Source organism: Melozone crissalis, unplaced genomic scaffold (genome assembly GCF_028551555.1).
Source record: "Melozone crissalis strain CALT ecotype California unplaced genomic scaffold, PUWL_Pcris_2 ptg000006l_1, whole genome shotgun sequence".
Classification (NCBI taxonomy): Eukaryota; Metazoa; Chordata; class Aves; order Passeriformes; family Passerellidae; genus Melozone; species Melozone crissalis.
In genome coordinates this window covers 25677707-25749795 of record NW_026535784.1, presented here as the reverse complement: position 1 = coordinate 25749795, position 72089 = coordinate 25677707, and the positions used below count along the sequence as shown (strand labels likewise).

Sequence of the window (72089 nt, the reverse complement as noted above, 5' to 3'; positions counted from 1 at the left end):
AGTTGGTTTTTTTTTGTACAAATGCTGAAAAAAAAATGTTTTTAAATTGTGATTAAAGATGCGATGCTAAATGTTCCAGATCTTCTTGGCTTTAGTTTACCTACATCCCATGTTTGGTTATGTGTCTAAACATTTGTTATGATGAACAGTTCTTGATGAAATGATTTGTAATATCCAGGTTATATAATTTCTTGCTATTAATGACCACCTTGAGGAGTACCAGTATGACTAACCATTGTTCATTCATTTAAGCTGCATTATACATTTTTAAAGTAAAATAGAAAAGTCTACATTAATATAAAGTATTTCTATAGGGTATATAAATTGTTTCCCTCTGCACTACACTGTCAGCATTTCCATCCCCCAGTATGAATGACAGGCAGTGATGAAAGATGACAAACAAAATAAAATCATGACAATCATCAGGCTGCTGCTTTCACTGGTAGTGGAGGCCACTGGACTCTTAGGGCTGGGACTGTGTCTTGAGATGATGTGGTGGGGAAATACTTGATGGCTGTAAGTTACTTTAATTACCATGATTCCAGCACAGCATCTGTAAGGTTTCAGAGCATTTTATACCATCTTTGATGAGAATCCAACTTCTTTAAGTCATACGGACAATGTAGCTGGGAATTCTCCCTCAGAAGTTGGATACACACACCCAATCCCACCATCAGTGTCAGCAGACCCAAGGCTTGCACAACAGGGGAATTGTATTGATAGCTCTGAGATCCTCAGCCACCAAAGACAGGCTTTGAATTAATTGTGATGGACAAAAATCTTAACTCAATCTATCTGGTTCTTTATTCCTGGGTCACAGGAATAAAGTAGGCTCTTTAGATCAGGTGCTAAAAACAAATGGCAGAGCAAGCAGGGTGCTGCCAAGGTGCTGCTGTCCTTATGGCACCCTATGCACCACAGTGTACCCTTTGGGAATCACTGGCACTCACGCTGCATTTACCTCTGGAGATTTTGCACTTTCTCCTGCGAAGCCACAGCTTTAACCAGGGGCATTGGAAGATACCAAATTCTAAATATAAAACTATAATAAATTATAGACCAAATCCAAGTATACATATCAGCAAGATTCTCTCAAATGGAAACTGACATGATTTAATATCCACAGATTGATGAAATAAAGGGAAACAATGGCATATCTGAATCAAATTGTAATATTGATTTTTGTTTTAAAACAAACACAGATCTATTTTCTTAGTATTACATCAGCTACAGATTCTACACTTGCATTTAAAGTTAATAGAATACCTCTTACAGAAAAAGAAAATTCAAAATAAAGATACTGTGTGGCCTTCAAAATGACAATAATTTTTTTCTAATTATCTTTGTTGCTTTCTTTTTCCTAAGCCTAAAGATTTTGGATTAAAAAGATGACTTAGCAGTCCATCAAGGCATGGTGGTTATAGATGTTTATTTTTCTGTTTTAGCTAAGGTAACAGTTTTGAAATTATAGGGAAGCTGATTAATAGGAGCCTTGGAAAACAAGCAATCTGTTCATGTGCATGGACTTAAACTGAGAAGTCCATTTAGGACCTAATAATAGCCCAGGTTCCCACTTGGAACTGGACATTGAAAGGTCTAATGCAGAAAAAACAGGAGTTCATCAAATGAGGCAAAATGGATCTGTTGAACCGTACTTGTCAGTGAGAAATCAGGTGGAACAAACTTTAGGTCAGCAGGTAATGACAGCATTTGTAAAACTGTAGAACTAATAAGGCTGGTATCTCTGATGAAGGACTAGTGTCCCTCTAGTGTCACGTGAAAACTTTTCAAGACTAGAAAGAAATACAGTGTATCTGTTGACACAAACATTGATTTGTGTCAACCTGTCTGATGGCAGCTAAGGAGAATGAAATTTGGCGGCAGAAGCAGTCTAATTAAATTCATAAAGGAGTCCTGTGTGAGTGAACACTATATATGAAGTAATAGAGCCAGCACAAACTGTACAGACTTGTCACCCATTCTTTTAAACCTTACTGATTTCTGAGAACAGTATTTATGCCCTACTTCTCAGTGTGGTGTTCATCTTTCCGGGAAATACTAACTAGTTTGAAAGTAAGAACAAAGCATTCAAACTTTGGATTAAGAGTTGAAGTTCCAAGCACTGGAGAGTTTCTGTTTTAGGATTAAAACTCAAATATTTTGTTTCATTTGGAAAAAAAAAAAAAAAGGAATTGCTAGACATAATACTTGGACTGCTTTTTATGACACCTAATAAAAAAAGGGGCTTGCTTGATTTCTTCTGATGTGAGTGTCATAATTTAACCCAAATCTGCAAGCCCCACACAGTCATTCACTCACTCCCCCACAGTGGGTTTGAGGAGAGAACTCAAAGGCTAAAAGTGTGAATACTCATGGATTGAGATAAACACAGGTAAAGGTGAAGCAAATGCCACACATGCAAGCAAAGCAAAACTATTCACTGGTTCCCATAGGCAGGCAGGTGCTCATCCTTGCCTGGGAGAGCAGGGCCCCATCATATGTCATGGTAACTTGTGAAATCAAGCCCCATAGCTGTGAATGCCCCCCCTTTCCTCCTTCTTCCCCCAGCTCTGTATGTTGAGCCTGATGCCCTGAGGTCGTTTGTGCTCAGCTGTCCTGGCTGTGTTCCCTTAAAACCCACAGTGCACCTCCAGCCTCCTCCCTGGAGGGGAGAGGGGAGGAACAGAAAAGGCCTTGGCTTTGGATAAGCACTGCCCAGCGAGAGCAAAACCATCCCTGTGTTATCTATAAATCCAAAACATAGCCCATACTACCGACTGTGAAGAAAATTAGCTTAATACCAGACAAAACCACCAGGAGGAGACTGCCAAACTCACTTCCTACTTCTACAGGAAACAGTTTCACTGCCATGATTCTGGCAATCTGTTTTGGAAACTATCAGCTGGTCTGGCTTAACTGAAACTGACAGAAGTTGCATAGATAGCATTTCAAGACCATTAATTTGATATGGAAAATGGACATTTTGCAAATCACTTTCCCATATATCTGTTAATTCACTTGAGTATAGACTCTTGAGTATAGGCTCTCCTCATATATATTTTCATGCATTTTACATTTTCATACATCTAAAATGTGTGTTTCAAAGAGAGAGAGAGAGAGAGAGAGAGAGAGAGCTGTTTTTATATACTTCCTTCAGTCTTACTTAGATAAAACTGAAGAAAGCATTATTGAGGGAAAAAAAGTTCAGGTTCTGGAGCCATACCTTCTTGTGTAGGTTATGTCATTTATTACTTTAATGTAGTGATACAGAGATAGGGTTCTTTCTCATCATCATAATTTTTTCCATCTCTTACATTCCGTGTCTTCCATAACTATCATGCTGGTGCATGGATTCTAAGGTATGATCACTCTGTAGTTAAACTGAAGCTTTAATTTCAGTGAAAGTTTGTGTTGCACATAGGTACAACTGGTATTCATCGCAAACCATTCAGCGAACAAAGAGCACAAAGCGTAAGAAGCAAGGCTGCCTCAAGATCTATCTAATGAGGCAACTGTTATTTCTTTTCTCCCTGAGACTGTTGTTGCAGTCCATTGTTGTCTCTTCCCTTTCACACATGGAAACTGAACCTGAGTTGACTTTGTTGAGGTAAAATGCAGAACCCACACAAGTGCAAGTCACTATTGCTTTTGCAATATTTGGGAAGGCTTCTGGGAATTAGATCAGGAAAGCAAAGGCCAAAGGTGTTGGTTCTTATCACACTGCAGGTGTAGAGAAGGTTAAAATCTAATCTGATGAAGAGGAAAGATGAGGCAAGGTGAAAACAACCTTCTAGAGCCTGAGAGAGAAGCCGGAAAACACTTTTGAAGAGGGCAAGAACATGACAATTAAATCCTGCTTTGGATAAAATCCCTTTTTTGCAAGGGAAATGGATGATCAATTAACATTGTGTATTTGTGTTTGGTTTCTGTTGCTTGATTTGTAAATCCTGTTTGCAATGTGATTCTCTTCCTTTTGGTGGAGAAATCAAAGCCTCTTTCATAACTCTGGGAGAGAACATAGTGTTTCTCTTAAAGGAGACTCACTGCTGGAAGCTGTCTAAAGAACCTGTCATAATACTCTGTAACAAAGACATAGCTGAATCACTAAACATAATAAAGAGCAAGAGCAAACTTATCATTCCTGGAAACTAATTATCTCTTTTCTACTAATTCTATTTCTCATTAACTCTAGTATATGATAGATAAACAGCCTTTACTTTTCCTTTAAGACAAGAAAGGCTACTGTAAGTAGCTTTTCATTTCGAAACTATGACAGACAGAAAACATCCTACTGGGTATTGATTTTATTGGATGGCAGGACTAAAACCTACTTTCAGATGGAAGTAAGGAATGTGAGCTTGGAGTCACATGCAGGGGCTGTTTGACAGAATGACGCGATGGATACGTCCTTTCGTTGCTATGGCGATGGCTCATCTGCTTATATGTCCAAGAAATAGGGCTTTTCATTTTTTCCTCTAAGAAGAAAAACTGCTAACTCATAACAACAAAGTGATTTGTTTTTGCACTAAAGCATAGCTAATGAAAATATCACTGCCCAGTTTTAATTTGGACATGAAATTAATATCCTAGAGCAAATAATATGAACAAATAACTTTCCCATCCTCTACCTACTTACTCCCATAGAATTTTTCAGCACAACAACTGTTTACCTCTTTCAAACCTCCAATATATCTGCAACAAATTGGATTTCTGGAATAACTGACACAAGCTCCCAGAATACCGTGGTAACTTTAATAAATTTATTTCAAAGTGGCATTTAATTTTATTTTTTTTACTCAAGCCATCCAGATGTTAGAGCTGAACAGATTTCACCAGCATTTTCTATCAATAGTTTCCTGAATATTTAAGTGAATTCTGTTCAGCTGTGGCCATATTCTATTTCTGTTTATTTCCTCAAGTGCCCTCTGACCGGAGTCTGTTAGTGGGAATGTTTACAAGAAGCTCATACAGAAATACACAGCTAAAGCTCCTGAAAATAACTTTTTTTTTTTTTAATGTACACAAGGAATATTTTTGTTAGGATTGCCTGCATGCAGAGTCCAGGATGAGCAACACCAAGATGTGACTAATCAGATCAATTTCATGTGTCAACCAAAAGTAGCTATTTGATAACACTTGATATCTTAACTATTTGATTTGAGATGCAGCACTATTTTTCCTTAAGCTGTAGAAAACTCAGTAGAATATTAAACAACAAAAGAAAAAACAAGCCAAAGGAAATCATGTTCTGTCTGCAACAGTTTCAAATGAAAAATTAAATTCTCAGTTAAGATGAATTGCAGATACATCAGTCATGCCTTAATTAAATGTAGCTGTCGTTTCATTGTAGTAATCTTCATGCTGTGTCAGAAACACAAATAAAATAAATATCAAGAACAACCTGATATGGAAAGCATTACAGAAATTACAGACGTATCTGTGAGGCATTGAAGTCATCCTCTCATTCAACTCATTCAAAATCAGAATGCATGACCATGTTATTTTATGAAATGCAGTAGGGGCTCTATGGCCTCCAGAAAGTATTTTTGTAGGTTACAATAACAGTAATTGCAGTGTGACACTTATTTCCATGTGACACTTATTTCCAGTTGTCCCCTTGATAAGTTTGCCAGATAGAAAGACGAAAAAATCTAAAAATACATTTTAGTTGGCATGCAGCACAGATCTGCAGGTACCTGTTGAAGAATAAGCTTGTTTGCTTTGAATTAATTGTGATATTTGTTTTGAATGGTTTTCCTCCCAGGTATATTGCATTACAGAGTATATTAAAAATTCCTTTTTTAGAGCAGTGCACAGCTATACATTTTGAACAGCAATAGTCTTTCCTGATATAACAGGAATTGCTTTTTTTAAAGGAAAAAAAAATGCATGAATTTTCACAAATGCCTGCAAGCACAAACTTCCAAATTATCATGTAAAGTCCAGAGATGTATCCTTATGTGTCTTCTACAGATGGTCCATTTTATTATAATGATGGTTTTGAGATTGCAAAAAATACAACGACAGCTTTTTGAAGTAGTAATGGTGATAATCTACACAAGGAAGCAAGGGCTAAAACTCATGGAAGCAATCACTGATATTCTACCAGAGCCATTCCCACCACAAAATATTTGTACAAATTCTGTGACATGGTAGGCTCTCCAAGGTGTTAGATAGGATCTCAGTCTCTCTTCCCACTTTATAAAATATGTTTATGCTATTTAAAAATTCGTGTTTATAAATTTGGGGGTTGTTTTCATGTGATTTTTTTTCATCGCAGATTTTTAAATGTTGGTATAGGATTGATAATGCAAGCAGGCTAATAATAAAAGTATGATGAGTGCATGCTTCTTTTTTTTTTTTTTTTCAGAAATAAAACAAGTTAGCCACAGGTAAACTAACCATCTGCCTTATGTTTGAGCAACTATTTCCCACACTGCAGTTCCTATAAACTCACCCATGTTAACTCCACACTAGAAAATAGCTAAATTGCAGTGAACAAATTTTCAGGCTTAAAGGTCCCTCGCCGTCCAAACTATCCATCTCACACAGGTCTAGGACCTTACCAATACTTTTCTCCAGTCCATATCCAGTCATCCTTGCGTGCCATCACTGTCTGGCTAAATTTCAGCAGTTAGTCTAAAATTTAGCCAAGCCTCTGATCAGGTGAGAAGCTCGGCTAAGCACACAAATAGTGACACCCTCACCTTGGTGCTGACGTCAGCACACACACCAGGGACACTCAGTGGCATCGCTTCCCAGCGCTGAGAGAGCTGTGCCTGGCTCCCAGCAGTGACATTTCTGTTTCTAATCTAGCCTCAGATCCTGCTTTAGCCAAGGTGACGTTGGTCACAGCTGGCTCATCAGAGTGCCTCTGGGCTGCAGCAGCAGGTGCTGCGCTCGGCCTGCCATGTTTTGCCTGAAAGAATATGCTGAACTTTAATTGAAAATTACCTTCCTGTAACAGATAGAACTTGCCCATTTTTCTGTGATCCTCATTCTCTTAAGCACACACACACACACCCTGCACTCCACAGAAAATATCTATAATTAACATTAGGCCTGGCCTGTGACTTTGATCAGTCTGAAACCCGCTTCTCCTTGGACCACGTTCCTCACTTGCTGCTTCTCTTCAGCAAGCGCTCATGGATGTGCACTGTACTTTGCCTTTTGGGTAATATGCACCTGCTACAGCACTCTGCAAAAGAACCTTGGCCAGTGATTTTAACTTCCTCATAGTCTCCCACTGCATGCAGGTGGTGGATGTACCAGGCACAACACATGAGCCTTTTGCAGCTGCCTTGAAAAAGGCCAAGGCCTGGTGCAGTCATGGCATTGCTAGCTGAAGCCCAGGTGTTTGGCTGGACAGGGGAACCAGGCCCCTGGGACAGGGGTGGGGAGGTGCTGCTTAAGGACATCTGCCTGGAAGCTGGATGCCAAGGAAGGGCTGGCCCCAAGTCCTCTGAGGGAAGACATTTTGCTGTTCCTCTAATTGCCACAGTGGCAGGAGAGCCTGGCCTGATGGTGACCATGTGCTTCTGCCTCGGGGGGTGGAGGGAATTGAATCTACACAGCCAAGGCACCAACTGCTATCTGTAGAGGTGGTGACACAAAGTGATGGGAAAACTTAGATAATGGTAAAAATTTATATTCTGCTGGGGTCAAAAGTGCCATTAATTACCTACCCTGTGACTGAATTTGGCCTCTTCTGCTGCCTTAGCATTGCTTTGATATTAAAGCAAGGGATATTTCAAAATAACACAATTGCAGAGCATTCCTTCCTACTGTGTTTTATTACATTGTTTCCTGCAGTTTCTATGTGTGTTTCACCTTATGACTGAAAATAAGTTAGCTATAAATAAGTTTCTGTGAGATCTTATCCACGTTTTGTTCCTTGAGAGGGGCAAGCTCATCAAACCTTGCTATTGTCATAAGTATCACAAATCTGGAAGCAAATATATGCAGTTACAGGCAGACTGGTGGTGGCAACATTTTCTGTGGCCTCTGAAAAGAGCTCTAGCAATTTAGCTGGCTGGGATCTTTCCAGCTCGCCTTTGAAATTAGCTCCCTGGAATTAAAAACTATTATACAATATAATTGCTATCCATTAGATAAAAGTGCATTCTGAAATCAAAATAACTCATGCCTGGACTGAAACAGAAAGAATTGCATTATTCATTCTGAGGAGGAAATTTCATTTTTATAGTAACTTGTAGAAAACATAAACTGAACTATCTAAACTTTTTAAAGAATTTTATTTTTGTTTCATATATCTTTAAGAAAAAAAAGTCATTCCTATGTTTATTATTTGAATTTAGCTAGTTTTCTTAGGAAATTAAGACCAGAAAATTTTGAACCTTGTATTTAAATTTATCACAAAACATTTTTAGTATAACTCAAATAATCTCATATGATAACATTTCTTGTGTTACATTACAAAAATAGAACTAAATAACAATCAAAATTTCATACGCATTGCCCTCTGTGTTCTAGTCTGTACATCATACTGTGCTGGAAATATGGGCTACAAGTTTTATAATTGCACACTGGCCTAATACATTAAAAAAACAAAAAAACACTTGAATTGAAATAGGGAACAAAATGCAACTTACATGACAAGTTTATAAGAATTAAGTTTCAAATATAAATTAACAGACATTTTCTCAAGTCCAGTATGTAAAATTTCTATCTGAGACATTTCTCTACCCTTTTTTAGACTAGGAATACTCAACTTATGCAGGTACTATAAAATCCAAGAATCTTTTAAAAAATCATGTGCTTTCATGCAATCACAGTGGTGTTCCAGTAAGATAAAATTTTTCACCTCTCAAGAACCTGACAAACCTATACCTCAGTTTTCACATAAACCAGCTTAGAGTCCTGCATGTTATTCTAAGGATTCAGAAAATAAATAAAAAATCATAGCTGATCTTGTGACCTGTTACAGTGTGACAGGAAGGCAGATGGTTAAGTATGTGCAAGGAAAACTAAGATTTCAAAAATTATAATTTTAGGCTAATCATGCTAAAGTTTTAAATTGTCATTTATTTTAGAAAGTTTTGAATGAGTGTTGGATAGCTTATATGACATCTTTTATGACATATTAACATTTTTTATGACCTATTAGCATCTTTTGGATACCTACAGTGAAATGGATATTTTCAGATTCATGCTTTAGTAAAAAAAAAGTGGTACAATGACATGCACCTTTGTTTAAGTATGCTGCAGAATTCATTGGTATGTTAACAAAAAGAAAAACAAACAAACAAAAAGTTTTTAGTTTAATACCAATAGGTCTAAGATACATTCTATTTGTGTGGTTGGCTTAGAAAAGTTAGACTTGCAAATTCCTTGTACCTTGGATGCCTCCAGCCTTGATTAGGTAGATTTACAGTGCAAGAATCTGAGTTTAATGTTTACTGCATTTTGTGAGTAGATTTGTCAGGTAAAAGAATGACTGCCCATGAGTCACATAATAATTTCATGTGCAGTTCCATACTGGAGAGGCTGCACTTGTGGGCCATTTGCCAGAACGACTGACTCAGCACCATGGCTTACTTCCCTGTTATTTCTGGAAAGGTCCTACAAAAGAGCTTGGAGGCTTCTCATCTGCAAGAGGCACAGGATACAATTACCCATTGGAGTTTGATTGGGTAAAAGTAGTGTGGAATGCTTCCCATAAAGGAAAACAAAACGGCTAAGAAAATTATTTGAGAATTTGCTTAAGGCTAGGAAAAAATTATGCTGCGTCATGAATACAGGTAGCTGCACCTTAGTTCTCAAGAATTAACCTAAAATTGTATATCTTAAGCAGGTTAAACTGCCCCCATAACAGAATTAATCTTTGTCAAAACCAGACTGAGCAAAATGGTATTTTTTTTATTCATTAAGGCATCCTGACTTTGGTTTATTTTGCTTTGAATTCTTACTTCAGTTCCTCTATTTATAAAGTTATTTCTTTTAAATGTGGGTTTCTTTTAGGATTGCAAATGTTTAACCAGTGATTTTTATGCATATTTGAAATGGCTGTGCATTATTAGGTTAATTCGGTTTTAATCTTCGAAATAATAATTTGGAGTCAATTTAGTGGCAATCAAAATACTGAAACTTTTTGAAACAATTCCCAATCCTGAAATGGTTATGTAAGTACAGATGGAATTGTCAAGAGTTGTATGCTGCTGTAAAATCCTGAGTGATGTTCTTAAACCAAATCCACAAGATTAGCTTATTCTACTGGCACATGCATCTTCTCTGCTGGTTGCCACTAAAGACTTGCCGTGTGGAGTCCTGAGGTACCCTCCTGCTTCTGCAGTCCAACCTCTGGGTTTGACTTGCAATAAATCCTTCCTGAAAGGGAATTTAGCCAGCTGTCCCTAGCTGCTGCTCTAGATTTGTACAAAAGGTTGTACAGAATGATATGCACAAAAGGAGTGCATGTATTCATCAGTATTTGCTCATCCAGATATGCACATGTTGGAAGTGACGTATAAGGCAGCTGAACTGAAGCCTTTCCCCAGGTCTTCCAGCTGGCATGTACTCATGATGCCCTGAAAGCCTTATAGGATCTATGGGATCAACAATCAAAATGAGTGAATTTTGTTGTACAATTGTCTCATTTTTAAGCATCAAAAACATTTAGAGCGGGAAAAAAAAGGATTAGAAAATCATCTAAGGGGAAAAAAAGCCCTGAATACTTGGAAGAATTAGCTTCTGTGTTTATTTTTTATGAAAATATGTTTTTGGAATATGTGACCCGATTCTAAGGTCACCATTTCAGCAGTAATATGAATTATTTTTTAAAGTAGATTTTAATATACAAATTTTCCTCAGTACTGCATAGCAATAAAAATCTCAGTAAAGATATTACACATGCAGTTCTTTTACTGTGCTTTCTTCACACTGCCTGATCCTTCCTAGGATTACTTGCAAATAATAGAGGAAAAGACTGACAGAGTGGAGGTGTTAAATAATAGCTGGGTGATTTATCCTCCCAACTATTCACAAGCTATTTTTGCATTCAAGTGATAGAGGAATACCAAAGCATATCGAAGCTCCTTGTGCTGTTGAGCATGGGAGAAGCACATGGAGAATGCTTTTACTGGTTTTCAAATATGTATCTTACTATTCACCTTCTAATTTCCTCTTGATTATGATATTTGGTGATTTTCATTTAGAGTTACAGGAGAATATCTCTCTTATTTGGAAAAAAATCTTTATTTTAAAGAAGAATCAAATATATGAATATAATTACATTTTTAAGACATGAAAATGTAAGGCAAATTAAAGTACTTTATTACTATTATTATTTGAAATCACATTTTTATTTAATTCCATTCTCAGGTTTTTGTGTGCTTGATTCATGGTTTGTGAAGGATTAAGGCTGGAAATGACAACTTTCAAAGTGATCCAGGGAAACAACTTCAGTCTTTTTCTTTTAATTCTAAACAAGTCTCACTCTTATTCCAGAAAGAAAATCAAATTCATGGTGTGGACTTGAGTGGGGAGAATTTATCCTGTATTATTTGCAAGTAAAGCATACATGTGTTTGATGGTTGTTTAAAGGAACGGTTTGTGCTGCCTCTGTCCTTTATTACAGATGTATAACCACACTAGGAGTATAATTCCTGTTGCCATGGAGTAGCAATGCATATCAATGTTAGACAAATTTTAGGATATGAAACGAAAAATATACTGGGCTAGCTCTAAAACATAGAAGGGGCACTTAACCAGAAAGAACATAATAACTCTGTCTTGAATTTGCACAAAACTTAGCTTTCTTTCATTGTCCTTTAAAAAAAGACAAAGAGTGGTGTCCTGATGATACATTTCATCTAAATGAGATCACAATGTTCTCTAATTTTCCATAATAAAATTGAACTAGTATTGACTATCACAAGTGCATAAAATTCACTGGTAACACTTGAAAAGTTCAGATGAACAGTTCAAACACCAACCAACTCACACTGTCTTTACCTGCAAGATATGCTGACATAAATGTGAGAGAAAAATTTTTAACAAAAGGAGTGTGTTGTTTTAATATAAATTACTTACATGCTATTTCATTTTATCACCAGAGTTAAAATACTTGCTTTTTTAGAAGTAGCAAACTCAGAAAATTCTAGATTTCAATGTCTGAAAGTTAAAAAAAGTACTGCCAATTCAATTCATTTTCTGTTGCTGCAAGCTTTGAAAATAAGAAAAAACTTCACAGAACCTACCGTCACAACTCAGTTGAAATCCATTAATACCTTGATCCCTGGTATTAGCAACTGTGCTCTCTGTTGCCTAGGGAGGAAGAATTAAGGACTAGTGGGCAGTAAAATGAAGCAGTAATGGCTTTTACTACTGTGGTCCATTCCCACCAGATCTTCATAAGCACCAGCAAAACCTTTCAGAGATGTTTCCCTCTTGCAGGACTTGTGAGTGATGCTGCTGCCAGCCCCAAGGCCAGCACAGCTGAGCATCCCATCAGGAGGTGTGCCCTGGAGTGGGAAGTTTGCCCTGCCTGCACAGGGGTGGTCTAGAGCTGGCAGAGGCAAACATACAGAAAATCAGGCTAAGAGAAAAGACCCCACTGCAGAGTGATTTAGAAGAGAGTAGCCATTCATTCCCCCACACACAGACATGTGTAGAGTGAACTCCCAAATTTTCTGTTGGCATCTCCACCACCTAGAAAACATGATGGTTAAATGAAATTAAATTAAAAGTAGGACAACAAGGGAAATGTAAATCCAATGGTTCAGTATAGCTCACTTTGTTGACATTTGGTGTTGGCAAAACAAATGTAATACAAATTATTTTCAAAAGCCTTAGTCATTCCCTACAACTGTTACATTCCTTACTGAAGGCAACCTTAATTTTCATACCTGCCTACAATTATGTATGTGCAGCTGTATCCAAACATATTTGGAATGTATTATCAGGGTTCTCCTTGGATGTTTGTTTTTTTTTTTTCCCCCAAAATAGAAGAAGAACTGAAACCAAGAAAGTCATGGAGAGATGATAAACAGCTCTTCTCAGCATCGTGGGACACTGTCCAAAGGTTGTGGTGCTGAAGAATGAAACTAAAAAATAAAGTAACTGATGAGGCTGAAACTGAATCCCATTTTTAAGAATGCTTTCATGTGGCTACAGTCACTACTCCTAATTTCCTTATTTGTGTATTTTTGCAAGGAATGGAATGTTTTTCAATGCATGATGCCACACTGGCATCATCCTGCCCTTAACAATGATTAGATGGTGAGTTGGCACTACCTAATATTCATCTTTCGATGTGACCCTGCACTGCAGTTATTCAGGAGAACATTCAACAATCTCTTGGCTTGTCTTCCTGAATAGACATACTAATCTACAAAAACCAGCGAGTTTGTTTTATTTTTTGGGGGGGGGAGGGGGGTTGTTGGTGGTTTTTTTTTATTAATTAGGGTATTGGTTTTTAACTGCCAGCAATATCCTACGAAGAGCATGAAAAATTATTTTTTGAAAGCTACACTGAAGGTTTCAACATATTTTATTTCAAATTTCAATAGAAAGTTACATAAGATTGATTGTGTCTTTTGATTACTGCTTTCCTGGGCATCAGCATTCCAGGAGTATGTGAATCAAATGCAAGTTCTGCCTAGAAGGAATAATCCAGAAACAATTTTAGAAGGAAGTAGGGGAGTCTTGTTTTGGATCAGTCTGACTGCCTGGCCCAGCTAACTGCAGACATCTGTCTAGCAGACCTTCAAGTCTGTTTGGGATGACAAAACACCTATCCTCTGTGTCCATGTTTCATGGGCTTTCCATGACAAAAAAGTATCCCAATGAACGTAAGATTTTCCACTATGGGCTCTTGTGTTTTACATGTTGCTTCCCGTAGGATGAGGGAGCGACTGTTCCACTACTCCTGTCAGATATGATGTTAAGAATCAAAAGAGAAGAATGTTATAAACAAATTTACACAAACAAAAACTCCATCCATGCTGGTCCTTTCCTTCAGGCTTGGAGGTTTTTGGTGGCTTTATTGCTTTACAGCTTTGCAGTTTCTTTATCATCTTAACAAAGAGGAGCATAAAAATAATTCAAAAGTACTGATAAAGGGTGAGTGTTAAAAAAGGAAGAAGGGCTAGATGTTAGATTCTATGTATAAAGCTATACTTCACATGTAGTCACATAAATGACTTGAATCTTGTAATAAATAAATAAATAAATAAATATTTTCTACAATACTTAAAAGGTTTGTACTTCAAGTGTTAATTTATTTGTAACTGAACTAGGAAAAACTTGCACTTTTTAAATAGGCCAATAAAACATTAGTTAGACTGAAAATAAAATCTTGATTTATTTATTTATAACACAGGCTCCTTTTTTCCCCTAACAGTCTTTTGATGATGATTTCAGGGGTGATTTCTTACCTACTATTCTTTATTGCTGAGCTCCTCTTGAAACAAGGTCTATTTTCTTTCTTTAAAATCTTTGGGAACAGACAGTTATTGTGAAATGCTTCAATACTTAGTGTTGCCTATTCTGAATTTGATTTCCATTCCTGACACAGTCCATAGGAGACTTCAAGTGCAACCCTTATTCTAGCAGCTATTTAATTCCTCCCTCAGCACAGAAGCTGGGTTCTTGACATGTGTGGAAAAAGATAAGGAATAAATGGGATTAATGAGCACTTAAAAGAAAAAATAATTACTATAAAGGTTATAAATCAAAGTTTATATTTAAAGAATAGAATCCCTTGGGAATTCATGCTGTAAAATTGTATGCTTGTATTAAGTCAGAGATTTTTCAGAGTGTCTGTAAAATGGTATTTAATTGATATCAAACTACTGTTAAAACACGCAAGTGGTCATAAGAGATCACAATAGGACAGGGAGATTGCAGAGTCAAGAGCACTATGGCACATGTTCTCTGGTATGAACAGCTGGAGAAGGGACAGCCAAGCTGATAGCATGGTCAGAGCCAAGGAAGAAAAACATGTTACCTGGGATCCAGAAGAGAAGGGACTATTTTTTGAAGGAGACGTATTTCTAATAGTTGTTCTGAAAAAATTGAATCAGCAGCAAAATTTGTTGGGAGGGATGACTGGTGTGAACATAAATATTAATGAAACAGTTAATATTTCTTCTTTCAAGCTAGGTGAAATTTATGGTAGGAGAGATATTGCATGTTAATAAACTATCAGGAAAGGCTAGAATAGAGTGAGCAAATTATTTGCATATTAGATATTCAGACAGTCTGAAACAGAAGTTTGGGGATCTAAGTGATCTGTAGTTGGTTTAATGTGCTTGTAGTAGCTGTGTTTATTTATTCTGGATGTAAACATCTTGAAACTTGAATATAATGTAATGTAATATAATATAATATAATGTAATGTAATGTAACATAATGTAATGTAATGTAATATAATATAATGTAGTGTAGTGCAGTGTAGTATAATATAATATAATATAATATAATATAATATAATATAATATAATATAATATAATATATATGGGGAACATGTATTTTTACATGAGTTGAAATTTGTGAAGCATGTATATGTAGTCCATAGATCTACACAATATTTTTATGTTACTTTAAAAGCTATCACAAAGGGCTTTATGAGGTTTTTCCATGTCAATTTTTAAGCATCTGTATGATTAAAAAGTAAACAGAATCTTTCATGTAGGCAGTGCTCTGTGGCAGAACAATTCACACCCTAAGTTGTATGGAAAAATACTTTGGTCAGAGACAAACACCTGATAATGTCATTGCATTTCTCTGACTGTTATAAACTAGCTGGATATTTGTATATATTGAAGAAGAGTATGTACATTAGTATAAAAACTTTTAGAATCTGGAAACAAACGTGCAAAGTAAAATTCTTGGTGCAATGAAATGAAATCCATATGCAAACATGCAATACAAGCAGAAAGAATAATGGCAAGTAGACTTCATGTCTCCAAATCTCTTAACTTTGGTATAATTTTCTGTAAATAATTGCTACTTATACAATTAAGACTGAAGCTGCATAAAAGACTTTTAACTTTTTTTATATTTGTTTATAAATATGACAAGTCACAGAAAGAGGTCGGTTGGATGAGGTTAATTTTGCAGATCATTAGCAGGCAGATTCATATTCTCCTACAACCTGGACATCTGACAGTTGGGGAATTTCACAGAAATAAAGCATATATTGCTTGTGCAATAGTGTAAAATAGCTAATTTTTAGATTTATGAACTCTAATATACAAAAATCTTCAGCTGACATGAAGTTGTATTGTTTTATGTGAGATGAAACAGACAGTGTGTCTCAAAGGGTATTTGGATATAACTTTTGGAATAATGTATATACTTTTATGAATAACATGGCTCTCAAAATGTATATCTTTGGTCAGTGTTTGGTAGCTGAGATAGTTTGAGTGATGAGTATTTCATTCAATTTAGGAAATATTTTCTATAACCATTATTAATATATGTACTTCTTTGCTGGATTTACTTTTGTTTCTATTTAAAACTGTAAAGGCTATTGACTTATAATGTGAGTCTTTTCCACCGTGTACACATTGCAATCTCTCAGACACACATTTGAGGTAGGAATAATATTTTTAATAAGTAAATTCATAAAACCACATAATGGAATTCTTATTACAGGCAAAAATTTGAGAAACAGTACATGGGCTATAAGCCAGGTCACTACTTGAATATTTTTTCTGCTAAGAAAGTTGGCTTTAGCATGTGTGATTTCCCAAGCCTCAGTGACAAAATGACAGACATTTGTAGCTCTTAATTATTCATAAACCACTTTAATTATACTTAGAAAGTGCATTTATTAGAAAATAATTAAAGATTAACATTACTACAGTTTATGAACAAATTGTTCAAATAAAAGGAGTTTTTGAAATTATATTTCAAACTGGATAACCACATATATTTATGTAATTGTGTATTACATTTTAAGGATTTTTTAACGATTATTTTTTCAGTGCCATGTAAGGGAAATTACAGTTCTCTTCCGTACATCATAATTAATCAGATCTAACATAATAAAATTTCAAAAGTGGTCGAAAAGAAGAAAAAGATGTGACGATTATATAAGGATGCACTAAACACTGATACAGATTGTTCATTATAGTCTCTTTATTATGGATGATTCATATACCTGCCTTCTAAAACAAATTAGAAGAAAGAGAAGTAAAATCATTGCTACATATTGTGTCTATTGAAATAACATATGCTTGTTTCATATCTATGCACTTGCACTAGCCTAGTGGTAGAAGAAAATGTGCAAAGAGAAAATGTGCAAAGCTACTCCAAATGAAACTACATTGTTGCATACAATTATAGTTTAAATACAATGATTACCCTGTTTGATATTAATATATTCCTTAAGATTTTCTTTGCTGGTAAATATTTAATAATGCCAAGCTTCTTTGTAAACGTGAAGTTTGCAATGTAGATGACCACCAATAAAACTATCTATCTGTAAGGGTTCAAGGTGTGTTGATAAGATCATATTCAGATTGTCAACATAATCAAGATTGTGATTTAGGAAAGGAATTCTTGCAGGATTAGGTAGCATTCAATAAGGCTGTAAGTGTGTTGCATACAGGGAGGGGGACAGAGGTGCTTCACTGCTCCTTCACAGAGGTCCTTTGGCTTCACTGGGGCTCAGATCAGAAATGGATGGGAAGTTGGAAAGGGATGGGCATTTTCAGATGCCACAGAGTAAGACTCACATTTTAGGATTTAATCTATCCAGGGCTGATGACTGCTACAGGATGAGTACACTACCTAAACCACCCTGACTGAGCTCTTAACAATGCAGTTGTGCTATGCTAACCTTTCATACAGAAGAAAATTTAATGACTTGGAATATAAAAAAGCATACCATAGCTCATCCACTTTCACAGAAGCAAGCAATCTCAGATGTTTCAAACTGCATCTCCTTAGAATGGACAGAAATCATTATTATTTTCACCAGTCATCTTTATGTTGACCATAAAGACTCAGATCTTGTGAGGGGCTGACTTACATTGTCATGCTCATTGTCATTGAGCAGCCGGCAAGGCTGCTGATTGTCTTGCATTAATCACTTTGACTTTTTTGAAGCAATAGACTGGAATTAAAAGTAACCATTACTGCAGAGTTAAGCATCATTCATTATTCTTCTAATTTTGCAATCCTTACCTAAAACATACTTCAGAGGGCAGTAGATATCATCCAAAGTTTTCATCCATAATAATTTAAACAAAATTATCAACTCTCCCCACAAAGAAGAACAAGAGATAAATTTCTTAAAATTATTGCTATATTTAGCAGCTCATAACATCACCAACATGCACATTTCTGTGATTTAGATTTAATACAAATATTTCAAAATACAGATCTGAAAAATGCTCTCCATTTTTATTACAGGTCTATTCAATAAAATATATACCTTTGGTATAATATGTTCTGTTGTATATAGGAAACCATTTTCATTGTCATCAAAAATATATTTTAGCACTTGCGAATTACAGGGGACCCTAATTCCTCAGATAACCCACATATTGGATACAGTATCTTGAACCAGCTCATAAATATGTAGACATGGTACAGATGTACATTTTCTGTAGGAAATGGAAAGTGAAAGGTCTTTGAGAATTCTAAACTTAGTAATAATTAAGCTACTTTAACTGTTTTTATGCTACTTTCATAGATATATAATAAGACATTATTTTCATTGAAAATATGCTTTAATAAGGCAATTTTTGTAAGAATTTAAATAGTATTTTTCTTGCATTAAAAACTCATTTACTTGTAAGGTGGTCATGCCTCCCTTGCTATTCTAAAATCACTACAGGCAAAGCAATAAAATTACAGAGCTAAGCATCCTCCAAGGATGAAATCACAGTGAAGAAAGCTGTGATATACTTTATGCTGTAAATCATGTTGTATCATATCATATGATGATACCAGAATAGAAGAGAGCTGGTTATTTACACAGTGGTTCTGACTGGAAGATGTAAACAAAGATGAGTCAAGCACCTCAGCAATGCATTGACTTGCCAGTTCATATCCAAGGTTTTACAATGTTGTTTATTTAGTTCTATTGATAACTTGACATGAGGCACCTGTTTTTAAGGTAAGAAACTGGTCAGATGATGAAGTGTCAGTGGGGCTTTCAAGCAAATATGAATTGATTCCCTTTAGTTCATTGGTAAACCAAGGGTATACTAGTCTATGATCCAAGAAAGATGGAATGCTGTTAGGTTTAAATGCAGCTTAAGGAGCTCTATGACAGAATGACAGTTGTTTTCTGAACAAAAATCTCCAGTTAAGTAAATAATATTTTAAAATAACAGTGTAAGTAAAATGTTAACATAGATTAACAAAAGTCTGATAGCTATTCAGAAGCTCTTTGTCCCACTGACATTGTTGGAATTGGCTTGGAAAAGCCCATTGTTGCAGGAGACAGCCTGTCTTGCTATTTTTCCTCACTTCACACTGTACTTCCCCTTACTGAAGAGGTCCCTGCTGTCTGTGGAAAGTCCTGAGAATTACATGTTCCTCTTTCTACCACTGTTATAAGTAGTATCTTATCTTTTCTGTTATTTAAAGGTGTCTAATTTCTAGGCTATTACACTATGTTCATAATTGTGGTAAACACCTAATTATTAATTTGAAAATTTTATCTGTGACAGATTAAAAATAACTGCTAGCCTCAAGTTATTCTCAGGGGATCAGTTTCAGAAAGATGTTAAATACTCATTCTGTATACATGTCTTATTTTCCAGTGCTTCATGGGCTTAAGATTCCACTAACCAGACAAAACTGGCATACTCAACTATCACTCCTGTTAAACGCATTAATCTTTTTCTCACAGAGATTTAGAACTTCTGCCTTGTATACAAGTGAGATAAAACAGTTCTTCCTCACTTATGTTTCTAGAAGGTGTTTCCCCAGAAACTCCTCTGGGACTCTTCCTGATTTCATGAGTTACCATCTCTTCAGAAATAATGGCAATTTAAATTTCTCTTCCCAACCCTCCTACACCTCTTTTTCATGCTGAAATGGCTTGCGCTGATGAATCATGGCTCTTTTCCTTCCTTGCTGTTTATCCTCCTGCCCTTGGAGCTTTGAAGATAATCATTCAGGCTTGTTTCTCCTGCTAAAAGCTATTTTAAAATTGAAAAGTCAATTGAGAATGCCATCTCTAGGAGGGCTGGTGAGGTTTAATATCCAAAAAATTATATTCGTGTCCATGTTACTAGCAAAGAAATATAGATAGAGGTACTTTTTAAAAAGCCTAATGAATTTTCAGTTACCTTGATTTTTGACTTCACATCTTGTAATATATTTCATAAAGGTCTGATTTCTTTTTTTTTTTTTAAGAAGTTTTCAGAGATTTTAGAATCAGGACTGTAACATGGACAGAAAGAGCATGTGGAAAGTGACAGGAATAGTTTTATGATTTGTTTTACTGAACCAGGCAATATGGATACTTCTGATTCAATCTCTTTCTAGGTGCTTATCTCCATCTAAGAAAAAAAAGTAGTCATTCATACCTTTTTATTCCTTCAAGGATATCACTATGTCATTATACAATGGATATACCATTGTATCATAGGATCTATATGTCAAGGCTCTTTAACAAGCTTCCAAACATCATGCGAGGGATTTGAACAAAGTGCTTTCTGTGTAGAAGGTATATTTCACTATGACATTTAACAGGAGGTCTAATAAAACGGACACTTTTTTTTTTGGATGCTGTTGAGTGATAATAGTAAGATTCCCATTTTCAGACAGAGTCCACTTTCACTTGATTGTTGTTTGTAATCAGTGGAGAAGGTTTGCTTCTCATTCTGTCTCCTGCATCATTAGAACTATCCTGGAAAAAAACTTTTGCTGTACAAAAACTGACAATAATTCTCTTGTATTCTCTTCTGAAGTTCTGGTTCAGGAGTCCATATACTATAGCATTAAGGCAGCTGTTGAAATATGCCATGTAATAACTAGACACAAACAACCACTCTGGAATCCTAGGGATTACAGTTTTTGGGTTGACAGCCACTGCAATGCCTATAAAGTTCAAGGGAGCCCAGCAGACTGCAAACAGTACAAATACCACAAACATGGTTACAAAGTTTCTGAAGTCATGTGGTTTCAGCCTCGGGTTGTTATCCGGTTTAACCCTTCGCCTTACCTGGATAACGAGGATCCATATTCGCAAGTAACAGAAAGTAACCACGGCTATGGGGAGCAGGAAATGGAAAAACACAACTGCTATCGTATATGCTGAGCTCACAGACTGTGCAAATGTACAGGAGTAAATCCTGGGGTCGTACTGCAGCGATCCCACAAACAGGTTGGGCACGATAGCGACAAATGTTAGGACCCAAATGAGGACAATATAGCACAGTGAATTCCTGTCGCTGTACAGCTTGTCATATTTGAGGCTGTGGCAGATATAGCAGTACCGATTGATAGCGATGCCTGTAATATTGAAGATTGATCCAATGACACTTAGGCCCATCAAGAAGCCACTAATCTGGCAGTGTAGGTATCCCAGTTTCCATCCGTTGTGAAACACAGATGTGAGGACCAGTGGATAAGGGTAGATAGCTACTATCAAGTCTGCAACTGCCAGGCTTACAACAAACACATTTCCTGTAAAATAAATATAAAAAGGCAAGTATTAGTTTTTCTTTTGCTCCCTTCTGTCATTTCTGCTCTCGTTACATTAATGAGCAGCCTCAGTGGAACACTTTAAATGTAATTAGTTTCTACTTTCTGGCTCAAAATTCATTGTCATATATCAGAAATAAGAGACTCATTTTTAGTTTAAAAATGTAGCTTAACTTAAAGATGAACAATTTGAAAGTAAACTGCTTTAAGGTTATCTACCATGACCTATTATTTTTATCATGCCATTTGTTTGGATTCTTTCAATCACACAGACTTAGAATTCATATCAAATTGAAATATTCATAACTTTAAGGCTTGCTTTGGTTTTAAATAGTCTCTCTTGAAAAATCAGCAAAAATAATATTTCTAATAAATTTCCAAACTCAAATTTACTTTCTTTATTTAACTTCCTTTCATTACGTTAACTAGCCCTTAACTTGTCCAGTCTTGAAATTAAAATCTCTTTTCTCCCATTTATATATCAAGCTTCCATGACTTTAGTATGACTTTTACATTATTCTCTTTGAATCTGCTGGCAAGTACTTAAATAACCCTAACTTCTAAGAGTCTTGTTGAACACAGACTCAGTTGTCTTTCCTAAAGACATGCTCTTCAGTAAAAAAAGAGATGTTGTGGAGTGGCCTAGACAGTTCCCAGACAGTGCTGATGCCCCATTTTTCTCTACTTCCAAGCTGGAAAATTAAGAAATGGAACATTCTGCTGAATAACTTTTAAACAAAGGGAGATGATATTCTTCAAAGACAATAGAATCCATCAGATTTTGAATTCATGTTTTGAGAAGAGACTATATTTTCTTTTTTTAGTTGCTTAAATGATAGCCCATCTGAATATCTCCCAACCATTCTAATTTCTAAGAAGAGGCTCACAAGAAACACTGATGTCACTTTTATTAATTTCTTTAAAATAACTATTACATGTAAAGGCCTAGTTATTCATGTCCATAAGTACAGAAAGCTTTCAATTTTATCTTTACATGGGTGTTCGTAGGTAAATAAATACATATGTACATAGACATTTGATATTCTACTTTGTAGTTCTGAGATTATTCATGGAAGATGAAATACGAGCTTCTATTGCAACCTGTAATAAAATACATTATTAGTTTCAGATGATGTACAACTTCAGTGCTAATCCAAGATGGGCTTGGTGAATTGTTCTATGCATTTATTCTCAGCATATAAAATATAAACAGATAATAGCAGGTTAGTAGGAAAGGCAAAAGTATATATGGACCAATAGGGTGTTTTAGCTGCTAAAATTCTCAAAACTACTTTTTAAATATATTATTTCAAATATCTTCAAATGCATAGTCTCTTACCAATCTCAGGCTTTAAATGACCAGTTAGAAATGTTCAATCTGCAAATAATACTGTCAGAGGAAAACAGAAATTCTCTTTCTCTGGATGCTACCTATGCTGTTGTGTTTAAATTTTGACACATGCACAAAGTACCACATTTGATATTTATACTAATGGCACCTGGAACAAATGGCCTCCATTAAAAGACTGCTGCACTAGTTTTTCTTGATTTAGTATCTGGATTTATAAATAACTTTCTTGTGATGGTGTCTGTAGCTGTTTTGTCTTTGGGAATTCACTGCCAGACTGAAATATGCTTATCCTGAAGCCTTTGGCAGAATTCCAGATCATTTCAGCACAAACATCAGAGCTTCTTTAAGCAGAAGATGACACAGGAAAAAAAGCACTGCTTTCAGAATTTATCTTTGACGTAGTGGCAACTGATACAAGAACAAGAGACTGTGTGGAACTGAGAGCTCTTTGTTTATCTGATGAATCAAGAAGTGGAAAGTAAATGAAAAGCTGCTGCTGCCAGGTTTCTTTCCCCCTGTCCAGAATATTGCACGATTGGTGAAATGGTAACATATAAACCCTAGATACTTATTAAAATGTAACATTTGAAAGAATTTTATTTATATTTTCTTATTAATTTCCTGCTTAGCTGGAGACTGCCCATCCTAAATGTTTTTCTCTGTCACCCACTAAAACTTCTGCTACTGCTCACCATTACTATTGCTAACATTGCCATTATTTACTCACTTTAGCCAAATGATAAGGACAAGTTTAAAGGGTTTTTTTCCCTTTAAATTTGCTGTATTGAAAGGTGACAGATGGTATACATTTCTCTGAATGGTTTTAGCTTTGGAAAAAAACGAGTTTTGGAAGAGTAGGCACTCTGTCTCTGAATCAGCCAAATTTCAGGCTTCCATGAACTCATGCACCATGGTTGTTCCAGGTTTTTTCAGCGGGCTGCTGTAGAATGACAAACTGAAAATCTTGGAAACACAAGCTGTTTCATGTGAAAATTGGAGGCCAGCATGAGGATAGGAGGATATCCTAGTAGTCTATCTTGAAGAAAAAGAAATCATGAGTTTGGAAATCAGGCCGCAAGCTGCCAGCTCATGGTTAGCATGTCAGCTGAATGAGTAAAGTGTTGGGGGTGGAAACTGCTTGGAAACCAGGTACCTGTTTGCAGACAGGACTTTTAATTTGCCATTCAGGAAGGGTTATTTTAAAGCTTGAGTTCAGCTTTGAGCATGGAAATTTTTTTGCTAAGACAGAGAATTTAAGTAAAAAAAAATTGGCATTAGTATGATTGTTGAATATTTTGGGGTTCATTGTTTCAGACCCTGAAGGTGGATCTGAAATGAAGTTGAGCTTTCATGTGTTATATAATAAACAATTTAAAAACATGATCCTAGCTTTAGGTACCACAATCACTGGAAAATATTGCTAATTCATAAAATTCCCATATAATAATACCATATTGTGAAATTAAACTCTTATGTTTGTAGCACAGATGGTATTTTAAAGGTGAGCATCCTAAAAATGTATGTAGGAAGGGGCTAATTTTTATCCTCAGACTCAGGTTTGAATAGAATGCTACAAATGAAGCCTGAAGCTCTATAATGAACCCTTCAAAAAGGTCACAAAACCGAAATCTTGAATAACTCTTCCTTGAAGAAAAAATATTCATTCTCTTTAGAGAGTAAGATCACGTAACTGTGAAAAAATGTGATTTGTGTACCTAAAGAATATATTATTATGCATTAACACCAGCAGGCTGAACTGAGAAGGCAGAGGTTGAATTTCTTGACTTTGACATAAGCCAAATAAGCTTTAATAAATTTAAGCAAATGTTGTGCAGTGGATGTATGTGGGAAGAAAGATAATCTACTGGTAACCAGCTTGAGCAGGTTATGCTTTTCGATGCTGTCTAAAGCAATGTTCCACTAAATATTTTCACCAGTCTTACTGAAAAAGAAGCCTTTCTGCTCAGCAAACACATAGCAACATCAGATCTACCTGCTGAATATAAAGCTGCATTAATGCAACACAAAACAAACAAGTGTTTTCCTAAGAAATTTCACTTTTCCAAGAGCACAATACAACATTAACTGAGTGTAAAAATTGTGACCCTGACAGATTATAAGAAAAAATGCTTACGGGATTGCCTAGATACCAAAATGAATATAAGAGCCTCAATAAGAACTACATGATGTCATTGTATCAGCAGCAACTTGTATTTGCATTTGCAGAGCATATACAAATTACTCTGTGGGTTGTTAATCCCTAGATTTAGTGCTAAGTATGTCCTGAATGATAATTAGAAAGCTTCCAGAAATTTCTAGCAACTTAAATATGAACAGGATATTAATGGAAAAAGATTAAAGTTACATAGATTGGGTAGTTCTGAATGCCTGCCCTAGAATTAGAATGGAGGGATGAACACTTTGCCAGCAGGTCAGAAATCACTTCTGGCAGTTTTAGGAGAACTGAGGGTGTTGTGGTCTACAGAGCTCTTTCCTCAAGTGTTAGGGCTGTGAAGTACTCTTCTGAAATATTTAGTCTGGGGAAAATAACCTACTGTAAAAAAGGGAAATATCTTATGTATGAAAAAAACCCCAGTATTTTAAAGCATTAGGGGGATTCCAGCTAGAATTTTTGGTACTCAGAAAAACTGACTGAATTTTAGAAAAGATCTCATATTGCTGGCAACGTCAGTGTGGCAACATTTTCTTTTTTCACAAGTTATTTCTATACCTTTTAATACTGGTTGCCAAGTCACTATTCTAGTCACCTTTTTGAAAGCTTTTCCTGGATAAATAATGCTTTGGCTTCTTACAAGAAATGCTTTCCACAAGCCCTCATGTTTTCATCCTGTAGTTGCATTTTGAAACACATACCATCACATTTCCATTATTGCTTCATCAAGTTGGACCAATTTTAGGTGAGGGTTTTAATCTTTATGGCAACTGGAGTTGCTTTATCTTTTAGGTAAGACTTAACAGTACATGCAACAGTCATTGAAGTCACATAAAAGGATTTTTTTTCAGTGGCCATTGTCTCAGACCTCTGATGTTTACTTGCTAAATATATCTTTAAGGAAAGAAGATAGTGTAATTGGTTGAACACTGTTAATTTTTAGAAGATCAAACTTAGTTTCTAATGACCAGATTAATGTCATTCTTATTTACTGTCTTTTCACCACTTGTAAGATATTGCCAGTCATTTCCAATTGTTTCATAACTAGCTTTAATTAAATGGATGCTTTCCTATAAATTTGGATCATGTTTTGTAGGCATTAAATAGTATTTAAATATCATGAAAGTATCATATCGTACAAATATCATAAAATTGTTATGTACATATTTTTTACACATCTAATGGCACAAAAAAATTATTTACATTTTTAAGCACTGGTTTCTGATAATTCTAATACTTCTACCAATTTTCCTCTAGGATAGCTTACAGATTTTTTTGGCATTATGAAATTTTTCTGATTATTCTAGCCTTTGCTCAGGATGTTAATTTGAGAGCTTGTGCTCCTAGCTGAAAACAAGACTATGATAGATGCTCATCAGTGAATGCCTGCAGCATCAGAAACTTTAAATGTGATATCTCATAAGTGAGTACAGCATCAGAGAGATGAACTTCTTCCTTAGAGAGGTATTTTTTCAGGCCTATGCTTATTTAAGGGTACTTCCATGCACAAATTTTGTCCCAATGACAAGTATTAAAGCTAGATTTGTTTCATATTCCATGAACATTTTTGCCCTGAATGTTATTCCATTAGCACCAATATTTCACTTACAAAACATCATAAACAGCTACAAAATCAAGGTGTGAAGGCTGCTTTTGTGAGTACCTAATACAAATATAATAACATTTTCTTGTACATGTATCCAGAAACAGATCTTAGGTCTACTCAGTGTTTCCTCCACCTGTGAGAACAACCAGTCAGAATGTTTCAAGAAAAAGATCAGTTCATAATCTTTCTAGCATTAAATTAATACTGGAAATTTGTTGCACCTAGCAGCACAGTTTTGTTTTTCACAGAGATCATGCACAACATAAATTGGTAAATTAAAATAGTTTTGAGTGGGGACAATGACCATGGTTTCTTAGGAAAAAGCCCAAAGTCAAGTAAGGTTACCTAGACAAGCAAGTGTGCAGTCCTAGCTTCACTGAAGAAAGATTTGAAATGTCTAAGAAAGCAACAGTCCTTGCAGCTCAGCATCAAAATGGCACAAAACAGCTGAGCAAAAATGTAGGAATAAATATTACATAAGTTCTAGTTACTCCTGGGAGCTTCATTCACTTTACAGATCATAATATCAACTCCCCTAGATCTGAACAGCCTATTTTTAAACTAAAGGCACTATTTATAAACCTGTCCTGAATCAAGAAGTCCACGTGCACATTAAATTTGAATAGCGTGATGGGCCTGGGGGTTTTTCTTCTCATTCGCAAGTTAACCCTGATGCTGCACGTGGTGATGCAGGGAAATGTGAAAGATTTAAAGCCCATACTCAACCTTGTAGCCTTAAGCATATGTAAGAAAACCTTTCTCTTTCCTTTTAAGTTGAGAAAAGACCTTGTATTACTTTGTCATTTTCATCAAGCCTCATTCCATGTGCACTTCTGTCACCTCATAGAAGGCAATTTCAGACCTATCATCTCATTGGGATGCTAATGAAACCAACAGGACAATTAAAGACATTGCCACTGCCTACAGAAGTAATGATGATGGGCAGGTAACCTGGTAGCACTGGGGAGAGGATTACATATTTGAGGTTTAAACTAATTGATATTCTTACTAAAGCAGACATATTTAGTGCCAGGTAAGTTCAGATACTGAAATGACCTAAGTAACCTCAACATTTAACTCCAGTTTATAGAAATCCAGGATTCTGAGTCTTACAGGTCTCGACAGCTGGAGAACTACATAACAGTATATTAGAGAAATATTGAAGAATAGATTTGTTAAAGAGCTATCAGAATAATCCATATTGTAATGTTTTGTTTTACTGTGCTGAAAGTTGAAGAAAAATTTACATAATCAGCACAGCATAAATGAAAGATTACTGATGCATTCAGAAAAGAAAATGCTATACTGTATTTAGATTAATTATCACACAGAACCTTCCAGTGAGGCTGCAGCAACAATTAAATTTGAAATGCCTATGCCATCTTCTGGCCAAGAAAATCAGATGCATGAAAGTGTAATTGGCAGAAAATGGCAGTGAAAAATTATGTAGTATTCAGACCAAAGGAATGGCTGTGTATCAGGTCCAAGTTGACTGTAGCCAAAGAGTATGCAGGTGAGATGACTGTTTTTACAGATATGCCAAACAACATAGAGTTTTCTGTGGTTTTATTACCTACCATCTTTGTCTGCAGTCCCATGGTACACATGTGAGTGAGAAAGCTCCTGTGCTCCTTCTCACAGTCTAAAAATATTTGTTGTTGCTATTTTGGTGGTTCAGTCGTGAGAGGAAAGTGATGTGAGTTTACTCTCAGGCACAGAAGGGAATTGAATCCATATGCTGGATGAGTGCTACAGACTTGGGGAAGTTCCTTGCCTCTGGCAGTTTTGTAAGACAGGCCAGGGCTGCTTTGAAAATATCTCTTATATTGGACCTCTCACATGAGAGGCATACTTAGTTTGGACAATGTGGCAGGTTTAGGAGGTGCATGGGATATTGAATACCTCAGTACTGATAGGACTGAGGTATTTCTGGGTGTGCCAGGAAGGGCAGCACTATCTACTGGATGAATTTACCTGACATGAAATATAAAGCACCTGAGGAAAGCAGCACTAAAGAAAAGACCTAGACAACCATTGCCTATTTAGGTACCTAACACAGGAATAAAATGGAGTTGGCATTGACTGAAGATCTCTTGTGAAACTGAACTTAAATCTAAAAGTGTTCAGGGTCTGGGTCTTCTTTAACAGCTTTTAAGAAATTCCATTTTTAAAAGCACTTCAGAAAGATCTCAGAGCTACAGCGCACCTCAGGATATGCCCATTATTCTGTTACATTATGCAGTGGCATGAGATAATTTGCTTTGAGATTCTCCATAATGGGTTCATGTCCAAGATATTTTGCTTTAGAAGGAGCAGCAAATTGAACAAGACTTCTGTCCTTTTACAGAAATTTCTAAAATTTTATCACAGCTATTTACTTTGGTAACAAGATTGTATTAAACTGGCACTGTCATAGAGTTTTATACTTTTAAAACATAGAAATAAAAGATAAAAGGGACCCTTTTCACCCAGCCAAGACCTAACATAAAATATCAAGAAGGCTTGTAATGACACTGATGTGAATCAACAAGTCCTGCTGTCCTACAGATGAAAGTTAGAAGCCAGGGTAGGCAGACATACAGGTGAATGTCTCAAGTTCTGTGACCCTGGTTTTGGCTCTGATATCTGCCTGGCCTGTTCCTTCTACAGTTCACTGGGTGGGTGTGTCGGAACATCTATCCCCCTTGAACATCAGCTTCTTCTATCATTATGGCCATATTTCAGAGATCAAATAGATTTGCCTGAATAACTTATCCACTTTTACAGAAGGGAATTATATCACCACTTCTGACTTGATCTTTTCTATCTCTAATTTCTATGATTCATTTGGGACGAAAAAAATCCTGTGGACAGCCTGTTCTCCAACAAGGTATTGCCTAGATGTCACAGAACACTGAGGCTCAGCAAGCTGTATGAAACCGATTAGAATAACGGTACTGCTGATGTCAGAGGATCACGCAACTGAACTGCATCCCAGTGGAGTCAATGTGGGAGTACTTCTCCCCTCTTCAACTCCATTTGCACTAGAGACTGGAAACACATGGAAAGACAAAAATTATACTGTTCACAGTAATATCAGAGCTCAGATAAATAAAACTAATATATAGTTTGAACATAGGAACAGGCAGAGATCGATGCTTATGAAATATAATTATGTTTTGTGTCTTTACAAAATCTCACAGATCTGTCAGGACTAGATAATGTGAAGATACAATCTATTCCCTTCCAAATTCTAATATGTATTTTGAGAAAACAAGGTGGTGAAAACAGGGGAGTGAAGTTGCAACCACATAACTGACAGGAGAGGCTGACAGGAAAGGCTTCTATACTGCATAAAACATTGCAAACATAAAATCCCTTTCCTGAATCTCTTTGAAAATCACACTTTTATGTAACAGGATTTTGTGGTTGAATTTGTCCAGAATTTTTCATGGGATGAAAAAGAAGTTTAAAAATTCTCAAGAGGATAAAATAACCCATTTTCTTTCTAGTTATGACTAATAACTGTATAGCTGATCATTCAGCGAATGTAGACAGTAGACAGCAAAGCTAGTAAAACGAGTTTATAAAATAGTCTTCCCAGTTCTTTCTCTTAAAATCAGCAGTGGTAAGACACCTGCCAAGAAAGTTGAAAATAGAAATTATAGAAAAAGTCACTTCTATAGAGTTACACATGTGGTTAGTCTCCCCTCCTCTATCCATTCTCTATTTCTCTATTCTTCCTTTTCCTCCTTTTCATATTTTTTCCATCACCATGTTTTTTCTCTCCTCACTGACTTACAACCCAAAATTTTTGTTTCTGACAGAAGCCTTTTTCATCCACATTCTCCTTTTCTCTTTGTTGTCCCAAGTTTCTTAGAAAAGATAGATGATTATAAGTTTGATGATTTTTAGAGTGTATCACAGACCCATTTGACTTCAATTCTTCCTCCCTTCCTTTCAGTTCTTCATTTTCTCCACTTGCTGCAGCAAAAGTCAAGTTGAATGGTCCCACAGCAGAGTGGAGCAAGTGAAATGGTATCAAGTATTATGGGGAATTCACCAGAATAAGTGATATTTTAATTGCAATATTAGTGGGGCTTTTTATGAAAGTCACTGATGGTAGCAAGAATTCTTGCTGCTCTATACCATCAGAAATGTATTACCACTGGAAACTGAAAAAAGGCAAATAAGTATAACTGCCATATACATGGCAGCAAGGTGAAGGATCTTAATTTCCATCATCTCTACTGTTTGTCTTTTCCTCTTTATGATGGACAAACAAATCAAGGGAACAGGGTATGGGAAAACAACTCTGGATTAAAAGAGTAAAGACCCCAAGATGTGCAGCTCTTTTCTTCTGTAAAAAGATTTAAAAACCTTGTGAAATTTGCTCCAGCTATTGGACCAAAAGACACTCTTCCAGCCCCACTAGACACCTATACTATACAAATTTTTATGTTGTTTGTATATGTCCACAAACTGCCAGGAGAAACCTTTACTTAAGACATTCTTTTGTAATTTGGTGGGAACCCACACCAGCTGCAGGGTTCTGCACCATCCACAATGGGGTAAAAATGAGGTAAGAAATACAAATTCCATGTTAAACTGGCTACACTGAGTTTCAGGCAAATTCAAAATCTGTCAAAACAAAGCAGACAACTTTCTTAGAGCAGATACTCTGGATTGTTGCAGCCAGCAATGAAATGATAGCCCTGGCAATTTAAATCAGTCAAAAGCTTAGAGGGGTATATTTCTGCCCCTTGTATTATCCAGAAAAATGGATTTAGATATATGGTAGATTTATAAGAAATTAATTTATTAAGGAAGAATTAGGAAGAATAAATATTAGATATTAAAATAAGAAATCTATAAGAAATTAAGGAAGAAGGCAGTTTATTTATTATTGCCCTGATTCATTAATCATAATTTTTAGCTCCTGTACTGTGTAATTGACTCGAAAGCAATGTTTGTTTGCTTATACTAGATGTGTACTTTAAAATACATTGCTGACGAATGTACAATTGCAATCTTGTATTAGAGGAGAAAGAATGAAGATGTTGCACTATCTTAAGTAAAATCTGTATTTTAATTTGTATCAAAAAAGTTGCAGGAAACATACACTTTATGTGCACCTAAATCCCCTTGTGTTTTTTTCTTTCTTTTATCTAAATATCTAACTTTTAATCTGTCATAGAACTAAAATAGTTATGAAGGAAAAGAATTCTAAGCTTTCTAATGTCATCCTCATTGCTAGTAGCAACAGTCTATAAAGAATTTAAGATAACGCTTAACACTTGTGACATTTGAAGGACCATAAATTATTTTCATTTCTTCTAAGGCTCCCTGGCATTCTTATCTTTGCAGTATTTAGTTTCTTCATTACAAAAGCAACTGTCAGAATAGACAAAACAACAGGAACAACCTGACTATAGATTTTACAGAACTTTAAAAATAGTCTTAAGTATTCTTTCCTGTAATTCTTCAGACAAAGATATGAAGTTTTTTTCAGTATTTCTTCTTCTAGATGGCCTAAATTGGACACTGTGACTTCACTGCAGGCAAAAAGACTGAGCTATCCTAAATTCATGCCAATATCTTTACAGTATACAATTATTTGAGAAGTACTGATGCTCATGTACATCACCCAGTTATTCTGCAACAGGATGCACTATTATACTTGTAGATAATTAGCATATCTCCACTTAAATTGTAACTGAATTATCTATTTTTTGCTATTGGTCTGAATGATGAGACTTTCACAGAATATGGCTCTGGGTTGACCAGATCTCTGGAAATCATAATAAGGAGACTTCATTTATTGCCTATTTCTTTGTGGTTGGTTTTGGGTTTTTTTTCCCTTATGATGGGAGTTTTCATAAAGAACAGAATAAAATTTTCTAGCAGTAATAATTTTAGAGAAAACTTGTTAGACAAAGAGTGAGGTATGATTACCCTTTGACATCATAGAAGATGTATTTCAGGTATTTCCACACTGTGCCTTATATAAGTGAGGTCAACTTGAAGGATTTTTCTTCTCTTTAGTAACTACTGATATAGGAGTCAAAATTTTTTCAATATCCTCTTGATTATTTAATTAGAAAATACAAGACTTTTGCATTTAATGCTTATTAGAAATAAAATGGGGTTTGAATTTGTGCCTTTTATCTTAACAGTATTAAATGAAGTTCTTTATTGAGAGCTCCCTTACAGAGAGACATCTAATTCAGCATACAGATGAATTTGCCAAACCATTGAATCCTTAGAAGTAGGCTTCAGAAAAGAAAAAAAAAAGGCTAAAATAATGATTCAGCTAACTTTCCTGACAAGTTGAAGCAGTGTAAGTGAGCAAATAAATGGGTCGTTGCATTATTGCATTGTTATTCCACTCCATCTTGTTTTAGTAATTTGCCTTTTCTCTGGGTTTTACTTTGATGAAGAGTGGTGTAGAATTTCTAAGGAAGCATTTTTTTTAAATTGCTTAAGACCAAACTGCTTGTTTATCAGTGAATACAGTCAAAAAACTAAGAGTCTATGGCACTAGCTAATATGAAAGAAATATATAAATGGTGTTGACTTGCAGTACCTACATATGTCTTCAGAACTTAACACTCAGTGCTGTTACTTAACATGTTGCACAAGACTGTCCAGCACAATAATACAAAACTGCTGAAACCTACACTTGCTGTCAAAAGTATTGGATTTTGTATTACAGTAATTTCAGTGTGGGTGCATTTAAAAGCTGTGCTATGATATCTCATCCGAATTATTTGTACCCATTGATTTTTGTTATGACTCAGAAATACCGTAACTGAGCACTTTGAGAAACCAAACACAATTTGTAAAATTAAGTTCAATACCACCAGTGTAAAAATGTGAACCCTTTCACTGTGTGAAAACAAAACAAATCTGGAAAATTATACCACCATTATAAACTTAATCTCATTATGTATATAATATCTTAACTGTGGAACTCCTTTCCTTTTATATGACCTATTTTTTTCTCTTATATGCCTTTCTATCTTTGTTTAAATGTTAGCAAGAATCTTACAGGGAAAAAAAGCTTTTAAGCAAGCTGAAAAGCTATATATAGACAGCTAAAGATAGTATCCTTTTAAATATTCAGTAAAAACATTTCCAGTTCTCCCTCTGAACCTTACTGCTCAGTTCTTCATCTTTTTTTAGGCACAAGCTTTCTGTGTGCCAACATAATTCATTATTTAACAAAATTTAGCAAACCAGAAGTCAACACTACTACTTATGAAACTAAAAATAAGAAACACAAGGAAATGTGGGATAACTATCTCAATGAATATTAATAAAAATTATTTCTGTGCCGAAAGGATGCCAAAAGAGTAGAAGTTCTGTACAATTAATGTATGTCAAAGATGCCATGTACTTATATTGTGTTACAAAACCTGACTCAAAGTTTATTGTCAAGAAGAACAGGTGGTAAGGAAACTTTAGCTTCAAAGAGCACTGAACAGTAGCTTCACATTTCTTTACTTTGTTCTATTAGGGAATAACCATCTCATTTTTAAAACAATGTCTTCGTAAAATGTTCTACAGGTGACAATGCTAAAAAAGGTTGGGGCGGGGGAAAGTGCCTTTCACACCTCATCTAAAACTGCCTAGATTTTCTTACTTTAGTTTCAGAAAGACTGGCATTCAGCCTTGTAGGAGAAAATATTTCTTCAAAAATTTTAAGAGACAGCTTGAGCTCCTCAGAGAACTACTTTCCATGAATGAACACAAAAATGTCTGCTTTTGCACATTAATGTATTTTTTAAACTAATAGCAGAAAAGCTTTCCCTAAAGATCTGAATAACAGCTTTCATTTGTGTTGTGTAAAACTGGTCAGTTCATGAATCAGAAGTTAATAATTTCGGTAACAGGTAAAAAAATCTCCTTCTAAATCTTTTATTGAAATTGTGTGTGTCAGCTGAAACCATTGATAGGCAATAGTAGAATTTCTTGGCATTATAGTCACCTCCTGATAGACTTGATTTCATATTTTAGGAAAGTCTAAGTGGATTTTTTTGTTCATAAATTCCAGTATCTGGAATAGGACTCTGTCAGTTCTTAACAGTATTTTTAGATAAATTTTATTACCAAGCTTGCTTTCTGTAAGTTTGTTCTGGAAGAATGTTGATCTGGTCAAAGCTTTAAAACAGATCAATCAACCTTCTTATATTGAGCTCAGTGAAGAAAACCGCGTAAGAGAGAGAACAATACAACCAAACCAGTTTCTCCCTGTGTTTCTAAGGCATCTCCTTTCTTCCAGAATTTTTTTCTGTCATTTCCATACTTTGATGGTCTCCTGTGGTCCTCTTCTCATTTCTTAGGCCTGATGAGTTTTCTGTTCTTCTCAGCCATCCCAGTTCTTGCTGTAGCTGCAAGCTCTGTTCTCAATGCCTTCCTGTTGGCTGGTGCTTGCTTTTATTGATCCTGCTTCTGAGGACAGTAATTCCCCCTTTATTCTGGGAGATAAACCTCACCCACATATGCCTTTACTAACAACATGTGGTAAGCAGAGTGAGGGGAAAGGTAACAAATACCCTTATTCAGACTTAAGGGAGAGAAGAACAATAGTTAAACTTTTCATTCTAAAGACAGTCCCTGAAAATATCTCTTGCAAGTCTGCAAGGAATTAAAAATCTATGCCAAACCACTAAGTCAAAAAAAGGAACAAATACATCCAACTTTATTCACATAAACAAGTAGTTATGTGAGTTTTTCAGTAGTGGGATAAAAGTGAGAAGATGTCAAAAGCAGGACCAGTATCAAAGGAACAAACCAAGGTATTGTTCAGCATATCCATCAGTGACTTGGATGAAGAGGCAGATGCCTCCTCACAAGCTCAGTGAACACGAAGCTGGGAGGAGAGGCTGACAACGCAGAGTGCCGTGCAGCCCTTCAGAAGGACCTTGACAGCCTTGGGAGATGGGCAGAGAAATGGATGCACTTTTGATAGCATGATGGGGAGAGACTTGCTCCACTTCCCTTCTGCCCCAGGGAACTGCATTTTGGAAAGTCTCTCCGCAGGTGAAGCATGAGAGCAGAACAGGTTCACTGTGAAATGCATCTCCTCATGCTTGGATTCTACCATAACAGTAAAATGGTTGTTGAACCATTTTATGTTCATGCAATTAGTTAGTTATTGCAATTGTGATTTTTACCATAAACTGCAGAAGTATACCTTCAATGTCCTTTAATTAATATCCTGTGCATCTTAGCCTATTTTTCCTCATCGAGATCACAGAATAATCAAGGCTGGAAGAAACCTTCAAATTCAACAAGTCCAATCATCAACCCAACCATAATAACCCCTAGACTGTATCCCCAAGCGCCACATCCTGATGTCTCTTGATTATTTCCAGAGATGGTGAACCCACTACCTCCCTGGGCAACTTATTCCAAGCCCATCCCCTCCATCAGTGGCTTGTTGTTTTGGTTTTTTTTTTTCTAATATGTAATGTGAACCTTCCCTGCACAGCTTAAGGCCAGTTTCTCTTATCCTTTCACTTGAGACTTGGCAGAAATCAATCCCCACTTTACCACAACCTCCTTTTGGGTGCCTGTAGGGAGCAGTGAAGTTGTCTCTGAGCCTCCTTTTCTCCAGACTGAACAATCCCAGTTCCTTCAGCCTCTCCTGTAGGACTTGTACCTCAGCCCTTCTGCAGCTCTGTTGCCCTTCTCTGGACTGGCTCCAACCCCTCCATGTGTTCTTTGCAGTGTGTGGCCTAAAACCAGACGCAGGATTCAGGGAGCAGCCTCGCCAGTGCTGAGTACAGGGGGACAATCCCTGTCCTGGTCCCGCAGGCCACGCTGCTGCTGACACAGCCAGGACACCATGGCCAGGGTCACCTGGGCACATGGCTAGCTCCTGTTCACTGGCTCATACCCAGCACCCACTGGTGGGGCACCTCCACTGGCTGGGTCACTTACCAGGCTGTCCTATACTCTCCAGGAACCTTCTAGATTGCCTCTTCTCCGCTGTGCTGTATTTCCAGCAGACATCTAGCAAGCTGAAGTCCCCAAAAAGAAGAAATATAGGCTACACAAGGCTAGAAAAAAATCTTAGCTATATGGTGGAAAAAAGTAGTGACTGCCATGGATTTGTGTTTCTATAAATAGAGAAGATTATTTGAAATCACTGTTGCCCCTAGCTCATAATAAAAATTTAGATGTTGATGTAAATTTGATTACAGTCCATTCAAGATTTAAGTTTCAAAAATCATGGTATACATGGCTTCAAATTACAAATCAACCTCACATCTATTTCAGTTAATTGCCCAAATATAGAGTATTGGGACTAGGGTTTATAGTATTAAATGACTGCATTAGTATTTTATCATTTATAAGCACATTGTTCATACATAAAATGATTCACTGAGAACACATTATTATATAGTGACCTTTTAGTGCTCCCTACAGAACCTTGCTCACTGAGATTATTGAACTTCATAGAAATGAGAAGAAATCCAAATCCCCTAAAGAGCCAATGACAGAAATCTAGCAGAATTATCAAACCAAACATAAATACATCCTGTATTGTATATTATTCAAACTTATTATTATTGGACACAATCAAACCCTTCAAGGAACACACATGGAAACTTACAGTAGCAGCTATTACTGCATTTTATTATTTTAGTCATTTCACTCTCTCCCCCAAAAAACCCTGGAGTGTAGTGATATCAAAGCAATGATTTTCTAGAAGAAAATTCCAAGAAGCAATAAAAATAATTTTTTAAAGAAATCATATCCAAAAAAAGTAGCATAATTATAAAAAAAGTGTAATGTGGGCCTAGTACATTGGGTTTTTATTTTCACATAGTATCTCTTTATATTTCTATTTATGAATTCATTATGATTCAGTTTCCAAAATTCAAAAATCAGGTATAACCTATTTTCTTGTAAAGTTAACTATTCTGAAAACTGAATTAATTTCTTTGCACTCAAGTGTTTTTAAGAATGAATAAAATACCCCAATAGATTCATTCATATAAGGGTCTGAATAATCCTTTGAAGTAAATTCAAGGGTAAGAAACCAGATATCTCAATGCTTTGGTTTTCCTGACAAAGATAAATGAAAAGAAAATAATGCTTTTCACAGAAAGCAGAAATTTTTCACTATCTGGACTGAATACTGTGTATAGAAATAAATTGAAATTCTGTGTCTAAAACTCTCATACAACATACCAGAGAAATTAATTATGGAGACGTACCTCAGTCTGCAAGATGTTTCAGAGAAAAAAATCATTAATTAAGTTCTTAAGTGTCTTTTAGGCTGATGGGTGATGCTTTGCCTTACTATACTATAGCATCAGTGTTTGCTGTAGAGTCTTACCTTAATTTTCTGAGCAAAGGGATTATTTTTTAAAAATCTCACAGTTATGAGGCTGGATCAAGAATTTAATTTTAAAAACCCTAGCACCTAGTACCACTTTATGTGTTATAGATTTTGCTAAAAGCTCAGAAATGCAAAATTTCTATTTTCAAAAGAATGGCTGCCTTCATTCGGACAGGGCTGTAGCTAATTCCAGTAATCTTAAGACAGCTGCAGTGTGGTCATGTCCAGCCTGACCTGAGCCAGCAGAAGATATTGAAGATATGCCACTTCTATAGACAAAAAATTGATGGATCACTTCCAAAATTATCCTGGCTATTATTATTTTTATTATTCTGCTTCCTTCTCTGTTCTTTGATTTTTTTCTCCCGTTCTACCCGCAGTTTGAGGAACAAATAGTGGAGGACATGATAGCTCAATATGACAAGCTCTGCTTTCAGTGCATGGATGCTGCAAAAATAAAAGAATGAGGCATTTGAAGATAATTTAATCACTTGAGGACCAATCCTTTTGCTTTTTTTTTCTCATAAAGATATATTGATGTTGGATGGCATATGGGAAAAGACAGCCTCTGAAGAAAAATGTTTCATATTCCTTAGTCTTGTAGACACATGAAAGGATATCACAGTGCCCATCACTAAATGATGGACAGCTTTTTGTCCTGAAGTTTTTATGTCATGAAGTTAATAAAAAATAGGCGCCTTTGCCAGTGGCAAGTGTAAACTAAAATGGATTTGAATGCGTTTCTTATCTAGCTACTGGAAGTCTTCAGAAATTATAATAAAAATACCCTATCCTGGTGATCTTGACATTATAAACACATGGCAATGTCTCATGGAGATTGTACTAGAATTTCTATAAAAAATTATCAGAACCATTAAATATTTGAAAGAATGAAGAAAAATGCTTATGTTCTTTTTCAAAACTTTACCATTAAACCTACTTTCAATCTTTCAGGTAATTTTTTATTCTAACTGGTGAATACTTTTTGTGTCATTAAAATGTTGGTGCAGTCACTGAAGTTAACAAATCTATCAAGTCTGACATTTTCTCCTGCAAAGTTAACTGTTCTGGGAATAGAATTGTCTTATTTGCTCTTCGTTGTGTTGCGTTTAAGAATCAATGCAAGTTACACACGAGATTTAGTAGCATGAATGAATCTTCCTGTTATAGCCCTGTATTCCTTTGGCAAAGGCCAGCTATAAAAGAACATAAAAAAGGGAAAGGGCCAGTGTTTGTGCTAATATGCATTCATCTTACCACCTCTAAAAAGGGTTCTGGGTTTGAGAGAAATTGTAACTGCAAAGATCATTGTAGGAAAAGTACTGCTACTGGACTTGTGTTCACATTCTGGTAGATGGAAGGCAAAGGGTGATGACTCCTATGCATAATTTCTCTGCATTTTCTTCTGATTGTATTGGAGAAAAACTTCCAGGTCCAAATATGTTTGCTTAAAGTAATCAACATAATCACAGCAGCTTTGAGGAAACCATACACAGTTGCAGGCACTGAGAATAAATCCATTTAGTGGTTTCTCAATTTTAAAGTCTTGTACATTTGACAATGTGTCCTTATCAAGGCCTAAAATCAATCATTACTATTCTATGGGCTTTTAAATAACCCCAATTTCATTATATTGAAATCTATTCAATAATTTCAGCATAATGTCTTGGTAAAAATAGAAACTCTTACTAAAAATGATGATCATATCCTTAACAAGGTTAGTTTTTAACTTTTATTTAATAAAAAAAATCCGTTTTAACATCACATAGCAGGAGCATTTTCAGAAAGCTGACAGAATATAAATAATCCACTGGTTCTATGGCCTGTTTCTCATCTGTACTGCTCTTTGTATGTGAAGACTGAGGATGTTCTTTAAATCATCTCATCCATCATAATGCAAGATATCCACATTTCTGGCTTTCAGACCATTTGAACAATATGCACAAACAAAAAAAGGACTAAAAAATGAAGCATGTGTAATTCTCAATTCATAATGATGTATACTATCTACTGTAATCAGAAGTTGCAATGTTTACCACAGGAACAAATTTCTGTTCCATAATCTGAACAGATATAAATTTTATGAGACATTGAGCTTTTAGAAGTCTATTTATTTCTCCTATTCACAAATCTCATTCTATTGGGGTACACAACAGTTCAGCATATATATTTAATTTCTGGCCAGTTTTTGAGCTACAGGTCTGTGAAAAAAAAATTTTTAGTTATTCCCCATACATATTAAAAATACTATAGTATTTCAGGGGGTATTGTAATTGTCACCAGCTGGAATTCTGTTTGTTAGCAATATTCTATTTTGGTTCAGGTCTTACTCTGTACATTTGAATTAAAATAAATATAATTTAGACAAAAAGTTTTATTCTCTCAGCTATTATTGCTAATCGTCAATATTTTTCTGGATAGATGACTGCCAACTTGAACAGCGCTAAACACTGAAAATAACAGGCAGCTCTTGTAGCCAGATAAATCAGAATCACTGAGTGTAAGATCTGCATAGAATGAAATGGTAAGTTCTTCAGAGTCCTGAGTCTATGAGCCAATATGCCCAAATATTTGATATAGTCAGGGATCAGACTTGGAGGAAACTTTCTTAAGCTTCCATTAAGCTAGAAAATGTACAGATAAAAGCTTTGGCCCAGGTCCAGATCATATCTGTATGCAAAATATGACTCTGGAATCTGTCACATCTAAGGAGAATAACTTCTCAAGATCCTCAGTTATTTCTAAGTTTTTCTGAGACAAAATTATCAAATCAATCTGAATTTTCATATTGGACACCATAATTCTGCCCACTGAATTTTTGAGAGCTGTGATCATACTACTTGTGAAAAACTCTGCAAAGAGCCAGCCAGAGCCATCACTAGGAATATGCTTTATAATTAAAGGATGCCATCAATCCAGTGAATAATGTGGGCATAGAGAAGATTCCTGTTGCTTCACAAAGTTAACATTTACCTTTGAAATATGTTTTTAAAATATTTTAGATAGCTTTCAAGTGTGGATTAAAACATATTGAGACAACCCTATACTAGGTACTTTTTTCATGCAATAAACTACACATAGTGTTTACACGCCTGTCAAGCTCCACTCATTTCAAATGATATTAAAAACCAATCTGCTCTCAAAATTCAATACTCAAATAAAAGTCAAGTATAAAGTTCTGATGACATCTTTAAATTTTTTTTTTTTTGGAAAAACAGATGGATATCCAAGAATCTGAGCCAATAATCTGTAAATTTAGCATTTCACATGTGTGTCCATGAATTAGCCCACAAAAAATATCCTAGTTAAATATTAAGTTAAGGACTTGAATGCAGTGCAGCTCTCTCCTAATGCTTGCATCTGCAGTCTACATGCAGCCCATTTTCAAATGTTAATCAGCATTGGATTGATGATTACAATGGTTGCTTTGCTTTTGTTCCTTTGAAGTCCGGTGGACAACAAGCTCAACATGAGTGAACAGTTTGCTGCTGCAGCAGAGAAAGGATGCTGGGCACCACCAAGGGGGCATCACCAGCAGGCAGAGAGAAATCATTGTGCTCAGTGCTTGTCGGGCCGTCCCTGGAATGCTCTGTTCAGTTTTGGTCCCCACCATACAAATAAGAAGTGTACAGGCTGGAGAGAGTTCACAGAAGGGCCACAAAGGTGATCAAATGACTGTAAGGCTGTGAGGAAAGCCTGAGAGGACAAGTTTTGTTCAGCCTTCAGAGAAGAAGGCTTGGAAAGACCTTATCACCATGTTCCTGTATTTAAAGGCTAAGATAACTCCCTTCTTACAAGCAGTCACATGAAAAATATGAGGGGTGACGGCTACAAGTTACTCCTGGGAAGATTCCAACTGGACACAAGAATTTTCACAATGAGAACAATCTGGACAGGAATAATATCCCCAGGTAAGTGTGGGATACCCCAGCACTGGACATTTTTAAGGTTCAACTGCACACGGTGCTGAGATATCTTGCCCAGACTGTGGTTTTACTAATAAAAATTAATCTTGCCAAAAAAGATTAGTCCCCCTTGAGGTCCCTTCCAACCTAGTGTCCCATGATTCAGTGAAAATATCTCAGTTAGGAGAGATAACTTGGGAAGATGCAGAAGTAAGTAACTGGACATTTTTGATTTTTATAAGACAAATGACTACTGGATAAGTAATCAGCTGATCACAGTCACCAGTCTTCCCTTTCAAAACAAAAATTTAACTCAAGTATAAACTGCTTAAAAAAAAAAATTACTAGAGAGAACTCTTTTGTAATATTCCAAAACTGACCAAAGAAGTGCACAAGCTAGCAACCCAGTGTATGGCAGCAGTAAATCTTTACTGTCATTTTTTTAAACTAGGATATTATGAAAGCTGTCTGTAATATTTGACAGTGGCCTATTCTAAGGAGCAAGCCAACATGTTTCCTGCACTGTGAGTTGCAGTGGAAAGATGGCTGTACATGTATAAAAGAAGTACTTTCCAATCTACTTGCTAGTCAAGACACAGAGGTGACTTTGATTCTTACTACTCTGGGGAACTGGCTAGAAAAGAGTCTACAGTCAATTTAGCTGCATCAGAAATGGCCCAAACGTGCAACACAGACCCCACCAAGGACCATCCAGCTGTGCTAGGAATTGCATGATGTAGGCTTTAATTTTGTTCATACAGAACTGGTTATGTATGTACACAATGTGTACAACACAAGCATTTGAAGAGTGGGTTTAGTAATGATTTGACAATAGAGACAACATGAATAAGAAGCTGCAGCAAATTCAATCATAGCCTTTTTTAATAACTTTAATTCAGGTTTTCAAAGCTGCATTTAATGTTTAAATTCACATTTGGTACCAATTGAAACTGGAATTGGCCATCTAGCAGCTTGAGGTGGCTTTACAAATATTACCAGCCAATTACTATTTTATTCTATCAGCAGCTAGTACTAAAATGTCCCAATTGTTACACTAGGCACTACCCAGGGTTGTTGGCCTAGAACTAAAATGACAGTACAAGACAGAATAGAGGAAAAAATATTTTTCCATCTACATGAAGAAAGCAAAATTGAATGGAGGTAGCTGTGATAAAGGCCTATAAGAGTATCAGAGGAGTTTAAGTTTGTACTAAGTCAGTTTATGGCAGAAGTCTGACTCTGGTACAAAACTGATTTTTTAGGTGCATTTTCTTGGTAACTCATAGTATAGACAAAGTTGTTGACTAATAATGTTAGAATGCAATGTGACAGAATAGCAGACATAACTACTAGTTAACATAATCAGAAATCTCAGTGACAACTCTCATTCATTAGGGATATATTTTCCCCTTGTTGAACATACATCAGCCTCATTGATATTAGCAGGAGAGATTTAATCTTCTTTAAAACTGAGGATGACATTTAATAACTGCATCAGCAATGGATATGTTTTCAGATAATCCAACTACTCATTTTTAAAAATCATTGTCTGGAAATTGCTTCAGCTTCGCTAAGGAGCCACATTTGCTATAAATTGTGAATGAAAACTGTCCAAAACATATGAAGTGCTCCCTTTATCATTCATCTATCAAATATATTACAAACTTTTACATATGTGTAAAAGTAATACATCTATAATGGAATCTATCATTCCATTATAGATGTATTAGTTTTATATATGTGTTGCTTTGGTTTATCTAATTAATTGCACATTTTGATTAAAAATAAAGCCCTAAATTTGAGAGAGGCATAGGAATTTAGAAGCATTGCTAAGATAATTTCCAGAAAAATCTCTATAAATTTACATTTGTAAAAGAATAAATAAAAGTATTAAATCTTAGTTATTCAGTTTAGCTGTATGGAATCCCATTCAAACTCTGCATTTGGCTGTCTCTCTATAAAATTGACTAGTTCCAGATGACTAAACAAACCAATGTGGTTTTAGAGGTATTTTCCTTCATGTCCAGATATACTTACACTTTAGAATATAATCTCATGAAAAATTTGGGGACTCCTGATAAACAACAAACCAGTCAAATAATTTTGGAGAAAGGTGTCACTCTTTCACTCGTTATGATCACATTTTTCTACCTTCGTGGCCCCCAAGTGTACTTGCAGCCTTGTCTTCTCACCTACCAAATGAGTATCAAATAGGAGTTCATATTATTCTTTACTTGTCAATTCATCTTTTGTCACCTAGTAGAACTAGCACAGCATCATTTCTCACTGTACTGTAGCACTCAGACAAGGGGTAACCAATTAGATTGAGTAATTCTCCTGGCTGACACTCCTATTTATCTTTCCTCCCTTTTACACTGTTTCTTGCATCTATCAAGATGAAAACAGAACACCACACATCTCTGCCCTACCTGGAGTATCCCTACACCTTCTGCAAAACTAGCCTGTAGAGAGTGAGCAAAAGAAATAAGGTGAGAGATCCTGTCTTCACAGGATAAACCAATCTGAGCTTCTAAAATGGACCACAGGGATTTGGATGCCCAGAGCTCAGGTCCAGGGGCAAGAAGAAATCTAGTTTCTTCGGGCTTCTTTGAGAAATTCAATCACATTTGTCAGCAGTACAAATGGCAGTTGTATTAAGGAGTTCTACCAGAAACACAGGGAAAAGAAGCAGGTAACAACCCCCTGGTTCTCATCCTGCCCTATAATGCTACATGCCCTATAGTACTAAAGATATTCCAACACCTGGTTAGAACTGTTTTTGGCTTAGTTTGTGGAGCACACTGCACACATCTGTTGTTCTACCTGTTACCCATCACTACTTAACATTTCTGCTTTCTGTGCCTGTCTAGGGGAAAACACCACTGAATTTTCTAAGGATCTGTTTATTTCTGGTGAAATATGAATTTGATATGAATATTCAAAGTATTTGGATTTTGCAAAGCTCTAAGTATTCCAATTTTTAAATTTATTTTTGTGGTAAAGCAGAAGGTAGAGAGTGTAGAGTTCAAGAAAACAAAAATTGTCAGACTTGTTTTAAGAAACACAATTACAAGTATGGAAGAATTCTTTGCGCTCATGAAAATGTGGATATATTTCATAGAAAAGAAAACATGCAGTTTCCGTGAATGAACCTGTTCACAAGAACTTATCCATACATAGAAATTAAAGGAACAAGCTACCATCAACTGGAAAAAGTTGTTACATTTTAATTAAAATACATTGTATTTTAATGGATTTTCATGCTCTGTAAGGATTAAATAATCAGACTGTATCACATTTTGATGCCAGCTTACTATTTAGTAACAAATGCTGTTAGGAACCCCATGTCTGAGTGCTAATTCAGTGAATCAATAACAATATTAATACAGTATAATTAATCATTTCCTGCTACAAATAGAAAATCTATAACAAATGTATTATACTCTTCATTCTTATTCTGAGAAGTGATGCATAAAAATGGAATACATTACAGTTTAGTTTGCATCTTAATGGTCTAAAAACATGGAACATTTTTCCCCTCTAGTGTCTGGTAGTGGAAATGACAACGAGTTGAATGCATTTTTTTATTTTAAAAACTATATATTTTTAATATACCTTTTTTTTTATTATGAACATGTTAAAGCCTAACCTAATCCATGAGTTTGAAATTATTTTCTAATGAATAATTAATATCAGATCCAACTCATACTGAAATTTTTACTAACATTTTATTTTTGATGTCAATGGGCTTTTAATTCCTTTTTAAAATAAGAGAGTGAGGAAAAGATGAATCTTCAGAAATTCCAGATTATTTAAACTCACATCATAGTACTGAGTTAAAAACAATCAGAGCAGATGTTGATTGGAACTTGTATTGATATTGTGAATCTTTCACTTTTGGAAAAGCTCTAAAACTTCAGATGTATCAATAAAATCTTCACTACAGAGATTCTGGGAATAGTGAGGATCTGTTGCCTTGCAGTCAGAGCCTGATCTGCCCCATCCAAGCTTGCCTCTAAGCTTTATATAATTAATACAGTGAAGCCATGAATTGATCCTGGCACTTTCTAGAGCCGCCAAAAATTCTAAGTTCAGTGAATGGAGAAGAGCAATTGAAGGTGACTGCTATCTCTGCAGAGCCAGCAGAGAACAGCAGGGACGTGGTCAGGGGGCTGAGATGCTTCACATGTGGCCTTTTCCTGTGTGGGGCTGCTCTGGGGAACAGACAGGACCCTTCATTGCTATTTCCACCGTCACTACAGTGACCAGATTTTCTCACAGGCCTGAGAGTCCATTCTCTGAATGCACCCAGCAAGTGGTAAATATTATTAAATCAGGCTAAACAATGGAATGTTTCTAATTTTCTGCACTGAATGTACGTTCCTACAGAGTCTACAATCTATTGTACAATTATATTAAAATAAAAGTCTTTGTGTGTGCATGGGACTTATCTGGATTTTGCTGGTTTATCTCAGCTCTCATTAGAGGAGTCTACATTTGGAATTCTGTCTGTTTTCTCCAGGCATTATTTTAGTGAAAGTTATCCCTTTGGACAAAATTTAACTCAGATAAATAAATTTCTGTAACTTTTCCAAATTGGTTAGAAATGGCAGATTTTGAACATTGTTTCCTTTGGAGTTTGATTTTTTGGAGTTGGGTATGGGGATTTTTTTCCTTTGTTTATTTCTGTGTTGGTTTGTTGGGTTTTTTTCCAAAAGATTGCTAAGTGTAAAGGAGAGAAAGCTAACTCCTGCACACCCAGATTCCACAGGCAAAAAATAAGCATGACAGCTTCGATTATTTTATTTTCTAATCAAGTTTTTTTTAAAAAAAGAAGTAAAGAGAAGCAAGAAATCATGTCTTGTTTTTCTTAATCCTCTGTATCTCTGCTCCAACTTGCAAAGACATACATTCATTGTTTTGGCTTCTGGTGTCTCCATCATGATGTTCCACACTGCTGTGTATTTATTGGGGAAAATTAAACTTCATACCTTTCAATGAAACCGCTCACGTTGTTCCTTCTCTGTGATAATTAATAGGCCTCTCTCTTCCTCTCAGTGATTCAGACACATTGGATGTTTTTAAGAATGAGTAGTTATCCCAGTAACCAAACTGAAACCCAGAACGAGTTACTAGGGGAATGGAGCAAATAGCAACCAGATGTTTGATTAATGAGAAAAATAACATGTCTCAGAAAATTAATAATAGTGCTCATTATTATCAACCTTCTCTATTGGCACTTTGTGAAAAAACTTGATGGGGAATTCTGCCTCAGCTGACCAGCTTCCTTGAGGCATTTCCATTGATTTTATAGATGCCTCTGATACTCTACTCCTAACTGAGGTAGTTTGATTGCTGCTTTACAGCAAATTTGGTTGGTACTTTAATCTGTAGAAATTTTGGTGTCTAGTTCTTTGACACAATACAGTGTACCTCCTGTTCAGGAAATCGCCTAGGCATTTTTGGCTTAAAAAAATATTCATTTTCTAAGGAGAAAACTCCTGCATATGACAGACTGTTTTATTTTCACACTCCTATAAAGGTAAAAAGAAAAGATGAAAAAATTTTATAGGAATTTTATTTATAAACTTAAATACAATACTGAAGTCCATTATTATTTAAATTATTTGGCACTGCAATATAAGAATGAAATCAAGTAGCTCATTTCAGTTAAAGAAGACACTGGTCATCGTCATGGAAACATTCTTACAAAAGTATGTTGAGCTTAACAAAAATTAATAAATTTCATTCCAAAAGAAGAGTTTCAACGCCCTGTAGCAATCTCAGAAAGATATGCTTTAGGTACATCAAGTAATAATGGAACTTCCAGATTGAAAGATACTGCAACTTATTATTTTTAGTGTACTTAACTGAAGATAAATTCCCTACAGGGAAGAAAAGAGTTCTAAACAGCTTGATGCAATAATATTGCATGATTTTTATTTTAGTATCTGCCCACTGCCAGAATCATTGCTAACAAAGCACTTTATTTCAAAATCTCAAGAAGAAAAAATCTTACCAAGTGTGGGTGAGCTGTAAAAATCTGACGTTTGTTGAACCTTTGGCTAAATAGTGCCAAAGGAAGGATAAGTCAAATATTTTGCCTAAAATGGCTCTTTAACAAAATTCCTCAGAGTTTTCTGTAGATGAATTAACGAACAGTTGGTTGCAGAGGGAGTTCTCTGTAGATGGCATGCTAATGAATTCTGACAGGCTGAATGGTGCAATGATAATGGGCAGAGCTGTCCACTGACTGTAAAGCAGAAGATGATTAAGGTTAAGGCTTCAGGAAAATACCCCCCAAAAAATGGATCAAAAGGAAGAATTTGACTTGGGGGTTGAACTGCAGAGGTCCAGTTTCTCTAATAATGATTGGTGTGTTACTCAAATTCAAGCATCTGAAGTTTTGCAGCACTATCATGACTTGGTGCATAATTCATGATTGTTCTAATACTGCCATTCATTCTTCTTTTCCAAATATGAAGGGTCAACCAACATTTACTTCATCATCTTAATACTGCCTTTGAAATGAATTCAGATTCAATTACATATAGAGTTATTATTTCATAATTTGATGGAAAACTTCTTCAAAAGAGAATACCTGAAATTAGATTTCAGAAGATGAAAAAAGATTAAATAATATTAGAGATATCTACCGAGGAATTGTTACCTAGTTTTTCTTCCAGAAGAATTGTCATTAAAATCGTGGCTGATAAAATGAGGACTTTATGTAAGAAAGGTGGCAAGACATGTGAAAAGGTTGGAAGACTTTTTTCAAGCCTCTAATCAGTAAAAATAGATTTAGTACTTGGTAGGCAGAATAGAAAGTTTTGCTTCTAGAGATAATAATTTGTTTATTTTATGCACAAAACGGACTAAATCTCTCAGAAATTGCAACAGAATTGCACCATCTACCCTTCCTATCCTCAGCAGAATGGAAAGCAATCAAAAAGATATTTTTTTCCCTTTTTTATGTAATTTGTTTAGATGTTGCCTGCAAAAAGCACACTGAACTGCTCTGGACAGTGACTTGTGTATCATCCAAGGTGGGGTGCTCTTACCATTACTCAAATATCATCAGACTGAGCTTTTTTGCACATGTTTACAAAAAACAAATAAATTCTACAAGACCAAACCAGGAAAAAGGAAACAGAAGCTGAAAGTGAATTTGGCAACATATCAAACTTACCAAGCTTTCATAATTAGGCTCTCAGAATTCTGAAAGAGTAATGGATCATTAACATCAGTAGGGTGCTGGAAACAAACTTTCCGGGGAAAAAAAAACCAAACTAAACTTCTGCAAGAAGATAAATACTGTTTTCAATACACAAGTATGGAAACTTCATTGTTAAACCATACCTTGCTACTGTCAAGCTACAGAAAAAAACTCTTATTTTTTAATTAAAAAAATATTAAAAATTGTTTTTTTCTTTCTCAAAAAGTTATAATCTATCTTGAAGCAAAACCAAAACCTAATATAATATAAAATTAAAGATTTTGACTTCAAAAACTTTAAACATTTCAACATATGTAGACATTTTTGCCATACATCTCAATAAGACAGGACCCAAAGTAGATTTCTATCTGGTCAAAATCTTTTGAGAATTTTCTTCATAAAGTCCTGGGTGAAGGATAAAGGGCAATTGAATATTTCTCCTATTATGTTATTGGAAAATGATTATGTATTTTTAGTCTTTGTATGCCTCACAGACATGTGACAAAGATAGGCTCCCCACAAATTGATGGGGATACTTTTGAGTTCTCTTCATCAATTTCACATGTCATTGGACGCAGGAAGAGAAACAACTCTGAAGAGAATGAGAAAGGAGTTTCTGCATGCATAGATGTAAACTCCGTTTTTACTCCATAACCTTACAGCACAGAATTAAGCAGAAAGATTCTGAAATCCTGTAATGAATTGGCTGAGGAGATCCTTTTTTAGGGTCATATTAGTACAGCTGACCCTGTGTTAGGTAGGACAAGAGGCAGATTGATTCCTTGACTTTTTCCTACAGCTGTTTTCTCTCATCACTATAGAATTTGACACATCTAGTATTTTGGGAGTTATTAATGCTGCTTCCTAAATTCCCCAAAGACTAAAGGGTTGAAGAGACACACAGTGGAACAAAGCAAAATTTCCAATTACAAACAAAAGTGTAAATATATATATATATATTGTAAGTACCCAAATGTTTCATATTTTCTTTTTCAGGTCATGTTTATACATTGCATTCAATATTCAAAAGCCATTGTAAGGTGAGAGATCATTTTTTAGTCACTACTATATGCCAGGCAAAAATCAGACAGCAATCACTGTGGCTATATAATTTCTAAAATGTTGAAAATACTGCTGTGAGATGTTTTTCCATGCTGGATAACTACAATGCAGATGGAGTCTAAAGAGACTTTCTGCTTCATGCAGTTGCTAATGATATTATTCACAAAGCATATACATCAGGCAGATTTTGCTTGACAGTCTCTGAGGTAGCAACCTCATCTCGTTTCTAAAGAGAAATGATGTTCCCTTATGACAGTCACGCTCTTTGAAATTTTGGGAGAAAAAAAGAAAACTTGCAAAAAGTGCCATTTAGCTTAAAAGATGTGATTAGGGGAAGGAATCACTGACACAAAATAGTCAACATTTTCTTGCTGGAAATGGTCAAATTTGCCACTTTCAAACCATCCATTTGCCTTTAGAAACCAGAAAACCCCCTGGCTGTTTCATAGCATTCATAACAACTTTTATTTGAAAAATATTGAAAGATGGGGTAAAATGTAGAACGACCTGGGAATTAACTTAAAAAAACCAAAAACATATATGGCCTAAAAAATTTAGCTGAAATTTCCTTCTGAATTTTGGACTGCAATCGATGTGAACAGCTTTGGATTATCAGTACTCATAAAGCAGAATCACAAGCTTTATTTTGATGGAAAGCAGCTGCCCTTATTAATATGATTTTTGTGACAATTCAAGCAGCTAAGGATAAGCCAAAGGGGAATGCAGTGTGTTGGAAGGGATTTTGATTTTAGATAAAATCCATGTATCTGAGTGACTGGAGCATGGGCATAGGAGGCATGTAGACACAGTGACATAAGAAATCTTTCAGTCACTATTGCTAGAAAACATGTCTTAGGAACTTCATCTTGAATACTTCATTTACCACAAGAAGAGTTGAGTCATTTGAGCAGAAAGTGCCTTGAGTATCTGGATAGAAAACAAAATACTTTTGCCTCTTCTTCTCAAGTATAACTGGCACTGAAGCTATTTTTCCCCCTAGATGTTTAATACATCAATCATGATCTGCTTTTGTGGAGGTGTTGCAATAAGATGAAGACAGAACTATCTGAAATAACTGAAGTATTCCTGGGACTTCTTGCAAATTTAGTGTCAGCATTCTGTTTGTTTACATTTTAATCTTAAATTCAGTTTAGACAAGAAAGAAAAAAAAGAAAAACAAAACAAAACAATCTTCGTAATGGCTTTCAGTTCCAGACACTTCAGCAGTGGTGTACATAGCTAAGCACTGCAAAAGCATTTCAACATATGTTAGCTTCAGGGATAAGCATTGTTTGACTGGGGCATTCAATATCTTTAACACGTTTACGTGTTTAAACGGAACTGCCCTGAAAAAGAATGCTGTCTGGAAAATAACTAAACCAAAGCAACCCATCAGTGACCACCTTCTGTCCTCTTCACTTGTACAAAAACGGTCATGTGAAAAAAGAAACAATGTGAGTTCTCTGTGAGGGGACTATATTTGAAAGACAGCAGGAACTGAATTTCTAAAAAATCCTTACAGCGAACTGTAAAGCCTTGCCTACCTATGCAGGTTTTTCTGAAGAGGACAGAATGAACTATTTCCCAGTCAGTAGCTCCCAAAACACAAAAAAATCTTTTATCTCAGGGAGAGAAATAGAAAACCTCCAATACTTACAGATGTTCACAAACTCTGTGCTTGCCCGAAACAGTACAGGAGGGTAGTACACTGTACGCTCTTCAGCTGGAAAGTTTTACCTCAACAACGCTCCTGTGAGTCCAACTTCCCTGCTGTTTTCTCTACTCCAAAGTCAGGGTAGAGAAGCTGGTACTTGCTTTCCACCTCTCAGTGTTGCTGAACTGCAGTCTTGCAGTGTCAATACTTTTGACTTGGGGAGCATTACTTGAGGCTGTTGTTGACACAAAGCTCAACATGACCCAGCAATGAGTGCTCCTAGCCCAGAAAGCCAAACGTGTCCTGGGCTTGTGCATCCACAGCAGCGTGGCCAGCAGGGACAGGGAGGGCATTCTGTCCCTCTGCTCTGCTCTGGTGAGACCCCATCTGGAACACTCCATCCAGCTCTGGGTCCCCAGTGTAGGAACAAAGGAGGGCCACAAAGCTGATCAGAGGGCTGGAGCACCTCTCCTAACAGGCAGACTGACAGAGTTGGAGCTGCTCAGCCTGGAGAAGAGTCTGATGAGACCTTAGAACAGGCTTCCAGTACCTAAAGCTGAGGGAACTAACAGGAGTTAAAGATGTGGTTTTTTGATTTAAAGCAGATTAAGGAGAAAACCGCTAAACTCTGTAGTGGCACAGACACCCTACTTTCACACAACAAAATGTGGGCAATACCACAGCTATTAAGATGCACCGAGAATCTCAGTTCAAGGTAAAAAATCCACACAGCCAAATTCAAGGAAGCAGATGGCTCTGGATTTTCATACAATAGATGAAATATGACACTGAATTGATCAGAACAGTTTGAGATACTCAGTCCATCTGAAATTAAGTTTGAAGATAAATATATCATTAGGTGTATTCTCATATACAGAGAGGGCAGAAAATGTGCAGCCAGAGCTATACAGATGTTAATTATAAATGAAATTATTATTGTAGGGGGTGCTGCTCTGAGCAATACAAAAGATGTGTCATAATAGGATATATTTCCCTTAGTATATGACATACACAGTACATAAACACCGAACAGTCTTTCAGTCTGCCACATGTCTTGTCCAATTGTAATACAAGTTATAGCTCTGACACACATCTGGAATGAATGATTAGCAGAGAATTCTGGAATACTGCTTTGATCAGACTTCACATAATAAACTGATAAATTGCACAAACTGAGTTCATAATGGCTTAATTGTAACCCTTTTAAGAGGGAAGTCTGCTTTTGGTTCTTTTGCAGTATTTATTACATAGAAGCTCAGTCCATGATGAGCGGTACAGATAAAAGCATGAAATGGGTAATATTATTCCTACTGCTATGTACTTTAATTTCTCCTGCCATAAACAAAAGCCTCTTTCATCTTTTTCTTCTGGTTTAAAAGATACTTTTTCAAATTGGTAGGTAAGGCATGTAGAAATGAAAACAAGACTCTTTCCATATTTGTCTTTCCCTTTAAACTGGTCATGGGAGTTTCAATTTTTTAATCACTGCACTATAAACAGAGGGACCACTGAAATGCTTCTTAGAAAACTTCTGTTTACAGTTTACAGCTGTGCTAAAAAATCTTTGAGCCATGCAAGGGGCTTGATTTGTGGTGTACTCTGTGACCTCAGCTCTGCTACTTATCTTCTTCAGGGACAAGATTTTTCAGGAGTCTTCTCTGATTAACTTAGCTTTTATGAGAGAGAACCTTTGGCTGCTAGAGCCAGACTAATGTTTTAATGTAAAAAAAGCTTGTTAATTCTCTCTGATGATAATACTTCTAAGTCAAAGTCACTCATTAGCCCTTAGAATTAACATCAACATATAAACATCAGTGTCAGCAGAACAGAAACTTTCCAGAAAGTTCTGAAGCCTGCAATTTAAGAGGCAAAGACCATAGATAGAGTGGCAAACAGTATTAGCTTTTCGTGTAGTGATTTTAAAGCTATTCCAAGCCTATATGTCATGACTACTTTATGGCTGTCAGTAGAATTTTCACACATGCATAGTCACCATTGACTGGTATTTCACCTTGTTTACAAGGACATAAACAACTTTATTAGAAGTTTAAAAATCCACAAGCTAAAGGAGACCTGTAAAATTTTACAGTAAATCTATTCACAGATATCCTGCAGTCTTCTGAATGTGATCATCAGACATGCTGGTCTTAAGAGAAAACAGACAGAACTGCCTGTAGATAAGCAGCACTGTAGGTCTCCCAGCAAGTACAGAAGAGTGCTTTTTTTTGGATAAACACTTTCAAACAATGGCAACTTTGATGGGAGCAATCTAGCAAGGAAGGATACGCAACTCAAGCCCATCTACTGCTTATTGCAGAGTACAGTATCTTCTGTGAAGTTTCTGTTTTCAACAGTATGAAAAGCCCTGGAAGTGTAGTGGAAGAGATGACACTCCACCTGGTAAAATGAAGATTTTAGGGTCAGCTCAGTGAAGAATAGCACAAGCTTTAGGTACTGATGCAAAAAGTGACCGAAAATATATTCTGGGATATATTAGACATTACTTGAATTGTCATTTGAGGGAAAAATTCTAAAAGCTCTATTTTCATTGAGGATAGGCAATATGAGGCAGAAAAGTCAATTAAACAGTGTGGTTAAAAGGGCTGACATAAAGTTAAAAGAATTCCCATGACCTACAGGACTTGTATCACTAGTGAATTATCTTCATGACATACCAGATCAAAAAGACAAATGGACACAGGAGTTTTAAATAGTATTATATGAAAATGCTGGAAATTAAGATGTTTTAGAGGGAGGCCACAGTATCCATTACCTGCAATCCAGTAACAAATGTTTAGTTACAGCTATACTGGAAAGACCATGATGTAACTGAGCCAAGGATCAGCTGAATCACAGTCTCATGAAATCCTCTAGCCTTGCCTTCTAACTGATGCTCTCAAAATGACACATTTTTGAATAATCAAAGAAAAAAATATAAAGCAAACATCCCTTACTGTTTATCTTCATTTTATCACTTCACCCAAAACCAGCTGTGCAACTTCAGTTGTGTCAGTACATGATTATAAAAAAATCATGTAATTACATGAATAATTTCATTATTTGAAGGTGTATTGGACATATTCATTGATTATTCATATTCATTGACTTTTGTAAGGAAAAGGAATTTATAATAAAGGATGTTTGGAGAAAAATTCAAGTGTTCCAAAGTTGTTTATGCATCATATAAGGTACATTTACAGAATTTCACAAGCTCCATAAAAATTGTTTCAAAATGTATGGGAAGATCAAGACTGATTTGCATACTGACAGACTCACAGAACACTAACAAAAGAGCAGGGACAGTATAAAACGTGAAGTTCAGAAATTAATACGTGCAATGACATATCACAGAATCTACTGAGTTGAAAGGGACTCACAAGGATCATTGAGTCCAACTCCTGGCCCCACACAGGATAACAGCCTGCACTCTATATAAAGCCACAAGTTTTGAAGTAATGGGTCACAATAAAATCACAATTTCCCATATTCAGAACAGGTGACTTACCCCAAATTCACAAATCTCTGCCTCATCTCTAAAGTACTACAGAATAAATAGCATATAAGGCTTGAGATTCAGAGAAACTTAGTATCCTTCACAGTATTTAGAGGTTGTCTCAAGCTTTTTAACGTGCTTGAAGTCAACATACTGCATTATTATGGACACTCACTTTACAGAGATAGTAGGTCTCACTCAGGTAAGACAGTCTGACGCTGCCTTACCTGACACACATAAGATGTGAAAGGATCCAAAAAGCCCAAGGTGAAATGACCTTAGTGAAGCAACAGTCCAGAATAAGGATAGATCTTAATAGTTTCACTCAAAAAGTATTACAGTACCACTGAAGTTGAAAAAGCTTCCTTTTTGCTATACCTAAATATGCTAAACAAACCATGCTAGGCATGGTCAGAACATGCGTCCATCACTCAAATAAATCTCACTATGCAGCACCTGAAATTCCTTGTGAGGCTGTGGGCATTGTATTGATCTTGAACATGCTAACACAACTATTAAGAAATAAGAAGAATACACATAACAAGCAACATTTAGAATCAGATGACCAAATAAGTGATGCAAAAAATTAGCTGTTCTGAAAGAAAGAAAAAGGATATTTAAAAAAATACTCAGCTAAAATGTGCATGCTAGACACACACTATTTTTTTAATTTTTTTGGGGGGGGGATAAAATCAATGGTGGATTAGTGCAACACTGACAAAAGAAACAAGATGGACACTACAGGCATCCATGCAATAGCTAAAAGATACAAATTCAAAGAGAATATGAGGAGACACTGAAGAAAGTAAGTGACAGAAAGCAGAAAGATGGATCAGATAAAATTGGGGATGTAGCAAAAGAAATTAAATGCATTAACTATATGTTCATTCTATGAAAAACCAAGTTGGAAGAAAAGCTGCAGTTATAGTTTGGTACAAGGCTTCTTTACGGCTGTGAAAGATGATATCTTCTGCAGTTATTTAGGATAAAGAACTATGGCTGTCGTACTGGGACAAAAGACTGTTCAAGACAAAAGAATGAGAAAGTATTCGAACAAGTAAATATAGTAGCAGAACTGTAATGCTACATACAAGCCACTATCACCCAAATAGTGAAGACCAAAAATGGCTTAAAAACTGGGCTTTTACAATATTACAACAGTGGATGTAACCAGAGACAAATAGTTGTAAAATAAGAAGGAAATTCATTCTCAGCTGATAAGAAATTACTTAGCATTGCACATGCCTCAAAAGAAGGTCAACAAACATATAAACAGTATGAGTTCAAATAAAACAGACTGATGTCAGTTCCAGATAGTAATTAATTTTCTTGGAAAATGCTTCCCAAGCTAATGATAGAATTCTGAAAAAAAACCATGTGGTTGGAAAATTTTGTTCCATACTTAGAAAGGACTTACTCTTATTTTTTTATTACATACTTCTGTTATCTTTTTTTGGTGTCAATGGTCTGCACAATGCATACACTACTGCTGCTTGAAGGGCTTTACAGTGTTATCAGGGAAATCAATAGATCCAAGCAATAGTTAACTGTATCAGTAAAAGTCACTAGTGACAGAAAAATATGCAGTGATTTTTTTTCTGAATTCCCAAAACTAGAAAATGGGAATGTCATATTCAAAATTATTCTACCATTTGCTTCACTTCATTGAGATTAATTTCAAAATTCCTATTAATTCTCTTCTCCATAGCCCCTCCTTTCTGAACAGTGCCAGTACATGAAATTTTGAAGGCAATGCCGGTCCACTAAAACAAGCCATCTGTCTGGACAATAAACAAAGCAATAGGTGCTGATTTAAATAGCTTAACTCCCAGCAAACTCTATTGTCCAGTGTCCATAATCCAAAAAAAATAAAAAGGCTGAAGAGCAAGAATCAACAAATACTTATCAGTAAATCCTAAATGCTGTATTTCAGATTGTTCAACTCTTTTTCTCTGTTCAACTCTTTTTCTCTAACTTACTAAAAAATTTCTGTCTTTGGAAATTGTTTTGACTGGAGTTGCATTGTAGCTGTACTTTCTTCCAGATACTACTAGTAGTAGTCATTAACTGGAATGCTATCAAGCCCATCTGTACATGTAGAAAAGATTTCATAGCTGAACATTCCTCATGTTTCACAATGATTTGTAAACTGAAGGCATTTTATGTAGATGCAGAATATATGAAGTGATAAAGTGTAATTTTTAAAGTCATTGTTTCCTAAACATAGTTACAGTTTAAAACAAAACAAAACAGGGTTTGATATAGAAAACATATGTAGGAAAAAATTGTCTAGGGACTGCAAAAAAGCAATAGAAGCCAATGGATTTCTATTTTCTACACCGATAGCCTGAAAATCATGGCATAAAGCAAGATCAATGAGAATTTCAAATGAAATGCAATGAATTATAAGCTTTGGCTGGGAATAAATATGGAAAATTGTTCATGACAGATAGAAGAACAAAAAGGACAGTCCTAAAAGCAAAAATCTCAGGGAGAACAAGACAGAGGTGACATGCATGCAAGTGCTCAGAAATTTAGTATTCAACATATGGAGAGAGATTGGAAGAAAAAGGTCACATCTGAACTTTGAGTTTGGATATGGAGTCAATGAAGTCTACAGAGGATTGCAAAGATGGTTCTGGAAAACAGGAAGGAAAAGGACAACTAATGCCCTTTCATTAGGATTTCAATACAAGATTTTTTAAAGTCTGGTCCTCCAAAGGAGCAAAAATAACAGCATTGGAGAGACTGCTGCCATTTGTTGTTGAAGAGCTGGAAAACCAACCTAAAGCTGCTGAACACCCCAGAGAAAAAAAAAATAAAAACAGCAAGAAGAAAAGACAAAATTAACTATGCCTACTTGTATGTATTATATAAACCTTTTGGGCATGCTGGATAACATGCTGTTTTGTTTTACTTACGAGCAACAAAATGTTTCATTATCCCTGTCAGATAATGATCAAGTACAAGAACTGAATCAAATGCATTCCTCTAACAGTTCAATCTAAGATGATCAGAAACCTGGTGGAAGCCAGATGTTGCGAACAAAAGTGAAGACCCTTCTGGAAAGCCTCTTTGTAACAAGGCTTTTTTATGTTGGCATCTAGCTCCATGCACATCCATTTTGCAGATGGTGCAGAGTATCCTTGAGTAGATGTACTGTTCTGCATGGTGGCCAAGAAGAATTCCAAGCTGGAGTTAAAATTTAAGCTGAATAATTAAGTTCAGGGCAAATAAGTCAGGGTACTTATCAACCATATCAATACTTACCAACTGTACTTATCAAATTACACTAACAGCAAAAAACTCATCCTGAAATATTCTGGAAAGACTCTGAAGAGTCCCATTTCTTTTCCAGAAGCAAGAGAAATTAAAGCACTAAAGAACAGCATCATTTTGAGGCTGCCACCTGAATGGCACCCTGTGGACTGGAATCACCTTGCAAGAATGAGAGTTTGCAGCGGGGCCCTTTCTGTCCACCAGGAGCACCAAAATTACTGCAGCTCTAATCACTGGGTGTGGGCTGGGGCCTTTAATCCTGAGAGCAGTCTCTGCTCAAACAGAGAGACTCCAGCCCCAAGCAATCATCCAGGTACCCATGCAGAGAGTAGAACCTTACTTTTATTAACCAACTCAATAATTAGACCTGTGAGAGGAAGGCTGGGTTTAGGATTACAGACTAATGAGCGCCCTACTATAGCTGACATAGTAATCCAATTTTTGCAATTACACTGCATTCCTAATTTGTCAGCTCATATGACTCTTCTTTCCTCAGTACAGGCTCAGAGTTTCTGAATATAGAAGTCACAAAATAATTTTACTTTAGACATGATCATTAGACAGTCATTTATTTGCAGTGCACTAAAAGTCAACATTTTGTGTTTTTATAAAAAAAGTATTTGATCACATACTGCATTTGTACTTCTCAAAAGAATACGTAAAAATGTTCCAACAAAATAAATCCTTAAAATAATACTGTAAATATGTCTTCAGAATAGGTTATTAGCTTAAATGAAACATACTGGAGCTGCCTTGCAATGCTACTATTGAAAATTTCATTTAGTTCACTGGAATACCTGTATAAGAGAGTAGACCAAAAACAACACAAGCAAATCTATGATTTGGAGATTTATTTGCAAGACAAGCAAGTTTCTTGTTTTTGAGTAAAGTAAGCAAATATTCTGTCCAGTCATCACAATGAATGATCAGCAATTCAAATGAGAGAAACAGGTGAAATTTCTGTGAAATTTGAATTTCATCAAGAAATTTTTCTGATAAAAATGGGGTATATGAACACCTATATAAGCAGAAGATCTTAGAAATCCATTCACTGCTTTGGTGATAGTTGTGTCTGCACTAGAAAGACATGCTCAGGCAGCTTTACCCCAGGAAACACTCTGGCAGCAAAGGCCTGCCACTGCAATAGCTTGAGAAAAGGAAAACAAAACACCCACTAGCAATGAAAAAAGCTTGCAATGAAAGGATGCATCACTCTTGTGACAGATGGGACATCCCAGTAGAAAACAAGCACCAATAACAAGCTGACTGCAAATTCTACGCCCACTAGGTTGCTTAAACTTATCTTGTATGCCTCATTTTTTTCCATTCATACTTCTGCATGTCCACATTTGTAAGATTCAGCCACAGCTTTAGGTCATGTTGCAGATAAGAACAGCTGCGAGTGGTATTAACAAGGTACAAGTGCAAGCTTTGCACAAGTGTATAATCGCCTGTAGATTGTCACAAATTATGCATTAGAAATTCTTAGCAGGAATAATTTAAAAAGCAGCACTTCATTTAAAATGATAGTATTCCTAATGCCCCCAAGAATTCTGCAGCATCTCAGAATCCTATTTTTACAGAGTGTATAAATATCAGTTTTGACAGAACGTGTAAAGGGGACCATGAGGGAGAGACCAGAGTCAACAACAACTCTAAAATAAGAGCCTTTCAGAAAAAAACCTGACATCCACACTCAGTGGAAAAATGTAGGGGAAAAAAAAAACCAAAGGAAAACAAAAAACCCAGCAGAAAACAATTTAGCAAGCTAGTGAAAAATTGTTCTTCAATACAGGAGTGGTCATCTTCATGCCATCCTCAGCATAACAGGTATGGATCATCCAAAGAAAAAATGCAAATGCATGATGAGCAAAGCATGTCAAATTCACAGGAACAAAAGTGGATATGTTAGGTAAACACAAAATATTTTTGGAAATTGCCTACAAACGAGACAATTATTGTGCCACAAAAATTAAGAAAATCAAGGCAGTTTCCCACCAATCAACAAAATGTTCATAGTCATTATCAAGCACTGCAGCAGTGGGATGCACTAAAGGGGCAAGAGGAATCAGAACAGCTGCAAAAAACAACAGTATGTACACAAACTTGTAAGTGAAAACAAAATGCCCAATTATCTGCCAAAAAATTTTTCAAAAACTCTTGCTGCAAGAGTAAGAAAATCAGACTGCATTTTGAGCTCTACATTAGATATTTAATATATGCTAAGACATAAATTGCTGTTTTCTCCATACTTACCAGTATACAGAGGAGATGAAAAGCTCTTTTACTGAGCTTGACGAGGATTACTTTGTTAACTCTGTAGTCCTGAAAGTTTGCATCCAGAACAGTTAGAATGAGCTTGTCCAATGAAGATTATGTGTACATGACACTCATGAATACAAAAATTCCCATGGGAAGCTGTCTTAACAACCATGAATTAAAAAAAAAAAAACAAAATTCTTTTAATTTATCCTAAGAATTAAAGCCACCACCTGTGTCTAGGTGCTGCAAACGTAAAGATTACTGTCCTCCCTCTCCTCAGAAATGCTGAATATTGTTCTCCTGTGTATGAGAGACTAATTTCTGGAGTGTGTATATCCACAAGTAATACACAAAATTATGAGTTACAATGTGCCAGCTGATGCTGCAGTAGGAAAAAAAAAAAGGTTAAACGAAAAGGTCTTTCTACAAAAAACACCCAATTAGAGGAAATGTTTCTGGATGTATGAGTATCTGTAAATTCATAAACCTAAACTACACAAAATTAAGTAACCTTTGGTTTGAATAACTTCTGCAACATGGTAAAAATCAGTAGGATTTACATGTGCTTTAATACAAATGCGGTTTTGTACATACCCAAGACAAGACACAGCCAATGCCATGACAATCCTTAGTGACAGATGTTGGAATGTGTTACCTCATCAGGAACGGAGAATAAGATGGGTTTACAAGCACTGAAGAGATTCTCAACAGTACAGTTCTTCAGACAAGGGGAAAAAAAAAACAACTGAAAAATTAGTGGGCACAGACAGCCAGACTGAGAAATTTCCAAAGGAACATCATACACATATGATATGATTCACAACAGAAACACCCATCTATACATCTTCAGCAGCAAACCCCCAATTTACTCGGATTAATGAATGTAATAAACAAGTTCCTAGAAAGTAGAAAAGGACAAATATATCAAGAATATACTTGTGTGATCTGACCAGACAACTCTAGTACAAGTAAAACTGTCTTATGTCCTAAGTAACAATTCCCATTTGTAACCCTGCAAAGTAGCAACCATTGGTGGTCTCTTGTGTTTTCTTTACTCCCAAGTGTGTTCTTGAAGCATCAATTTCCAGACATAATAGCTTGCATACCTACTGTACATGATATTGTAAGTGGCTTCCTACAATGCACGCCCCTCAGGACATATAGGTCAGGCACTCATGACTCAGTCACTTACCTGTATTCAACTTTATTACAACACTATCAGTGATACAACAAAAATCCTATTCCAGCTCCAGAGTTATGGAAGGCTTCTCTGCTTACCAGACATAGGGTTTAGGGCTATGAGCAGTACACCAGCCTTCTTACTCACTGGGCAAGTATTGCAGAGACAAAAAGTGAAGCAAGACAGGACCTTGGCAGGAGATTTGCTATTGATTTCAGTAAAACCAGGATTTCACTTTTAGGGAAGTTATTTCCAGAGATCAGGCATACTTCTGGAGATGGTGCTTCCCTGCAAAGGGGAAAGCTGGTTTTGTAGAAACCACACTCTGTTAGTCTATCAACCTTCCTTTGACTAGCAAAGCAACAGCCAAGAGGTGATACTTTCATTCTCATTACAGGAACAGCAATGCTGTGTAATATTAGTACAAAGGCAAAAGCATATAAACTGACAGAAAACACCCAATGGCAATGGGAATCATAGAATGGGTTGGGTTGAAAGGGACCTTAAAGATCATTTAGTTCCACCCCCCTGCTAAGGGCAGGGACACTTTCCACTACACCAGGCTGCTCAAAGCATCACTGAACCTGGCCTTGAACACTTCATGCAGCATCCAAAACCTCACTAAGCCACCTTCCAATGTATCAACACTTCTTCAGCTGGGGCAAGGTGATTCCAAAAGGATTTCTATGAACACCCACAACACCTGAAAGTTGTATTTGATGACTGAAAAGATCCCATTCAATCCTATGTTCAGAGTGAGAGCTAATTCAGTGACAGATTCAGGGAAGGTTCAGAGATGTAATATGGAGTAATGGTAATGTGGGGAAGAACCTAGGTTTTGAAAAGTAGATTAATATTATGTGAACCTGCATGTTAGTTGATGCACATTGCAATACTCAAATTACAGAAGGCAGACCTCAACATTACACTGTCAGAGATAATCTGAGAGACATCTTTAATGTAAATAATTACTATAATTAAGATTGTGTATTTTACATTAATATGCCTTAACTTTAAATAAAGAACATGAATTCTTCATCCAAAATAAAAGAAAAATGCAACTGAAGCAAATGATTCATTTGCATTTATGCAAACTTTGATTCTTCATAGTATGCAATTCCCATATTTTCAAAGTACTCCTAATAAAAATGTCACACCCTAGCTGTACTAGACTCCTTAACCTGTGAAAATGAAAAATGTCTCCCAAATACAGACAGGGAGATGAAGACATCCTTAAAAATCAAGTTAAACTAAGGAGTAGAAAACAGTTTATCAGTCATTCTAGAAAACAAACATAAAATGAAACCTGTAGTCACTACTGGGGAAAAAGAATACTCTTTTTTTTCCCAGAATGCAAAGACTTGGTGGAACTTCTGCACGGTGTGACTGGATATCAATTTTCAAAGCTGATCCCAGTACTCATGCCCATTCACCACTTTGGTTCATCTCCACAGAGCTGTCCACTTTGCCTGGCTGAGTAACAAAGTTCTGGCAGCTGCACCAGAACCTCAAAAGGCTTTTACTTGGTGCAGCTGAAACAGCAGATGAAAAAAGAAGTCACATTGACCTCAAAACCAAGCATAGAGCTGACCTCTGTCAGCACAGGGGCAAACCACCTCTGCTTGGTGACCTCTCCCTGAATACAAATCAATTTTGCTAACTTTGCATCTGCAACCAAAGCCAAACCCCAAACAAACAAACAACCCCATGTGATATGACATAAACAGACCTTATACTTTAGCACCATGTGCAGAATACCATGTACACATCATGCTGAATGGGATTTCTGTAGGCCTAAATGAAAAAAGTACACATCCAGTCCAACTTTCACAACAAAGGTAACTGAACAGCCAGTTAAGGGGCTAACTGAAAATATAATTAATCTGAAAACATCCATAAACCTTTCCAGCTGCTTAGTCTGTGTTTAGAGAATTTCAGTGCTTGGTCATGCATATAAGTGTCTAAAATTGGCTGGTTCTATTGTCTCTCATTTTAGAGAACAGGGGTTCTCAGGTAGGATAGAGAGTCCATATGAAGCATTGAAGGACTTTAGTGGAATTCTTGCAATGGAAAAGATGAGTCTTCCACCCCCAAGAAAACCCAACCCACCATCCTGCCCAAACCCAAACAAATTCAAGTTCCCAACTCAAGTACAGGATTCTCTCATATAATCAAGACCTGAATTTTTATGAAGACCAGTAGTTTGACACCTATTCTTCAAAAAGCATATCTAACTATACAACCTGGTACTGTATTAGGAAATTCATAAAATTAAAAGAATGAGCTGAAAAATTTTACTTCTGGTGTTAAGTGTTTCTTCAAGGAAGGGAAGTCTGTCTCCTCATTAACCTATAGAACATGAAACTTTTTACACATGCTGGTCAGTGACTACCACAAAGCTACAGAAGTTACTATCTAAATGTTGTAAAGAGCTTTGCTGATTACTTTCAGTTGCTGTTCTACTTGAAACCTTGATTATCCCACCCGTCTACCTGTGACTTTAGGAGGGCTAGATTTGGAAAGAACTTTGGATCTTTTAGTAGCAGCATTTGTATTATAGTCCCAAGCTTTACTTAACTACACACATTAAATACACGTTCATTTGTTCATTCAATAAGCAAACATTTTCTGCGTTGTTAGCAATATGTTTTCTGTTATCTTGAGGAAATCTTAGTAACACCTGTCCTCCTGAAACAGAGGTCTGTAATTGTTTCTCAGGAGTGGAAACATGGTATTTAAGACAGCTCAGAGATGTGACTGGAAGAGAAAAACTGCCAGCAGCAAAGGGAACAAGTTCGTATTGACATAGCAAAACTAAACTGTGATGCCTAGCATTGCATTGACGCCACAAAGTTTTTACTGCCCTAGGAAAGCAAGCCTGACCTGAGAAACAGAATGGACATTGCCATCCCAGCACTGGATGCCTTCTCTTGGCAGCATTTTCTGTCACTAACCTAGACTTGCTGATGTCTGACCGCTGGAAAGACACGAAGTATCTGTGTTATGAAAGAAGTTGGACAGCATGAAAAGAAATAGGAAAGAGAGAAGAGCAGAAGCAAATTGGATATTGCTAGTGAAAAAACTAAAGATAAAAAAACTTTATGAGAAAAGGAAAAACTCCTCAAAAATAACCTAAAAGAGACAGCAAAGAGTAGAGCATATGAGTATCGTTGCCCACTGGCAGCAGCTACACTAGAAAAAGCAATGTCTCTAAAAACTTCAAAATGCAGAATCTTGCAAAAAGAATAAATACCTCAGCTTGACAGACACGTTAGTAAGAATAAATTATTAATTATTTGGAATACTCACCTCTACCTTTAGGTCACTAACAGCACAGTATCATTTAAACAAGCCTTTGAAGTAAATTTTTGATTCAGTAAATTATTCAATCAAAACCAGTCTGAGGAACAACTTTATTGAAACTGTGTTTTTATGCTCACTTCTGTTCAACAATTGGCAAAATTCAGCATCTCCTCTAGACATTTTCCCCTTCTCCCAACCAGCTTACCATTTTTAATACTGGAAGTTATTAATTTCTGAAATAATGTTCATTGCCATCAATATCTCAGTTTTTATCAGAACCCTGAATTTTTGCTATAACTTCATCTTCTAAGTTCTCTTCCTTGTGTCAAGGATTTGTTGGGCTACCCACAGTCTCCCAGGGCACAAAATGAAGTCCAAGGTTCACCTGTGACAAAAAGAAGGATTTCATTAGTTTCAATTCACAAAAGGAGTTTCATTTATTAGGTAAAACAATCTTTACTAAAGCATTTAATATTATAATTTTAAAACTAAAAAACAAAACATCATCAAGAACAACATTTTTCTGAAAAGGCTGATGATATCTCCAATCTGGTTATCAATAGATAGCTCCATCCTTATTTTTAAAATTTTTATTCTAGAAAATGCATTAAGAGAGGAGCACTCTTCAACTAGGTTCTTACACCGCTTGAATCAAAATCCAGGGCCAGTTTGAAAAGCCTCCAAAATTAAATTCTAACTGATAGATTCCCAACCCTAATTCTGCAATGGTTGTAGTATTCAGCAAAGAATGAAAAAAAAAAAATCATAAGTAGCTGTGTTAGCTAGTTCTTTCAAGAGTGACTTCACTGATCTGAAGAGATTTTAGAGAGATTACCCTTACTCAATATTACCCTTGAGTTCATTGTATTCTTTTGAGCACTCAGAGCTGTCTTCACAGAACTCTTGGGATCTAAAGCAGGTGAGGCAGATTGAGCATGCAAACATTGGGGTTTTTTCCCTTTGTCATTGCCACCTCATTCAGAAAAGTAGTTACCACACATAGGTAAGTTTAAGCATGTGTGTAGTCCTAGAGAAATTAACTGCATCTTGTTGCCCAGGGCCCCGGGGGCCTCAGCAATGTCCAACTTCCTCTAAGACTTCTTCACTAGTAACAAAGTTTTAGCAACAAAACATTTGGGCCAAGGACATGGAAAACTAGAAAAAAGTACAAAAATCCAGCTACACCTAGCACAGAACAGAGATTGGTGAGAAGCAGCTTTCTGCCCTGATTTGTAGGTGCTAGTCACCAGCTTGGCACCAGTCCCTGGATCATCCCAGCCCATGCCAAGCGTGAGCAGACAGGACAGGCACACAGGAGGGAGGCTGAGGCTGCTGGGCCTCCCTTCCCACACTGCACTCCACTGGAGGGGGCTGCCAGGGAACCTCTGGACCTCAGCACACCAAACACCCAGAAAAAAAGCAACCCGCCAGGCCAAGAGAGCAGCTTCAAAAGGAAGAGCAAGAAGAGCAAGAGGTGTAATACCATTCAAGAAAACTTTCTTCACTGACTTTAAGAATGGTCCAGTCCTGCAGTCACTGAACACCCAAATCTACCTGTCACCAAAAGAACAGGTGTGTGTTGACATCTTAATGTCACTAGCAGAAAACTAATCTTCATGGTCAAAGGCTTAGAACTGCTCCCTCACCTTGTTCTTGATGCATTGTTTTTCTTGGTGTGGGTAACAACAAAGGCATAAGGATATCAGCAATCAACAAATTTGTCTGTAGTATTACATAGATCACTTAAATGATCTTCTCAGTTTTCTGAGATGCTCTGATTTGATGTTGATAGTTTCAAGTAAAAATTCCACTCGTTAAAAGTACGAACAGTTCTTAATACACCTTCCCTAAGGCTAGTTATTGCATCTTCCCAGGGTGGATCTGTTGAATGACCTTATTTCTGATCTATGAATATTTATAAGGGTAAATGAGACAAGGATTTACACAAAACTTCTTTTTAAAATGATCTGTTCTCATTCTTTTTGAAAATTGGCTATTAAAGAAGGCACATCAGTTTAAAGTTCAAGCTGCATGAATACGCTACCAAGATATGATCATTAAAATCCTTATGCCTTGAATGTTTCCCTTGAACTTTGTTTCAAAGTTAAAAGATTACAGATATCATAAACCAAATTCAGTCTTTGTGTAGGTCAGCTTTAAATTGCAGCTGTTCCCATCAGGACTGAATTGGTGTCAGGCACCTCTTGGATTACAAGCCACCATAAAAGAAATAACAGACCAGAACTATGAAACTTATTACAAGTCAAGTACATTAAATAAAAGAGGATCCTACCAGTTGCATCATCAGCTTCTGTGTCTAGAAGAGCATCTATTGAAGCCATGCTTGTGCCTATGAAGGAGTCTGTAGTATCAGACACTCCTCGCTTGCTGAGACAAACTTCTTTGAGTTACTGACTTCTCTGCTTTGATCAGTGTCTTTTACTAACCTTCTGACTGTCAGGAAGGTTACACCACTTGTTGAGAAGGTTTTTCTAGGCCTTCCTACTATTCCCCAATGCACTTTTTAAATTGTAAGTCCACAGGTTCAATTTGTAGTATCTTCCAATACATATACATATAATACAGAGTAGGACAGAGATGAAAGATGCTTTCCCCCACCAAATCCACCTTTTTGTGAAAGGGTTAAATACTCTTTATTTCTGTTAGTCCTCTCTTGCAAAGAGGGAAGAAAATCTTCAGTGAGATACATTTTCTTCAGGAGGTATCTTCTGTTCCTCCCTGACCTTTTTCCAGTGGAATTTTCATCCTGTGTCCTTTTTCCTCAATAAATGTGCCAGCAAGACTTAATTAATAAAAGTTGTTGCAAAAGTAGAAGTTTCTTTCTTATTACATTTCTGTAAAAAGTTGTAACTGCCTTTGGCATTTCCAAGTTACAAAATAGTTGTATGGATAAATCAGATTATTTTCAATGTAATCTCTTCCTGAATAATCTGAATTAGGAAAAACAAGACTTGGGAGACTTTAGTCTTCAAACTTACCAATATTAGGCCAGGGTCTTCTAAATACTTACTTCCTGTTACAAATTTATTTGCCTGACTAAGTCCTAATTGAAGGCCCAATTAAATGGTGCTGCTTACATAAATAAAGTTATTCCCAGGCACAGGTTTTTGCAGAGTTACTCAAGAACACTTAAAACACCTTTATAAACTTGTGTTATTTCCAAAGATTCCTTTAATCAATTTACTAACCCCCCCATATTTTAAAGAGAAAAACCCTCAAACTTAAGAGCTTTAAAAACTTGCGCCTATTTTTCTCCTAAATCAAGATTATAAACTATTCACCACATTGTACTGAGTATGTACTTGTTTTAATTAATCCTTAGCTTCAGAGGGTCAAGCAGTATCTAGTTCACGTTCCAGTCTCAAACAATTTATGTTCAGAAGAATGCTCTACTCTCCTAGCTGTTGCCAGTTTATTGCAGCTCTTAACAGTCACTATTGACAGAAAAGGCAAGAACAAGAAATGCAGCAAGAGTGAGCACATGTTGAGATTCAGGAGGGATTACATTATATCTACAGCAGAGATATGCACACACAGAGCCCAAGCATTCAGTTATGTCTCCAGAAAAAGTCACCATGTTTATTTCAGACTTGTCCATATTGCAAACTACCCACAGAAGTGCCAAGCACAGATTAATTAAGGAGGTGGAGAATATCACCCATTCCCCTAGAGTAACCCAAGTAATATGCCTGTCTCAACCCTTTCTCCCTCCATCTAAAAGTCTTCCAAGGAACAAAGATAGTCAAGTGCCCACTTGGACTTATGGAGTTGGAGCCTCCTCTCAATTACAGGCACGTGTTGCCCTGCCAGCTCCAGTGAATGGAATTTCTGCCAATGAAAGCATGAAGATAACAGAGCTTTCAGAATTTACATCAGTGACAACTGTAGAGAGGAAAAAAATTAAAATCTGCTATTCTTCATTTTGATCTTGTGTGTGGCATTCCACTGTGGCTGAATGAAACTGAAGCAGACAACCCACTAGAATTACCTGAATTAACCTCAGAAAAACAAGCATGCCACTGTCTGCCAGAGTCCAGTACTAGATACCTTTCTTACGCTAGCTCAAAGCCCAGGCTCAAGTTCCCCCTCAGATGAATTTTAAGCCATTAACTAATGAACTTAGTGCAGTAGTAATGGAGACCTTGAACAGCCCAGTTGTGAAAAAAATAAAAGCCCAGTTGTGAAAAAAATAAACGCAGCTTCTCAGTTGTCATGGAGTGAAATTCTGCTTTCATTACCAGTACAGCTCTCTTCCCATGCTCCTGTATTTTTTTCAATGAAAGATGCATAGGGTTTGGAGTGCACAGATTTGGTACACGTGCGCAGCAGCTGGTCTGACATGATAAAGCAGAATGAATCTGAAGAAGTTCCTGCCTGTCTGACCAATAATCCATGAACTAAGAGGGATTTACTCAATAGACCAGCACAGATTCTATCCTGTCAAAATTAGAGACTGATTTTTTTTAAAAGTGCCTAAAGCTGTTTTCTGTTAGATGCTTTCCATTCCCCAAAGACCTAGACAGCAAGTAGGAGGCGAACAAAGGTGGGGGGAGGGAACTGTCTGAATCCTGCAATGTTTATAACTTCGCATTCGCTTGATTTGAAGCTCCAACCATAGAATTTGTTACTGAAGACATTTCTGTAACTCAAAGAAAATCAATCAGAAGAATAGCATCCAGCATGCACAGACACACACTGTATGCCAAGGCAGCATCCCCGGTACCGTGTCTCAATCTCATTCTTAAATACGACTTACTTGCCATCCTCTTTTGCTAGGTGGGAACTGCCGAGAGCTAAAAATAGCGCCAGGATTCAGTGGCGGGAGCTAAAAATACCCTTTCCCGCTCGATTACCGACTCGGTAGGGAAGACGGAGCTCTTGGCATCTGCCACAGCCTGTAGCCGCCAGCTGGGGATGCAGACACAGAGCCCAGCCCGGAGTTCCGCGCTCGGGGAAAGTTTCTCCGGCAGACGGAGCGGCCGCGGCGCTGCCCCCGGGCCCAGGGACCCCCACCCGCCCCAGCCCGGGCCGCGCCCCCGGGCCTCCCCGCCGCCCCTTACCCGCGTTCCGCAGCTTCTTGTTGCGGTACACGGACAGGATGACCAAGAGGTTGCCCAGCAGGTCCACCGCGATGGTGAAGATGAGGATGGCGGCCAAAGTGGAGGTCACCCAGGGCTGGCGGCGCGGGGCGCCCTCGGCCGGCGGGTCCCGCGGGAGGACGGAGCTGTTCAGCTCGCTCTCGTTCACTCTCATCCTGCCGCCGAACCTCCCAGCGCACTACCGGGTACCGGCGGGACCCGCCCGCGCTGCCTCGGGCGGGGGCAGCTCAGGTCAGGGCGGGGCGGGGGTCGCGGCGGCGGCCGCCCTGCGCCGCGGGGCTGCCCGCCCTAGGGCGGAGCGGGGCAGGCGGGAGCGGGCGCGCCTCCCATGGCGGCCGGCACTCCGGCAGGAAGTTTCCCCGAAGTGTGCATGTGCCGCGGCGGGACACTTTTATAGCCCGCCCGCGCCGCCGCCCCGCCCGCCGCCACCGCTGCCGCCAGGTGACACCGAGCCGCCCCCGCGCCGGCACGTGCGCGGCCGGGGCTCCAGCTGCTGCCGCGCGGCGCCACAGCGCCCCCCCGCGGCCGCCGCGCCGCCCCATTCACGGCGCGCTGCGCTTCCCCATTCATGCTCCCGGCCGCTCCATTCAGCGCCGGCCGCTCCATTCACCGGCGGAGGCGCGGCAGGGATCGACGGGGCTTGCTGTCTGCGGTTGGGTGGTTTGCGGCGCTCGGCGCTATTTTTAGCCCTCCTGGTTAACGCCGGCTCTTAATTAGGCGCCCGCCGAACTCCCCTCCCCTCCTCCCCCTCCTTGATTTAACATCGCACCCGCACGGTAACGTGAGCCCGGCGAGAAACCTCCCATCGGGGAGCGGGTCGGGGCTGCTATAAAAAGCTCCTCGCGAAGGAGACTGGCTGGCTGAGCAGGGGGGGCGTCTGAGGACCCGCGTCCCGGGAGCACCACGTGCTGCCGCAGCGAGGGGGCGGCGGGGGGGACACGCAGCGCCTCGGCTGGCCCCCCGCCTTCCTCCCCCGCAGCCTTTCTTCCTCCCCCGCACCCGGGGCAGCGGGGGCGGTCTGCACAGGGAAGACGGAGAGAAAGGTAGCGGGGATGCCCCGTGCCACCCCTGCGAGCCCGGTGAAGTCTGGATCGCCTGTTCCCCAAAAGCAGCGTTTGCTTCAAAGAAAGGAGGGAACAGGGAGCCATTGCCCAGCTGTGAGGAGGACCCAGTTGACTGAATAGGGTATCCCTTCACCCTCTCGTGCGGTGGGCGCGCTGGCAAATAAACTAAATTAATTAAAAAAAAAAAAAAAAGCACTTTCTTCTGACTGAATCTTCTCGCTTGTATGGCACAGAGCTGTTGAAAATCTCCGAGCAAACTGGGCGTGGGAATCACTCTCCCATTCAGGACAGCGGGCTGCGAGTGCGGGCGGCAGTGCGCGCTGTGCTCCGCGGAGCGCAGGGCTGGGCGCAGCGCTGGCGGCCAGGGCGGCCCCGCGCACCCACCGCCGTCCGGCGCGGAGCCTCCGCGCTCGGCGCTGCTGCACTGCGGGGAACAAGCGGGATCCGCG

The 72089-nt window shown here is 37.0% G+C and overlaps 1 protein-coding gene across 1 annotated transcript; it reads right to left on the bottom strand.

Moving 5' to 3' along the window:
* Window positions 1-20750: 20750 nt before the first annotated feature.
* MTNR1A (melatonin receptor 1A) lies at window positions 20751-70735 on the bottom strand. Its single transcript, XM_054295488.1, has 2 exons — window positions 70538-70735; window positions 20751-21619 (listed from the first exon to the last, which is right to left on the bottom strand). Exons 1-2 carry the CDS (start codon window positions 70728-70730, stop codon window positions 20751-20753), a joined length of 1062 nt encoding a protein of 353 aa, XP_054151463.1. The 5' UTR covers window positions 70731-70735.
* Window positions 70736-72089: the final 1354 nt, after the last annotated feature.

Bases quoted from the DNA above. Each gene is read 5' to 3' on its own strand.
- MTNR1A (XM_054295488.1), bottom strand. From the start codon at position 70,730: ATGAGAGTGAACGAGAGCGAGCTGAACAGCTCCGTCCTCCCGCGGGAC. The intron at 21,620-70,537 runs GTAAGGGGCGGC...TTTATTTTACAG, and splicing joins CAAGAAGCTGCGGAACGCGG to GAAATGTGTTTGTTGTAAGC.